General features: G+C 51.7%; 8 protein-coding genes across 8 annotated transcripts; 5 read left to right on the top strand and 3 right to left on the bottom strand.

Moving 5' to 3' along the window:
- Positions 1-2,721: 2,721 nt before the first annotated feature.
- Positions 2,722-3,036, top strand: LOC128978566 (feather keratin 1-like). The gene has a single exon (XM_054396506.1). The coding sequence runs from the start codon at positions 2,722-2,724 to the stop codon at positions 3,034-3,036; it is 315 nt and encodes a 104-aa protein (XP_054252481.1).
- A 23,868-nt stretch (positions 3,037-26,904) lies between these two features.
- On the top strand, positions 26,905-27,219 carry LOC128978560 (feather keratin 1-like). The gene has a single exon (XM_054396500.1). The coding sequence runs from the start codon at positions 26,905-26,907 to the stop codon at positions 27,217-27,219; it is 315 nt and encodes a 104-aa protein (XP_054252475.1).
- A 12,557-nt stretch (positions 27,220-39,776) lies between these two features.
- Positions 39,777-41,264, bottom strand: LOC128978502 (feather keratin 1-like). The gene is made up of 2 exons (XM_054396447.1): positions 41,240-41,264; positions 39,777-40,111 (listed from the first exon to the last, which is right to left on the bottom strand). Exons 1-2 carry the CDS (start codon positions 41,262-41,264, stop codon positions 39,777-39,779), a joined length of 360 nt encoding a protein of 119 aa, XP_054252422.1.
- Positions 41,265-44,896: 3,632 nt separating this feature from the next.
- On the top strand, positions 44,897-45,220 carry LOC128978569 (feather keratin 1-like). Its single transcript, XM_054396508.1, has one exon. The coding sequence runs from the start codon at positions 44,897-44,899 to the stop codon at positions 45,218-45,220; it is 324 nt and encodes a 107-aa protein (XP_054252483.1).
- A 9,905-nt stretch (positions 45,221-55,125) lies between these two features.
- On the bottom strand, positions 55,126-55,449 carry LOC128978568 (feather keratin 1-like). Its single transcript, XM_054396507.1, has one exon. The coding sequence runs from the start codon at positions 55,447-55,449 to the stop codon at positions 55,126-55,128; it is 324 nt and encodes a 107-aa protein (XP_054252482.1).
- A 2,588-nt stretch (positions 55,450-58,037) lies between these two features.
- On the top strand, positions 58,038-58,361 carry LOC128978501 (feather keratin 1-like). The gene has a single exon (XM_054396446.1). The coding sequence runs from the start codon at positions 58,038-58,040 to the stop codon at positions 58,359-58,361; it is 324 nt and encodes a 107-aa protein (XP_054252421.1).
- Positions 58,362-63,726: 5,365 nt separating this feature from the next.
- On the bottom strand, positions 63,727-64,041 carry LOC128978531 (feather beta keratin-like). The gene has a single exon (XM_054396472.1). The coding sequence runs from the start codon at positions 64,039-64,041 to the stop codon at positions 63,727-63,729; it is 315 nt and encodes a 104-aa protein (XP_054252447.1).
- Positions 64,042-67,339: 3,298 nt separating this feature from the next.
- On the top strand, positions 67,340-67,639 carry LOC128978500 (feather keratin Cos1-2-like). The gene has a single exon (XM_054396444.1). The coding sequence runs from the start codon at positions 67,340-67,342 to the stop codon at positions 67,637-67,639; it is 300 nt and encodes a 99-aa protein (XP_054252419.1).
- The last annotated feature ends 746 nt before the right edge of the window (positions 67,640-68,385 follow it).

The raw sequence follows: 68,385 nt of genomic DNA, 5'->3' as shown, positions 1-68,385 counted from the left end.
ACCAAGGGATGAGACACAGGCTGGGGAAGAGGCAATACAGGGGAGTGAAATCTGCCAGAACTGCTGCTCTGCATGGGCGGTGATGAGAGCCACAAAGTCCATCTGGCAGGCACTCACCCCTGTTACACTGCAGGGATCCAGAGTGGGGCCGGTAGCGCTTAACCACGTTATGCAGAAGTCCGGGAGCAAAGGAGGAAGATTGGCAAAGGGGCTGTGCCCCTGGAGTATTATAGTGTGATAAAGGAGAATGGATGAGTGCTCCACTAGGAAAGGAAGAACCGCTTGTAACAGGAAGGACTGGAGACTGAACTGTGCTGCAGTCTCAGAGGCCTCAGCTCTCCTTGGTGATGAGAGGGGGGGAGCCTTGGAGAGAAACCTGGAGAGTGGAAGGGTAGAGATCCACAGGCCTCATCTTCCTAGCCAAAGAGACCAGGCTGTGCTGAGCAGCTCTCCTGGATGCTCCATGGAGTGATGGAAAAGGTTGCAAAGACATAGGCTGGGACTCATCCCTGGGTCTCATCTGGTTGGTATTGTCCTGGTATTAGGGCTTCATCATGCCAAGGCCACAAAGGCCTCCTCAGCCTGCAGCACAAAGCAGAAGCATTAGGGAAGCAAGGAACTCCCCAGTAAATGAGAGAGGGCAGGCTCTGGGAGTTGCACATGCCTGGGGATGCTGAGGGAGGTGACGTGCTCAGCAGCACCCTTGGAACAAGAAGTCTCAGAGCACATCAAGGAGGAGATTCACTTCCCTGCCCTGCAGGCATGGAGGCCCCTGGCACAAGTCCCAGGAGGCCAAGGGAATGCCTTCAGCAGCCAAGCTTGAGGGACAGCCTCTCCCTGCCCAGGGCCGCTCCCACTCTCAACTGTCTGCAGGCTCCTGTCTGTGTCAGTGTGAGCTGAAATTTCCCCCCCAACGACAATAACCAGGCTAGCTCAGTCTGGAAGCAAATGAAAGCTGTATTTACAAGCAAAATCTACAATCTATGATGAAATGCAGTGATTATGTACAAATATACAAAATTCACAACATTTACAAATATATACAATCAACAGAAAACCACAACCAAGCTCCCTTTGCTTGGCCCCAAAGGGGACCTTTTCCAGGGGCCTCTCTCCCAGGCGCTTCCCCCCCAGGCCCCCCTGGCAGAAAGCAGAGTTAGCTAAAGCAGAGAAGTTGTTAACTTAGCTCGCCAAGGTCAGTGTGTTATCTTCAGCCAGAAGAGAAGAAGAAACAGCAGCCAAACAGCCCAGCAACTGTCCCGACTGCCAAATGCAGAGTGCGGAGTGCCCCACTTTGTTTTTGAGTAATAGTTCTTAAACATTTCTATCTATCCAATGGAAGTGTTTAGAACAATCATTATTTTACTTTCTTACACCCAATAATGACTTATTTACACTCTTTTGCTTTCTCTGTCTGAACTTTGCAAAAAAAAAAAAAATTAAAGAGACAGTTTCAAACTATCACACTGTCCCACGAAGGGCTGGATCCCGTGTGGCCAGGGCAGCTCCAGCCATAACCCAGGAAAACTGCTCCAAGCTCTGGGATGAACCTGAGTACACAACTTGAGGCAGCCCAAATGGCTTTTGCCCTTGGCATGACCTCCTTGCAAGTGTTCCCACAACCCAAGGGCCTTGCAGGGTGGTTCGCATGTGTTGAGAAAGTCTCTGCTCCTGGTCAGGGGCCAAAGTGTGTGGCCCAAGTGCATGGGGGTGTGAGGAGGCTGACCTGAGCCCCAGCACAGCTCTCGTGTAGGGAGGAGGGACCTGACTCCAGCAGGCTGGTTGAGTAATTGAGATGTGTTCCATTTCCAGCCTCCTGAAGGTGGCATTGGATACCCACAGAGACTGCCACCAGAGGGGATGACTTTGTCCCACCAAGCAGAAAAAGGACAAAGGGAGCAGGAGGCATGGTGCCATCAGGCCTGGGAGCATTTGTGTGCCCAGGAACATCCTCCCTGACAGGGGATCTGTGCAATCTTAAGAGTGATGGAAAACAACCTCACCAGACTTGCCCACACCCATGTCCCCTGCCCACACACTGCCCTCCAGCACTTGGAGCATAGCTTCTGCCTGCAGTGATGCATTCCTGCAGTGTAAATCCTTGGATGTCTCATCCTGGGACTTCAAAGGATCCTCTGTGGCGCAGAGGTCACCTCAGCCACGAGGAAGTGAAATGGCAGCGTGGAGGAAGCCAAAGGCCAACCTGTGCCATGGGCTGGGAGGTTTGGCTTTGGAGCTGAGTCTGCTGGGAAATGACTGCTCACATGCAGTGCCTGCGGGCCTGGGGCAGTGCAGGAGCAGCATAAAAGAGACTCCTTCTGCTCACTCTCTCATCCACTCCTCTGGCCTCCATCTCCTTGCAACAAGGTGAGTAGAAGCTCTTTCTTGACTTCCTTCCTCTTCTACTTCTCACCCTTTGGGATTTCTGAGCCCATAGTTGCTCCTTTGTCCCATGTGAGTTCTTGTACCTGCTTGGCATGAGATGGAGAAGGGGGTAACCCTGTGCATGCCTGAGTCTCCTCCCTTGGTTTGGTCACTCTAGTCAGGGCTGGATTAGGCTGAGGGGAGGTGAGACTGGTGGGATTCCTTACACAGCCTCCAGCCCTCTCCTCCAACTCATAACTTTTCTTTCTTTTGATGGGCTCTCAGGCTTGTCCTCAGCAAGCCCTCATGCTCTGCTTCCCCCTTGCTCTCTCTGCAGGTTCAGCTCCAGCCCAAGCCATGTCCTGCTACACCCCCTGCCTGCCCTGCCAGCCCTGCGGCCCAACCCCGTTGGCCAACAGCTGCAATGAGCCCTGTGTCAGGCAGTGCCAGGACTCCACCGTTGCCATCCAGCCCTCCCCTGTGATAGTGACCCTGCCTGGCCCCATCCTCAGCTCCTTCCCACAGAACACCGCCGTGGGCTCCTCCACCTCCGCTGCCGTTGGCAGCATCCTCAGCTCTCAGGGGGTGCCCATCAGCTCCGGGGGCTTTGGCCTCTCTGGCCTCTCCGGCTTGGGCCGTGGCTCCTGCGGCAGGAGCTGCCTCCCCTGCTAGAGCTGCTGCCCATGGCCCTGGGCAAGGCCCCCTGGGCCCCACCAGCTGCTTCTGCCCTGGGCACAGCATCCACTTGCTGCTTTCCGAGGGGCTGAGCAACCCCAGCAGCCCTTGCAACAGGACAGGAACAGCCTGGGCTCTGGCACAGCACTGCCCATGCCTGCCTTTGCCCTCTGACACTCTCTCTTGGCCCTCCTGTGGTCTCCTTCTCTTCTGCTACCCTGGTCTGGCAGCACCACGGAGGTAGACTAGGGAGGTCCTGCTGGCCTTGCTCCCTCTGTGGGCCAGGCACATGGACACCTGCTGGGAGCTCCACCACAGCCATGGAGCACAGAGTCCCTCCTGCCCCTGCTTTGTGACATCCACCCTTCTCTGCCCTGTTTCCAGCATCTGACTCATTAAAGTTCTGCTGCATCCCATCCCAGATTTCTGTCTCATCCTTTCTCCTGGAGGTGCTCAGGGCTGCGAGTCAGGAAGTTCTTCAGCCTGGCTCTGCAGTGACACAAGGTTGCATTGAGTATTTGCAGTTATGCCCCAGTTCTCCCTGCTCTGCCTTTGGGAGAGGTGAAGCCTCTCCATGTCTCCCACTCGCTCCCAACATCTCCAGGGCAACAATCTCCTCACTCTTGCTGCCGCAGTGTCCGCAGAGGGAAGGACCATGCAGGGGTTGTTCATGGTGGGGTAACATTGTCCTGCTGCCACATAGGTGAGGACAGTCCTTGTTACCTTATTGATCCCATCCACAGGGATCTATCAATGTCCACTCTGTCGTTTTGTTTCCAGGAAATGTATCTCCTGTGCAGGTCCTTTTTCCTTGCTGCATTTATGTCCAATCCACCTTTCCGAAAATAAGGAGTTATTCTGTTGTCCTCCTCAAATATTTCTCCTGCTTGCTTGTGCACAGCATAGGGCAACTCACCTCAAAAAGTCCCTTTTCAGCAGCTGCCTTCCCCACTGCGTTCACCTGCACAGGCTCCCAGTTTTAGGCTGGGCTCACCACCCCACTGCCCATGGTCAGAAGGAAGAACCAGAGAGGGCGACGGAGGATGCTTCCGAGTCTTCCTTTCCTGGTTGCCTAGCAGGATGGGACTGGCTGCATGGGGTGCTCCTCACAGCTGAGGAGCTGGGCTTTGGGGACAAAGACACAGAGAGATTGTCTTCCAGATGTCAGAAAGAAGAGGATGTTCCCTGCACAGCTGGTGTGCCAACAGCTGCTGTCAAGCTGTTAAGCTGTAACACTTGTGCTTTTTGGACAGCCCCTTTGACATGGTCTCTGAACACCGGGCGCTGTCTAGAACTCCTGGTTGTTCATCTCACAGAATGGGGAACTCACCTCAAAAAGTCCCTTTTCAGCAGTTGCCTTCCCTCTTCTTTCACCTATTCAGTCTTCCAGTTTCAAGCTGGCCTCAGCACCCCACTGCCCATGGTCAGTAGGAAGAATGAGAAGGCCATATAGGATGATCCTGAGTCTTCCTTTCCTGGTTGCCTAGCAGGATGGGACTGGCTGCATGGGGTGCTCCTCACAGCTGAGGAGCTGGGCTTTGGGGACAAAGACACAGAGAGATTGTCTTCCAGATGTCAGAAAGAAGAGGATGTTCCCTGCACAGCTGGTGTGCCAACAGCTGCTGTCAAGCTGTTAAGCTGTAACACTTGTGCTTTTTGGACAGCCCCTTTGACATGGCCTCTGAACACCGGGCGCTGTCTAGAACTCCTGGTTGTTCATCTCACAGAATGGGGAACTCACCTCAAAAAGTCCCTTTTCAGCAGTTGCCTTCCCTCTTCTTTCACCTATTCAGTCTTCCAGTTTCAAGCTGGCCTCAGCACCCCACTGCCCATGGTCAGTAGGAAGAATGAGAAGGCCATATAGGATGATCCTGAGTCTTCCTTTCCTGGTTGCCTAGCAGGATGGGACTGGCTGCATGGGGTGCTCCTCACAGCTGAGAAGCTGGGCTTTGGGGACAAGGACACAGAGAGATCTAAAAGGATACTGGTGGGCATTTGGTAGAGCTGCCTTAGAAATAAAGGAGCAACTAACTGCCTTGTCTGATCTCTCAAAGGACTCCTTTGTGGTGTGGTTGTTTAATGTTAAAGACCAACAAATACCAAATGTCACTTCAACAGTGCACCAGAGGCAATATTGCACCAACCAGGACTCTGTGATCCCCATCTGTAGACTAATTTGACACCTGGAGAGACAAAAGGTGATCATTAAGACTCACTCACCCTTCAGCAGCCCTACATGGGCAGTAAGGAAGTCTAATGGTGAATGGAGACTAACAGTGGAGTGCCCTGCTCTGAATGAGGTCACACTGGTGATGAGTGCTGCTGTGCCAGAATGCTGGAGTCTAAGGCAGCCAAATTGTATGCCACAACTGACATTGCTAATGCATTCTTCTCCATTCCTATAGCCCCAAAATGCAGGCCACACTTGCCTTGACCTTGAGAGGTGTCCCATATACCTGGACTCGACTGCCCCAGGGGTGAAAGCACAGCCCACCATCTGTCATGAGCTGATCCAAACTGCACTGGAATGGGGCAGAGCACCAGAAGGCAAGAAATATGGTGAGGTACTTTTTAGGATGTCAGGGAGTGATAGGACTGGGAGGAATGGAGCAAAAATAGAAATGTGTAGATTCAGATTGGATGTTAGGAAAAAATTCTTTACCATGAACATGGTAAGACACTGGATCAGGTTGCCCAGGGAGGTGGTTGAAGCCTCATCCCTGGAGATTTTAAAGGCCAGGCTGGATGTGGTTGTGAGCAACCTGATCTACTGCGAGGTGTCCCTGCCCATAGCAGGGGATTTGGAACTGGATAATTCTTGAAGTCCCTTCCAACCCTAAAAATTCCATGATTCTATAACACTTGCAATGCATTGATGGCATCATTGTGTGGGGTGACACGGTAGAAAAAGTTTATGAGAAAGGGAGGAAAATAATCTTGATTCTTCTGAAGGCCAGGTTCACCATAAAGCAAAGTAAGGTCAAGGGAGCTGCAAGAGAGATCCCAGTTTCTAGGGATAAAATGGCAGGACAGGCATCACCAGATTCAAATGGACATTATCAACAAGCTCACAGCCATGTCTCCATGCAGCAAGAAGAAGCCAACCCAGGCTTTCTTGGGTGTTGTGGGTTTCTGGAGAATGCAGAGAACTTGGTGGTCAAAGTATGTCATGCCCATGAGTTGAGCCACTGAAGGACATCACAACAACCAGCAGGTAGATCAGGCTGCTAACATTAAAGTGGCTCAAGTAGGTCTGGACTGGCAACAGAAAAGTGAATTATTTCCAGCTTGATGGACCCACGATGCCTAAGGCCATCAAGGGAGAGATGCAATGTGCAAATGGGCTAGGGATCAAGGAGTGGACTCAACCATGGACACTATAGCACACATGAATGTGAAACGTGCTGCAATCAAACAGGCCAAGCAGATAAAGCCTTTATGGTGTGGGGGGCAATGGCTGAGATATAAATACAGGGCAGACTGATTGCATCACACTGCCACAAACCTGCTAAGGCAAACACTGTGTGCTTACAATGGTAGAAGCAACCACTGGATGGCTGGAAACACACTCAGTGCCCCATGCCACCACTCATAACATCATCCTGGGCCTTGAAAAACATGGACATGGGGTGCCATATTCTGTGGTGACATGGCACCCCAGAAAGAACCCCAGAAACAGCCTCACAGACAGTTGGGCCAAGGAGCATGGCATTGAGTGGGTGCATCACATCCCTTGCCATGCTCCAGCTGCTGGCAAAGTCAAGTGTTGCAAAGGCCTGCTAAAAACCATTCTGAAAGCAATGGGAGGAGGGACTTCAAACACTGGGATGCACTTTTAGCACAAACCACCTGGCTGGCCAACACCAGAGGAGCCACTAAGCCAGCCTGCCCTGCCCAATCCAAGCTGCCATGTGCTGTAGAAAGTGATGAAGTTCCTGTGGTTCACATAGAGAATATCCTAGGGAAGAAGGTTTGGGTTAGTCCTGCCCCCAGGTAAAAACAAACCCATTTGTGGGATTGCTTTCACTCAAGGCCCAGGGTGTACCTGGTGGGTAATACAGGAAGACGGAAACGTTTATTGTGTGCCACAGAACAATCTCACTCTAGGTGAGAATGCACAGTAAATTGCATACAGATTATGATGCTGTTGAGCATGATACAGAATAGTGTGGAACAAGGGGTGGAGAATGTAGTGATTGAACCACATAATAATCTCCACACTTAGAATCATGAATTTTTGACCACAGCATTTACAGCTGTGCAGAGTTGCAATCTTAAAAAAAAAAAAAAAAAAAAAAAAAAAAGAAGGAAAAAAAGAGAGTCTCAGCCTCCCTGGCTGTGGTGGATGGGCAAAACGATGTCCAAAGTAAGTCCAAAACATGTCCCTACATGTTTGGTTCTGTAGCTGTTTAAGTTTTACCAGATCCAAAACCTTAAAAGAAACAGAATTTTAAGGTTGCCTTCTCTTTCCCTCTCCCTTTTCCCATCAGGGAGAAAAAGGAATTAGGCAGGAGAAAAGGAAATGGGTAAAGCACAAGAATGGACTTGCATCGACTTTGGAAGTGAAAACGTATTTTTTTAAACAAAGGTAAACAGTAATTAAGGGAAAGGAAAAGCTACAAAGGTATAAGGGAAGGGATAAATAAATAAATATATATATACACAAACACAAAACCAGAAGCAGCTGGCAACTGATTCTTTTGGGTGTAAGTCCCACCACGTGGAACAGACCCAAAAGTGAAATAAAAAAAAAGGTAATGTTAACGAAAAATAAAAGGTATTTAAGTAAAAAGAAGGCTTCAGAGATATAAGGGAAAGGGGCAGATACAGGTACATACAGAACCAGATGGAAATGGATTCTCTTGATGGCAGTGGATTCTCTGGATGCAGGCCCCAAAAACACGTGGAGGTAGGCTGGACCACATGGCTAGCAGCTCACAGCAACAGCAGACAGGAGCTGCTGACAAGCTAAGGCAGGAGGGAGAGATGGAGGCAGGACGCTGCCTCTCTTAAACAGGGTTGTAGACGGGAAGTGGGATGGAACTTTGACCTGAGGGTCCCCTCCCCCTCAGAGGGGCCAGGTCTCCCTGTCCACCTTGGTTCAGGCTTCCAGCCCTCCTCCTGGGAGGAGCCAGGTTTCTTTGCCCACATGCGATTAGGTTTCCAGCTCACCCCGCCCAGGCTTAACCCAGCACAGGCTCAAGCCCTCTTTTCCCCCTGCCTTTTGGAGGAGATGGGGGGGGGGGGGGGGGGGGGGGGAGGAGAAGGGGGAGGAGGGCTGGCAAGGACCATGTTTTGTACCTTGTAGTAAACAAGGCTCACATTGCCCAGCCCAGCCAATACTCATGTAGTGGTAATGCACCTTCCATGTAGGGACAAACTCTACCTGAATGCCATGCCATAGGTTAATTACTTTGTTTATCAATTTTTGCCATTGGCCAACACCTGTCTCGGACATTGTTAAATCCTATTGCTTTGCTGTCCAGAAAAGAAGCCAAGCCTTGCCTGTTACCTGGAACCTGCCGAGAGCCCTTCGCATAAGCCGTCCGGAACCCCAGCCAGCCCCAACACATCGCAAGAGTCCTGCCCGCAGGAAGAAGTCACCTAGCCGTGCAGAAAGGGACAGAATCCCGGGGAAGCCAAACCCCAGAGAACCACACCCGCTGCAAGCACAAAGCTGCAGCCCCTGCAAGTGATAAGTCACCTCCAGCCTGAGCACCTCCTCGCAAACTGGACCTCACCGCAGCTGTCTCTGCACTGAGAGAGAAACTGCTCCCTGCCAGCTGGTGGAGAACTGCCCGAACCCCTTTTGGCAGCACCACACGCCCGCTGCAAACCACAGTCAACCCGGTCCGAGAGACTGATCCTGCAAGCAGGCTACCGTCCGAGGCAAGACCCCTGCAAGTCAGAAACCTTCGTGCAGAGTGCAGGAGTCCTGAGAGACTCATTTGCCCCGAGCGGAGACAGTCACCACCTTTCACGGACAGCCTGGAATCAGAACAGGGAGTAACCCAAGCTGTGAAAGTCCTGCTCACCCAGAACTGCACCCAGCCAATGGACTGTGCCAGCTGCTAAGCCGCAGGAGGGAACTGTTGCCTGAGTGGCAGCAGAGGGCATGAACTTAGCACCAGGACGTGCCAGCTACCAAGCCCTGGGAAGAGCCTGGGAAAGTGGCCGCCGAGAGAAATCAGCACCGCTCGCTCATTTCAAGCCAAGAGCCGGCTACAGTCCGAGCTGGGGAAAAAGTCACTACACCTTCCTGACGCTCTGCAAAGCCACTCTGGGGGGAGCTGCTCCCCCAGCTGCTCTGCAAACTCTGCAGCATGACCACACCAGGAGATCTGTGTGCCGGTAGCCTTTCGGGTGGACCTGCTGCCCGCAACAGTATCAGCGCACCCCGGACCCTGTTCGGCTGAACCAGCGCACTGTACAAGTGCCTAGCAGTGAACCCAAGCCATGCGTGACCCACAAAAGGGAGCTGCCTCCCCACACCCGAGAAGGGACTGTCCAGAGACAGCAGCGGTACCACCGAGCCCTGCAAGCCTTGGCAGCAACTACTCTCTTCTACAAAGCCCTCAGAGATAAAGCTCCATGAGACTGCACCAGAGAAGCCAGCAACAAGCTGCAAAAGCCAAAAGAAAGTGAAACCGCAAACTCCCGGAGCTTACGCCAGCAGCATCCACCTGTTTGATGCCATTCTGGAGCTTGCTTTGAACCGGTGCAACTGTACCATATTCTGTGGATTATAAGCGCAGCATGTGGACGGATTCTGGAGACACATCAATTCTGTGACTAACTCAATATTTTCTACAAAAGTGTCTGTAGAGGTTTGTGTCAGCTGCAGCCAGAGGTTCCCCCCTGTGGACCTGCCAGCCACGTGCCGATTTCCTCCTTCCTAAACTAACTGCTGTTCCTGAATTTCCTAATTTGTTCAAACTGTTTTAAATCACCTGTATATACATTTTGTAAAGACAGCTTGTCCTACTGCATAGCCATACCTCTAAATATACTGTAAATAACATTTGCTGTAATTTTTATATTAATAAATAATAATTTTAAAAAATCTCTGCCTCTTATTAATAATCATCACTCACAACTCAAACTCTTGCCGTTCCAGTCCTTAAGCAGGCAGCTGGGTTCTGCTTGTCATGGGATTGGGACAGGTACTCCTTTCCCTTTTCCTTCTGTTCTCTATAGGTACTGATGTAGTCTGATATCTTTGCAGCAGAAGAGTAAAATATTTTGTGTAAATCAGCTGAAAATTCTCCCTCTGCCTTTTTTCCCCTCTCCCTTTCTTATCTCCTGGTAAGGGGAGAGAAGAGACAAGGAGGGAGTGGGAGGACTGGGGGGTGGGTTAGCCCTCACACTAAACCACTACAAGCACTCTGGTGCAATCTCTGGAGCAAACCAGGAAACCTCTCAAACACTCTTTGACACACAGGTTTTTTTGCAGCTGGCTGCCCAGACACCTCTGGTGCAAAATGGGAAATCCAAATGGGCTTCTACAGCACCAGTTGTGATGTCCTGCCCTTCTATGTGCCACACCCTTCTATGTGCCACACCCTGTTTCCCATTCATTGTGCTCCCTGGCTGCTGCTCTTTTGTCCCCCCACACCACTGAGCCGGAGCTGCCTCTTGCCAGGAGCTCACACTCTTGCTGCTCTGAGTTAGGGCTGGGGACAGCCTCTCTCTCTCCTGAGATTTTGCCTTCACTCTTTGGCTGTGGATTTGCTGCTTTGGGAAGGTTCCTCTGCCATGATGCTCTGCTCTGGAACCCTTCACTTTGGTGACCTCCCTGAAATGGAGGCTACAGCAGGTTTTCAACTGCTGCCATCACGCCTGTGCCCTGCAAGTCAGAGCTGCCTCTTGCCTCCTGACCCTTATTTCCTTTTAGTTACTGTGGCCATTCCTGTAGGTGGTGTTTGGGTGCCAGCTGAACCATGATGCTCTCAGATGGGTTTGGGTCTCTGCCTCAACTAGAGTGTTCTCCACTCCAGTGTGGATTCCTGGATCAGTCATGGCATTCACAGCGGCGTTTTATGTCCCTGTTTTACAGAGGTTCCTCTGACAGTACTGAATTCATAGAATCATAGAATTGTTAGGGTTGGAAGGGACCTCAAGGATCATCCACTTCCAACCCCCTGCCATGGCCAGGGACACCTCACACTAGATCAGCCTGCTCACAGCCACATCCAGCCTGGCCTTCAAAACCTCCAGGGCTGAGGCTTCCACCACCTCCCTGGGCAACCTGTGCCAGTGTCTCACCACCCTCATGGTGAAAAACTTCTTCCTAACATCCAATCTGAATCCCCCTGTTTCCATTTTTGTTCCGTTCCCCCCAGTCCTATCACTCCCTGACATCCTAAAAAGTCCCTCTCCAGCTTTCTTGTAGCCCCCTTAAGATACTGGAAGGTCACCATGAGGTCTCCTTGGAGCCTTCTCTTCTCCAGACTGAATAGCCCCAACTCTTTCAGTCTGTCTTCATAGGAGAAGAGCTCCAGCCCTCTGATCATCCTTGTGGCCCTTCTCTGGACACCTTCCAGCATCTCCAGATCTTTCCTGTAATAGAGGCTCCAGAACTGGACACGGAGCTCCAGTGGGGTCTCACCAGAGCAGAGTAGAGGGGGAGAATCACCTGCCTGGCCCTGCTGGCCACACTTCTCTTGATGTAGCCCAGGATGTGATGTGCTTTCTGGGCTGCAAGTGCTCACTGCTGGCTTCTCATCCCCCAGCACCCCCAAGTCCTTGTCTTCAGGGCTGCTCTCAAGCCAGTCCCTGCCCACCCTATATCACTGCCTTGGGATTGCCCCCAGCTGCAGGACCTTGCATTTGGTCTTGTTGAACCTCCTGAGGCTGTCATGGGCGCAGCTCTACAACCTGTCCAGGTCCCTCTGGATGGATCCCTTCCCTCCAGCCTGTCCAGGTCCCTCTGGATGGATCTCTTTCCTCTGGCTCTCAGCTGTACCACAGAGTTTGCTGTCATCAAGAACCCAGGGAGCACCGCTCCCCCCCGGCCCTCTCCCTTCCGGTCCGCTGCGCCGCTCCCTCTCCACTCCGCCCCGTCTGCCCCCCCAACCTCGCGGATCGCTTCCCAGCCCTGTTACCACCACCTCCCATTTGTGGCGCAGTTCCCACACCCCACACACTCTCCTACCCCCCACCTCCCCTGTTTATGTTCAGTAAAGTTGTGGTTCTTTGGCTCTTCAGAGCTCCTCTGCCTGCTTCTTGCCTTCCCCTGGGGGACCCTGGTGCTGGGGCTGCCTCTGCCTGGGCCTGGACCAGGCCCTTCTTCCTGCCCTGGCCTCCAGTCTGCCTTCCTCCTCTTCTGACATCATCACAGGGCCCTGGGGCTGCCTCCTGCCCCTTTGCTCTGCCTGCAGGGGGTCTGGCTTGCTTGCCTGCTCTGCCAGAGTGCTGCTGGGGTGGGCTGGAGGCTGCCTGCCCCCCAGCTCCTGCGCCTCTGCCCTTTGCCCCTGGCTCTAACCTCATCTGTGCCCCCTGGCTCCTTGTGCCCCTGTGCCCCAGCTGCCTCTGCCACTCCTGTCCTGGGGCAGAGACATCTGAGCATCACTGCCCAGGGGCTACTCCTGTCCCCTCTCACTCCTGTGCCTCCCTTTTCCTGCCACCACAGGGCACAGCTGGGCACTGACACAGCTGCCTGCCTGCACCAGCTCCTTGTAGCCACCCTCGCAGGCGTCCAAGCGTGGCAGGAGCAGGAGGGGCAGGCAGGACACAGCTCTGGGTATGCTGCTGTCCCATGCCATCAGGGTCACCAGCTCCTCCTGCCCTACTTGCCTGCCTGGCAGCAGCACCTCTTTAGCTGCTCAGAAGCTTCCACCACCTCCCTGGGCAACCTGTGCCTGTGTCTCCCCACCCTCAGTGAAAGAACTTCTTCCTAACATCCAATCTGAATCTACCCATTTCTATTTTTTTTCTGTTCCTTTCCACTCCTATCACTCCCTGACGTCCTAAAACTCCCTCTTCGGCGTTCTTGTAATCCCTTTCTGAATCCGGAAGGTCACCATGAGGTCTCCTCAGAGCCTTTTCTTCTCCAGACTGAACAATGCCAACTCTCTCAGTCTGTCTCCAGAGCAGCTTCAGCCCTCTGCTCATCCTCATGGCCCTTCTCTGGACACCTTCCAGCACCTCCAGATCTTTCCTGTAATAGAGGCTCCAGAACTGGACACAGAGCTCCAGGTAGGGTCTCACCAGAGCAGAGTAGAGGGGGAGAATCACCTGCCTGGCCCTGCTGGCCACACTTCTCTTGATGTAGCTCAGGATGTGATATGCTTTCTGCGATCACTGCTGGCTTCTCATCCCCCAGCACCCCCAAGTCCTTTCCTTCAGGGCTGCTCTCAAGCCAGCCCCTGCCCAGCTATATTGGTGCTTGGGATTGCCCCCACCCAGCTGCAGGACCTTGCATTTGGTCTTGTTGAACCTCCTGAGGCTGTCATAGGTGCAGCTCTGCAACCTGTCCAGGTCCCTCTGGATGGATCCCTTCCCTCCAGCCTGTCCAGGTCCCTCTGGATGGATCTCATTCCTCTGGCTCTCAGCGGTACCACACAGCTTGCTGTCATTAGAGGCTTGCTGAGGCTGCCTCAATGTCACTGTCCATGGCACCCACAAAGACATTCAACAAGCCTCGTGTCAGCCCTGATCCCTGAGGGACTCCACATGTCCCTGGCCTTCACTGAGACATGGAGCCATTGACAGCCACTCTTTGGGTGCAGCCATCAAGCCAGTTCTTTATCCACCCAATGGTCCATCCATCAACCCCAGACTGCACCAGCTTGGAGACCAGGCTGTGGTGTGGGACCATGTCAAAGCCTTTGCTCAGGTCCAGGTACGTGACATCAGTTGCTCAGCCTTCATCTATTAATGTTGTGACCTTGTCACAGAAGGCCAGCAGGTTTGTCAGGCAGGATTTGCCCTTGCTGCAGCCCTCCTGATTGGACCCAATCACCTCTTCCTTATTCTTCTGTCTCAGCAGTGCCTGCAGGAGGATCTGCTCCATGATCTTACCAGGCACAGCGGTGAGACTGCCTGCTCCATAGTTCCCTGGTTCTTCCTTCTTAACCTTTTTGAAAATGGGAGTAATGTTTCCCCTTTTCCAGTCAGTGGGTACTTCCCCAGACTGCCAGGACTTTTGGAATATAATAGAGAGGGGTTTAGCAAACTCCTCTGCCCGTTCTCTTAGTACCTGTGGGTGTATCTCATTGGGTCCCACGGACTTGGACACTTTCAGGTTCTTCAGGTGATCACCAACCTGATCTTCACTTATGATGGGCAGTTCTTCCTTCTGGTTCTTGCCATTAGCTTCCATGACTATTCCAGGAGTGTGGCTGGAGGCCCTTGTAGTGAAGACTGAGGTAAAAAAGTCATTGAGAACCTCAGCCTTTTCCAGGTCACTTGTGACCATTTCACTGTTTCCTTTCTGAGGGGGCCCACACTTTCCCTAGGCTTCTTTTTACCATTAATATACCTGTAGAAATTCTTAGTGTTCCCTTTAACCTCCCTGGCTAGATTCTATTCAAACTGTGCTTTGGCTTTCCTAACCAGGTCTCTTGCTGCTCAGGCAGCTTCCTTATAGAATCATAGAATCATAGAATCATAGAATCAAGAAGGCTGGAAGAGACCTCAAAGATCATCGAGTCCAACCTGTCACCCTAAACCTCATGACTATCTAAACCATGGCACCAAGTGCCACATCCAATCCCCTCTTGAACACCTCCAGGGATGGTGACTCCACCACCTCCCTAGGCAGCACATTCCAATGGCCAATCACTCTCTCTGTGAAGAACTTTCTCCTCACCTCCAGCCTAAACCTCCCCTGGCGTAGCTTGAGACTGTGTCCTCTTGTTCTGGTGCTGCTTGCCTGGGAGAAGAGACCAACCCCCTCCTGGCTACAACCTCCCTTCAGGTAGTTGTAGACAGCAATGAGGTCTCCCCTGAGCCTCCTCTTCTCCAGGCTAAACAGTCCCAGCTCCCTCAGCCTCTCCTCATAAGGCTTGTGCTCAAGGCCTCTCCCCAGCCTCGTTGCCCTTCTCTGGACATGCTCCAGCAATTCAACATCTTTCCTAAACTGAGGGGCCCAGAACTGGACACAGTACTCAAGGTGTGGCCTAACCAGTGCTGTGTACAGGGGTACAATGACCTCCCTGCTCCTGCTGGCCACACTATGCCTGATGCAGGCCAGGATGCCATTGGCTCTCTTGGCCACCTGGGCACACTGCTGGCTCGTGTTCAGGCAGCTGTCAACCAGTACCCCCAGGTCCCTTTCTGCCTGGCTGCTCTCCAGCCACTCTGACCCCAGCCTGTAGCTCTGCTTGGGGTTGTTGTGGCCAAAGTGCAGCACCCAGCACTTGGATTTGTTGAATGCCATCCTGTTGGACTCTGCCCATCTGTCCAGCCTGGCAAGGTCCCTCTGCAGAGCCCTTCTACCTTCTAACAGATCAACATCTGCTCCTAGCTTGGTGTCATCTGCAAATTTACTAATGATGGACTCAATCCCCTCATCCAGATCATCAATAAAGATATTGAACAGGATGGGGCCCAGCACTGATCCCTGGGGGACACCACTAGTGACAGGCTGCCAGCTGGATGTGGCACCATTCACCACCGCTCTCTGGGCTCGGCCCTCCAGCCAGTTCCTAACCCAGCACAGTGCTGCTGTCCAAGCCACAGGCTGACAGCTTCGCCAGGAGTTTGCTGTGGGGGACAGTGTCAAAGACCTTGCTGAAGTCCAGGCAGACTACATCCACAGCCTTTCCCACGTCCACCAGGCTGGTCACCTGGTCATAGAAGGAGATCAGGTTGGTGAGGCAGGACCTGCCCTTCCTAAATCCATGTTGGCTGGGCCTGATTCCTTGGCCATCCTTCAGGTGCGCAGTGATTGCCCCCAAGACAATCTGCTCCATGATTTTCCCTGGCACTGAGATCAGGCTGACAGGCCTGGAGTTCCCAGGTTCTTCTGTCCATCCCTTCTTGTGGATGGGTGTCACATTGGCCAGTTTCCAGTCTTCTGGGACCTCTCCAGTGAGCTAGGACTGGTGGAAAATGATGGAGAGAGGCTTGGCCAGCTCATCTGCCAGCTCTTTCAGCACCCTAGGATGAATCCCATCAGGTCCCATGGACTTGTGAATATCCAAGTGACTCAACAAGTCTCGAACTAATTCCACATGGATTTCAGGAGTACAACACTGCTCCTTGACCCCATCTACCAGTTCAGGAGGCCAGTTATCCCGAAGTCCTCCTGTCTTACTGTTGAAAATGGAGGCAAAGAAGGTATTTAGAATCTCAGCCTTCTCCCCATCCTTAGTTAAAATGTTACCCTCCACGTCCAATAAAGAGTGGAGGCTCCTCTTGCCCTCTTTTTAGCATTAATATATTTATAAAAATGCTTTTTGTTGTCTTTCACAGAAGCGGCCAGTTTAATTTCTAACTGTGCTTTTGCCTCTCTAATTTTTCTTCTACATGATCTAACAACATCCTTAAACATATCACTAGTTGCCTCCCCCCCTTTCCAAAGGTGACAAACCCTCTTTTTTTCCCTTAAATCCTTCAGGAGCTGCTTGCTCATCCAGGCCGGTCGTCTTCCCCGCCGGCTCGTCTTACGGCATGTGGGAACTGCCAGTTCCTGTGCCTTTAGGAGCTCTGTTTGAAGTAGGTCCAACCATCCTGGACCCCTTTGTTCTTAAGGGCTGTTACCCAGGGAATTTTCCGAATAAATTGCCTGAACAAGCTGAAGTTTGCCCTCCGGAAGTCCAAAGTGAGGGTTCTGTTACTGCTCCTCCCTATCTCCCTGCATATTGAAAACTCCACTATCTCATGGTCGCTGCACCCTAGACAGCCTCCGACCATCACATCTCCCACCAGCCCTTCTCTATTTGAGAACAGCAGATCAAGCAGAGCCTTACCCCTGGTAGGTTCACCTAAGAGCTGCATCAGGAAGTTGTCATCCATGCACTCTAGGAACCTTCTGGACTGTCTCCTCTCTGCTGAATTAAGTTCCCAGCAGATGTCTGGTAGGTTAAAGTCCCCCACAAGGACAAGGTCTGATGATCTTGAGACAGCTTCCAGCTGCTTATAGAATATCTCATCAGCCTCCTCGTCCTGGTTGGGTGGTCTATAAAAGACTCCAACCAGGATGTCAGTTTTGTGCGGCCTCCCTCTGATTTTAACCCACAAGCATTCAACCCTTTCAACTGCAACCTCAAGTTCTGAGGCATCAAAGGATTCCCTAATATACAGGGCCACCCCTCCTCCTCTTCTCCCTTGCCTGTCTCTCCTAAAGAGCTTATAACCCTGCAGTGCAGTACTCCAATTGTGAGAATCGTCCCACCATGTTTCTGTGATGGCAACTACATCATAGTTCTCCTGGTGAACCAAGAGCTCCAGTTCATCTTGTTTGTTGCCCATACTGTGTGCATTGGTGTACATGCACTTCAGCTGGGCTGCTGATTTCACCAGTTTGTGTGGTCCTCCCTCCTCTCCAGGGAGACTGGTTTCCACACCCACTCCCTTCAGACCTAGTTTAAAGCCCTCCCAATGAGTCCTGCCAACCCCAGTGCCAGCACCCTCTTACCCTTTCTAAATAAATTCAACCCAACTTGGTCCAGCAGGTTGGGTGCAGTAAGAGTTGCCCCATGATCAAAGAAGCCAAAATTCCGCTGCTGGCACCATCTCCTAAGCCAACTGTTGATGGTGTGGGTTTTCCTGTTCCTCTCAGTGTACACCACTGCTGCTGAGGGAACTGAGCAGAACACCACTTGAGCTCCTGCCCCGTCAATCGATTTCCCAAGGGGCTTAAATTCCTTTTTAATCTTCCTGGTGCTGCTCTTTTCAATTTCTTCACTTCCAGCCTGGATTACCAGCAATGGGTAATAGTCAGAGGGCTGGATTAGTTTAGGTAACCTTTGGGTGATGTCCCTAACCCGGGCCCCAGGTAGGCAGCACACCTCCCTATGGGATGGGTCGGGACGACATATGGGTCCCTCTGTTCCCCTCAAGAGAGAGTCTCCAATAACTATAGCCTTTCTCTTTTTCTTTGTAGCACTGGTCCTTAAAGTTTGGGCTGCTTCGTCTTTGGCATCTCCTTGATTGGTTCTTCTACAATACTCTCATCCACATTGCCCTCAGCCTGCAGAGTCTCATAGTTATTGCTCAAGGGCAGTGGGGGAGGGGAGGAGGGTCGGGGTGCATTCCCTTTGCTTCCCCTGACAGGGACCTGTATCCATCCTCCACTGCTCCCCTCAGCTGGAGGGGGTTTCAAAGCCTGTTCCCACATATCCAACTTCCTTTCACATTCTCGTATGGTCCTGAGCCTTGCTACCTCTGCTTTCAGCTCAGCCACTTCATCCTTCAGCTCAGCTTCCAGTTGTCCTTTCCTCCACTCCTTGTAGAGCTTCCTTTTAAGTGATAGTGGGTCCAGCAGCTCCTTGCTCATCCAGGCAGGCCTCCTAGCATTCTTCCCTGCTTTTCTCTTTGTTGGTACACATTGCTCCTGGACATAGAGGAGGTGGTCCTTGAACACTGAGCAGTTGTCCTGGGCCCCTCTTCCCTCTAGGCCTTTGTCCCATGGTACTTTGACCAGCAGATCCCTGAAACCATCAAAGTCTGCATACCTAAAGTCCAGGGTCGTAAGCTTAGAATATGTCCTCCTGGTTGCCCTGAGGATCTTAAACTGCTTCATGTTCACTGCAGCCAAGGCTGTCCCTGAGCCTCACATTGGTCACCAGCCCTTCCCTGTTGGTGAGAACAAGGTCCAGCACAGCACTTTTCTCGTTGCCTCCTCTACCATTTGGAGGAGGAAGTTGTCATCTATGCAATCCAGGAACATCCTGGAATGCTGGTGCCTTGCTGTGTTGTCCCTCCAACAGATGTCAGGGTGGTTGAAATCACCCATGAGGACCAGGGCTTGTGAACATGAAGCCACTTCTGTTTGCCTGTGGAGGGCCTCATCTGCTTCGTTCTGCTGGTCAGGTGGCCTGTAGCAGACCCCTACAGTACATCTCCTTCCCCTGTCTTGCCTTTAATTTTAACCCATACACTCTCAACCAGCTCATCATCCTTCCCCAGGTGGAGCTCCATTGATTCCAGCTGGTCACTGACATAGAAGGCAACACCTCCTCCTCTCCTTCCCTGCCTATCCTTCCTAAAGAGCTTGTACCCATCTATGCCTACATTGCAGTCATGGGAATCATCCCACCAAGTGTCAGTAATAGCCACTATGTCATGGCATCCCAGCAGCACAGTGCCTTTAATTCATCCTGTTTGTTGCCCGAGGGACAAAGGCCTAGAGGGAAGAGGGGCGCAGGACAGCTGCTCAGTGTTCAAGGACCACCTTCTCCATGCCCAGGAGCAAAGTATCCCACCAAGAGGAAAGAAGGAAAGAATGCTGACCTGCCTGGATGAGCAAGTTGCTCCTGGACACACTGTCGCACAAAAAGAAACTCTACAAGGAGTGGAAGAAAGAGCAGCTAGAATGGGGCAATATAAGGAAGCTACCAAGCAGCAAGAGACTTGCTTGGGAAAGCTAAAGCTCAGTTAGAATTCAATCTAGCCAGGGAGAGCAAGGGGAACAGCAAATATTTCTGTAGGTATATTAATGGTCAAAAGAGGCCTAGGGAAGGTGTGGGCCCCTCAGAAAGGAAACAGGGGAGCTGATGACAAGTGCCATGGAGAAATAAGGTGAGTCAGAGCTTCCTCTTGCCTCCAGTCCCTTATTTCTTTTTCACTGCTGGGGCCATTACTGTCAGTGGTGTTTGGGTGCCCAGCTGAACCATGGTGCTCTCAGATGGGTTTGGGTCTCTACCTCAACTGCAGTGTTCTCCACAATGGTGTGGAGACCTGGATCAATCACGGCATTCACGCTGGTGTTTTAGGTTCCTGTTTTACACAGAGATTCCTCTGACAGTACTGAATTGTGGCTCCAGAAGACAGCTCAAGCACCAGGATGACGCTAAAAGCAGCCACCCAGGGCCTTCACACTTCAGAGTGTTTCACTCTTGCCCCACTCAAAAGTTGTCTCAGCCAGCATGATTCTGTGTGGGAACCCAAAAAAGGAATGATAAGAAAATGTTTAGATGGCTGTGTGGGGGCCTGTAGTGTGACAAGAGATGTTGTACCTGAACCATGTGAGAAAGGATGGGAGTAAGAGATAACAAAGTGTTGCATCCTTGAAGCAGATGGGAAAGGTGAATGAGGAGAAGAGCACCTGTCAAACAGAAACAAGCAGTGGTTGAGTGGGGGTAGGCTGTGGGAAAGTGGAGCTGTAACATTCATCTGCCTTAATAAACAGCCACCGGATCGGCAGAGGAGGGCTCCTTGGCTCACCTTGTGGCCATTTTCTCTCCTCAGAGCCTACTCTGTCAGCTTGGTGGGACCCTGGTGGGACCAGTGGGATCAGGACCATGAGATTTCTCACAATTCTGAAGGAAATACCACAGCTCTCATCCCACAAACCTCCTAAGAGCCCAGAAGTGTTCATCAACAGCACTGAACAGCTCCTTCAAGGGAGAGCAATGACCTCGGGAGCTTCCTCAACAAAACCACCCACAGCAGGCCCAGAAGGGAAGAGGGAGAATTTTTCCCTCCTCCACTCCACTCCACAGCTCCCCTAGCACAGCAGGGCCTAAATGCCAGGGCAAAGCCTTCTAACCTTCCTTACATGCCCCCGTTCTCACTGTCCTTTCTTCCACTGCAAAGGCAGTTTCAGGAAGAAAAGCAGAGAGCTGCAGAAGCAAAATGAGAAGATTTCTTCTCTTCCTGCCACCATCAGGTGTTGTGCAGCCACTCCTGGGCAGCAGAACCTCATGACACTTAGTGGTTGCTTTGCAAGGCAAATGCCTTAACCAGGAATGTCCCTCAGCCTCTCATCTCCTCCTTTCTCTTAGCATTTATTGTTGACCATGATGGCACAGGATGTGGAAGGTTGCCAGGAAGGAGCCTGGGACAACTCCTAATTGTTGTGTTGTTGCCTGAAATCCTGCCTGCCTGACAACATTCTGGCCTTTTGGAGATGCAGCTGGAGACACAGCCTGGCCCATCAAAACCCAGAACATTCCTTTGTACTCAAAGCCATTCTAGCTAAAAGGATGAAGAAGCAGTAGGAGCTCAGCTCAGCTCCAGCTCAGGAAGACCCTGCAGAGTGCTGTTCTCAGTCACTGCACATTCAACCCCAACAACCCTCCAATGAGCAAAATCTTTCTCCCCAGTCCTCTTTTGAAAGAATATGCATGGCAAAGGATGAACCAGAGGCTTGGGTTGGGATGCAGCCAAAGTTTATTAAGTCAAAATATGAGAGATTACCTTTAGTTTGAGTGGAAATGCAGAGCATGGAGTACAACAGCAAGACAAGAAATTGAGCTGCATGGCTGAGGTGGAGATACCAGCAGATGTCCATCTGCCTGCCCCACAGCCTCCCTAGGCTGCCTCTGTGGTGCTGCCAAGCCAGGGCAGCAGAAGAGAAGGAGGCCACAGGAGGGGCAGGAGAGAGTGTCAGAGGGCAAAGGCAGGAACAGGCCCCAACACGTGGTTGCAGCAGCAGCAGCAGCAGCAGCAGAGGCAGCAGCAGCAGCAGGGTCTTGGGCAGGTGAGGGCAGGAGAAGAGAGAGAGACAGGAAATGGCTCTCCTTAAAAAGGCTTTGTGGACAGGAAGTGGGAGTGGAATAGACTTTGAGCTGGGGACCCTTCCCCCTGGGATGGGGACCAAGTGTCTCTGCCCACCTGGGTCAGGTTTCTTTGTCCACCTGGGGCTAGGTTCTTTTCAGCCCTTACCCTCTCCTGGGCAGGGTGTAACCTGGCACACTGTGCAGAGTAGGCAGAGCAGAGCGGTGCTGGGAGCAGAGCAGTGTGGCTTCCTCCGGCCCTCTGCTCCTGTGTGCTTCCCTGGAAGCCCTCCTTTTCCCCTCACCTGGTGGTGGCCCTAGAGCTGTGCTGAGTGCCATGTGCATACCTGCTCTTCAGTGGCACTGTTGGAGACAACCAAAACCCTCAGGGGCTCACAATGTAAAACATCATATGCCAGCAATGGGTCCTCGTGGCCAAGAAGCTCAACGATATCCTGGGCTGCATTGAGAAGAGTGTGGGCAGCAGGTTGAAGGGGGTCCTACTGTCACTCTGTTTTGCCCTGGTGAGACCACATCTGGAGTATTGTGTCCAGTTCTGGGCTACCCAGTTCAAGAGAGACAGGGAACTGCTGGAGAGAGAGGGCCACAATGGTGCTGAGGGGACTGGACATCCATCTCATGAGAAGAGATGAGAGACCTGGGGCATTGAGACTCAAAAAGAGAAGGCTGAGATGGGATTCTAGAAATGTATAGAAATATCTAAAGGGTGAAGGTCATGAGGATGGGGCCAGACTCCTTTCAGTGGTGGACAGGGATAAGAAAAGGAGCAATGGGTACAAACAGGAACAAGTGATACCACTTGAACTTAAGGAGAACTTTGAGGGTGCCAGAGCAGTGGAGCAGGCTGCACAGAAATGCTGTGGAATCTCCTCAGGAGATTCTCAAAACCCTCTTGGATAAGTTTCACTGCAGCCTGATCTAGCTGCATTAGGAGTGGGGTTGGACTCGATGATCTCCAGAGATCCCTTCCAACCTCTACCATTCTGTTGTCCTGTGATGGGGAGAGAGAGGAGAGGGGGTGGGGAGAAGGGCTTTTGTTAACCCAGCTCAGGTGGTAACTCCTCAACATCCTCTTCTTTCTGACATTTGGAAGAAAATCTCTCTCTACCCTTGTCCCCAAAGCCCAGCTCCTCAGCTGCAAGAAGTACCGGTTCCATTCTGCTGTGGAAGGAAGACCCAGGACCCAGGACCCAGGACCAGCCTACATGGCCCTGTCTGGTTCTTCCTTCTGACCATGGGCAGTGGGATGGTGAACCCAGCTTGAAACTGGAAGCCTGTGCAGGTGAATGGAGTGGGGATACCAGTGCTGAAAAGGGGTCCTGCAAGATGTTTTTGAGTTCAGTTGCCCCATTAAGTGGGACAAGCAATCAGGAGAGCAATAGAATAATTCCAGTTCTTCTGAAAAGTGGATTGGACATAAATGGAGAAAGGTCACATGATTTCTACATGAGAGATGCGTTTGGTGGAACAAAAAAGACAGAGTGGATGTTATCAAATCGTGACTCACAGCCCTGAGTAAGGTACCTCCTCTTGCAATTCTTGGAGAGCATCTCAGGGAGAAAGGATGAGACAGAAATCTGGGATGGGATGCAGCAGAATTTAATGAGTCAAATGTTGGAAACATGGCAGAGAATGGTGGATGTCACAAAGCAGGGGCAGGAGGGATGCTGTGCTCCATGGCTGTGGTGGAGCTCCCAGCAGGTGTCCATGTGCCTGGCCCACAGAGGGAGCAAGGCCAGCAGGACCTCCCTAGGCTGCCTCTGTGGTGCTGCCAGGCCAGGGTAGCAGAAGAAAAGAAGAAGGCCACAGGAGGGCCAGGAGAGAGTGTCAGAGGGCAAAGGCAGGCATGGGCAGTGCTGTGCCAGAGCCCAGGCTGGCCCTGTCCTGTTGCAAGGGCTGCTGGGGTGGCACTGCAGAGACACAGATAACTCTCCTGAGGACATGGTGTTAGATCTCAAACACTCCTGTCTGTGCAATCTGTATCGAGGATCCCACACCTCAGTCTCCTCTGCTCCAGGTAAGCCTTTCCTATTCTGAACTCCCAGAGAACTTCAGGAGCCTGACCACTTGGCATCACATTGTGCCAGTACAGAACAAGGCCAAAAGCCCTTGGAGTATCTGCACCTTTCCTGCATCTCCTCTCCCCAGTACAGCCTCCTTGTTCAACTTTTCTTCTCAACCTGCATGGAAGAGGAAGTTCTCGACCCCCATGTCAGCAGAGCACTCAGAGACCAGGTGTGCTTTGCCTTTCCTAATCCCAGCCCTGCAGACTCAGCATGACAAACATTCTCCCTAGAGCAAAGGGGAGCAGACCAGAAGCCACTGGCACAGCCAATCCCTTGGCGTCTCAACCAAGCACATGAAAGGAGCTGGCCTGGCCAAGCAGGCATCTGAGACATGAGGAAATGAAATGGCAGCATGGAGGAAGCCAAAGGCCAACCTGTGCCATGGGCTGGGAGGTTTGGCTTTGGGACTGAGTCTGCTGGGAAATGACTGCTCACATGCAGTGCCTGTGGGCCTGGGGCAGTGCCAGAGCAGTATAAAAGAGACTCCTTCTGCTCACTCTCTCATCCACTCCTCTGGCCTCCATCTCCTTGCAACAAGGTGAGTAGAAGCTCTTTCTTGACTTCCTTCTACTTTTCTGGTGGGATTCCTTACACAGCTTCCAGCCCTCACCTCCAACTCATAACTTTTCTTTCTTTTGATGGGCTCTCAGGCTTGTCCTCAGCAAGCCCTCATGCTCTGCTTCCCCCTTGCTCTCTCTGCAGGTTCAGCTCCAGCCCAAGCCATGTCCTGCTACACCCCCTGCCTGCCCTGCCAGCCCTGCGGCCCAACCCTAATGCCAGAAGGATACCTACCACAGGAGCCCCAGCTGATATGTCAGAGGGATCGGATATCATACAGGCTAGAGAAGTGGCCCAGGTGAACGTCATGAGATTCTACAAGAGCAAGTGCAGCCCACCTGCACCTGGGCTGGAAAAATCCTCACTTTCATTACAGACTGGGGATGAGGTGACAGAAAGCAGTCCTGTGGGAAAGAACTTGGGGATGCTGATGGATGAGAAGCTGGATATGAGCAGGCCAGTGTGAGCTTGCGTCTCAGAAGGCAACCATTGGGTAGCCTGGGCTCTATAAGAAGATGTGTTGCCAGCACATCCAGAGAGGTGATTCTGCCACTTTGCTCTGGTGAGACCTCACCTGGAGTACTGCATCCAGCTCTGGAGGCCTCAACACAGGAAGGACCTGGACCTGATGGAGAGGGTTCAGAGGAGGGCCACAAAAATGGTCAGGGGGCAGGAACACCTCTGCCACAAAGAGAACCTGAGGCAGTTGGGGTTGTTCAGCCTGGAGGAAAGAAGGCTCCAGGGAGACCTAATAATGACCTTCCAGTATCTGAAGGGGGCTACAAGAAGGCTACAGAGAGACAGTTTACAAAGCCCTGCAGAGACGGGACAAGGACCAATGGCTTCAAACTGGAGAAGAGCAGATTTAGACTGGATGTTTGGAACAAGTTCATTACCATTGTGGCAGTTTGGGCTGGGTGCCCCCTGCCACTGCTGCATGAGATACACCTCTGGTGTCCTGGGTGCTCACCCAATAGGGGTGGACACAGGAAATGCCGTATTTCTACCCATAAATCATGCGCCCTATAAAGCCATCTGCAGAGTCATTCTCTTCCTCTTTCTTCCCTCTCTGCTCCCATGGGAGATGTCCTCTCTTATTGGGTAATGCCGGAGGAGTATCCTCAAGGCCTTTTAGGCCTGTCTAGGCCTAATGCCAGGAGGAGAATGGAGGGGGAGGCAGTCTCAGACCTGGCCAGCCTGAGACTTGCCTAGCAGCGGGAGGGGGAAGAAAGAGCCCTGGGGGTTTTTGGGTAGACCCTCAGGTGGGAGGAGGGAAGGATTGGGAAGCCTCTTGGGAAGAAGGGAAGAACTGGGAAGCTCTGGGAATTATGTAACAGGTTCTGTACACTTTGGGATACTCTTTGCCACTATGCTTTGTAGTCTTCTGTAGCTTCACCAATTGCTTTTCCATTTAAACTTTCCATCACTCTCCAATCCGTTTGTGTGAGTCTCATTCTTTTGTCCCTTTCGGGGCAAGAGAGGATCTGTCTGGCCCCAAACCAGCACAACCATGAAGACAGTGGAACACTGGAACAGGTTTGAGGAGGGACAGGGAGATGGTTGAGGCTCCATCCCTGGAGATATTCAAGGTGAGGATCGAAAGGGCTCTGAGCAACCTGATCTAGTTGAGGATGTCTCTGCTGACTGCAGAGGGCGTTGGAGTAGATGACCTCCAGTGGTCCCTTCCAACAAAGACCATTCTCTGATTCTATGATTCTGTAATTCTATGACATGGCATTGAATCAGAGAATGGAGTATATCCACCTTTCCAGAATCCACTCTCCAGGGCACAGCTGTCCAGTTCAGCTTTTGTCCAAGCCTTACTTTTGCTGTGAACCTGCATGGAAGTAGAAGTTCTCTAACCCCAAGTATGCAGAGCACTCAGAGACCAGGTGTGCTTTGCCTTTCCTAATCCCAGCCCTGCAGACTCAGCATGACAAACATTCTCCCTAGAGCAAAGGGGAACACACCAGAAGCCACTGGCACAGCCAATCTCTTGGCCTCTCAACCAAGCACATGAAAGGAGCTGGCCTGGCCAAGCAAGCTTCTGAGACATGAGGAAGTGAAATGGTAGCGTTGAGGAAGCCAAAGGCCAACCTGTGCCATAGGCTGGGAGGTTTGGCTTTGGGACTGAGTCTGCTGGGAAATGACTGCTCACATGCAGTGCCTGTGGGCCTGGGGCAGTGCAGGAGCAGCATAAAAGAGACTCCTTCTGCTCACTCTCTCATCCACTCCTCTGGCCTCCATCTCCTTGGACCCAGGTGAGTAGAAGCTCTTTCTCCACTTGCTGCTTACTCTCTTCCTCCTTTGGGATTTCTGAGCCCATAGCTGCTCCTTTGTCCCATGTGAGTTCTTGTACCTGCTTGGCATGAGATGGGGAAGGGGGTAACCCTGTGCATGCCTGAGTCTCCTCCCTTGGTTTGGTCACTCTTGTCAGGGCTGGTTTAGGCTGAGGGGAGGTGAGACTGGTGGGATTCCTTACACAGCCTCCAGCCCTCACCTCCAACTCATAACTTTTCTTACTTTTGATGGGCTCTCAGGCTTGTCCTCAGCAAGCCCTCATGCTCTGCTTCCCCCTTGCTCTCTCTGCAGGTTCAGCTCCAGCCCAAGCCATGTCCTGCTACACCCCCTGCCTGCCCTGCCAGCCCTGCGGCCCAACCCCGTTGGCCAACAGCTGCAATGAGCCCTGTGTCAGGCAGTGCCAGGACTCCACCGTTGCCATCCAGCCCTCCCCTGTGATAGTGACCCTGCCTGGCCCCATCCTCAGCTCCTTCCCACAGAACACCGCCGTGGGCTCCTCCACCTCTGCTGCCGTTGGCAGCATCCTCAGCTCTCAGGGGGTGCCCATCAGCTCCGGGGGCTTTGGCCTCTCTGGCCTCTCCGGCTTGGGCCGTGGCTTCTGCGGCAGGAGCTGCCTCCCCTGCTAGAGCTGCTCCACCTACATCACCCTCATGTCCTTCTTTTCACTCATTAAACTTCTGCTGCATCCCAGCCCCTTCCTCTGTGTCATCCTCTCCTCTGCAGATGCTCTACGAGGATGTCCAGGCACAGAGCCCTTGGCCAGGGCTGCTTCTGGCAGGGTTCTGCCAGGGCTGGCACAGGCCAGCACTGAGCACACTCAGTCATGCATCAGGGGAGCCTCCATCTTCTCAGCTTCTTGCCTTCTTGGCTCTGGGTGGAATGGCCCCCGGCAGCTCAATGAGGACCTCTGTGCTGTACAGCTTGTCCTTATCCTGGGTGTCACGGTCCAAGCAGTGGACTCATGATGGTTCGTTACCGTGATCTCAAAGTGCAAAAACTCAAGTGACTCTCTCCAGCAGGGTTCACTTCAATCAGCAGCAAAACTTTATTGTTTAACCATAGGAGGTAGAGAAAAGTGAGAGGAGAAAGAGGGGAAAAGGGAAGGAGGTCTATAGCTACCAATAATGCAAGGCTCCAATGACATCTCTCTGGTCCTGGGTCCATTCCTGCTGGTCCTTCCCTTCTTAGTAGGGAAAGCTTTCCTTCGATGACTTCTTCTTGTTACTTCTTCAAAACTTCTTCAGAACTATTCAGGTAACACGCTCTCACACACAGAACACACATGAAAAACTCCCAGGGAAAATTCCAACTTCCCCTTTCTAGTGAGACAACTTCCCCCCTGTCGATGTCTGAAGTCTGCCTATCTGTGCCCCTTGTGCCCCCATGAGTAAGGACTCCACACCTGCTCAAGGAGGCATGTCTGAGGTGTGGTCTGCCTTGGAGGTGGGTAGGCTTAGGCCAGGAGGTGTTTTCATATTATAATGCCATTATAATGAGAAGAGTTCACTACAGTTCATGGTTCCCTTGGCAACACCAGGCCCTTAGTCTCTCTTGACTGCCGTTCCGTTTCTCCATTCCAAAGTGATCATTGCACACAGAGGGTCATCCATCAGACTTGGCAGGGACAGACCCCTGGTACCATCTAGGTCTCTCCCACAGAACCTGCACCTGGAAAACCATGGAGACTGCATTCCAATGCACAGGCTCAGTCACTTAATCAGTAACATATTATGGAGTGAATGCAAAACTCATGCTAAGAGCTTAGCCTGAATTTCGGTCCTTCTCCTTGGGGCAAGGGGGTCCCGATTCCTGATGTGCTGGGTTACACCCATCCTGGATGGGGATGAAAGAACCCAGCCCCCAGGTGGACAAAAGAAACTTGATCCAGGTGGGACTTGGTTCCTCCCTCCCAGGAGGAGGGGTCCCCTGGCTCAAAGGTGGTCTACTCCACTCCCCCTTCCTGTCCAGCAAGCCTATCAAAGGGTGGACATCTCACTGCTTGCCTCGTCTGCTTGAAAGAACATCGCTGCTGCTGCTGCTGCTGCCTCCTGCACTGACCATGTGGCTGGGGCCTACTTCTTCCAACTGAATCCGCTCACATCCAGGGCAATACAAAGCCATCCAGGCTTGGCTTTGTATATTTTCCCATTTACCCTCATCCCTTACCTTTGTGAACCCTCCCTGTTAGTGATTTTTTTTTTTTTTTAATGTACCTCTTCCGCTTCCAAACCAATTCCAGACTATTTCTTTTGTGAATTTACCTCTCCCCTCCCCTACCCCTTTTTTTTCCTTTCCTCCCTCTCTACCTTGCCGGGAAAAAGGGAGGGGGGAGGAATCTCAATCTCTTATCATTTGAGCTCCTAAACTCCAGTCAGAGCTCAAAACAGCACAATATTTTTGGCACCCAACATGGGGCTTGGAAAATAATATTTTGTTTGAAAAGTAATACTTGATTGGGAAAGAAAGGTTTGGAAGTAGAGATGTTAATTTTACAGACTCTTATAGTTCAAGTTTTTGGAAGGGCTGTTGGCTGGATCTTTGGGACACGTGTATATACTACTGATTTACCATGTGATGTGGTTAATGATAGAGATGCTGCTCGACTGGGTAAAAGCCTTACCCATGCAGTTTTGCCTGTACCTCCTGAATTCCATCAACTTTATTGGCAGAGGGAACTTCTCAAACTTCTCTGACAGAAAGAACTTTTCTGAAGCCTATTATGAAACTAACCGTGTAGATCAGAATGTTTTTGAAGGACAATGGCACTCTATAACAATATGTTCCATAGGCTTAAATGTAATCTTGATAATCAGATCAGCTCTGGCCGCATGGGGAGGGGGAGGTGCTAACCCATTAAGAGCTCTCTGCAGAGGGACAATAGGCTCAAGGAAGTCTTTTGTAAGCCTTGATGGCTGAAGGGTGGAGAGCTGCAAACACTCTAGACACTGTGATACTGTTTGCAAAAACCAGAGGGAGGGGTCTGGCTGCAGTGACTGCTGTCCAGCCCGACTGGGGCTGGCCCAGCCTGAACCCCAGCCCGAGCCCCAGCCCGAGCCCCAGCCCGAGGGTTTGACCCCCCAACAACAACTTCACACCTAACCCCTGATGCTCCTACACACATAGTTTCTCCAGCACCGGTCACCACACGCAGGAAAAAGGTGCAAAAATCAGCTCCAAACACGAATGGTGAAGAAGGCACCTCAGCAGGACTCAGCACATCTCAGAACCCACCAGCAGATGAGGAGGACTCAGATCAGGAGATAACAACCATCACATCTCTGCCCAGAAAAGAATTAAGGCAAATTCGTCTGGACTACGCACAGAAAGAGGGTGAGACAATACTAAACTGGACCCCGAAATGCTGGGATGAGGGTGCAGAAACTGTAGAGCTAGATAAGAGGGAGGCAAAGCTCCTAGGCTCCCTGTCTCGTGATGCTGATCTGGACAAAGAGCTAGCAAAACTCAATGGAACACACACTCTCTGGGCCTGGATTATTGATGCTATAAAGGTATCCTACCAGAGAGGATTTGCCCTGGGCCCCAGTTAAATGGATAGCTGTGGAACAGGGCATTCGGTACCTGAGACAGATGGCTGTGCTGGAGCTGGAGCCAGCTCCCCTTGGATCCAGATGAGGTGCTCATGAAATGGTCCTTCGTAAAGAAACTCACCCAGGGTGCCCCTCAAAGATATGCACACACACTAGGAGGGATGCTCCTGACTGGGCAGGATGGAAGTCCTAAAACTGTGTGAGTTTGCTAGTGACCTGAGGGAATATGAGGACAGTGTCAATCAGAGGCCCATAATCTCAGTCATAAAGACACTGTCAAAGAGATTAAGGCCTCCATGTCTGAATTGCAGAAGGGGGACGACACCTCTTTTCCCCCTTCCCCTTCTCCTTCAGAATGGATCCATGTTTCAGCCATCAGGAATAAACATCCTTCTCCTCCTAGGAGATCACCCCAAGCTGATCAGGGGATGTCAAGGGGGTCTCTGTGGAGAATTTTCTGTGACCATGGAGAAAACATGGACAGCTGGCATGGCCAACCGATCTCTGCCCTCTGGGCCAGAGTACAGGAACTGCAAGGTGGCCACAATGGGAATAGCTTGCCCAGGAGAAGGGCAGCCCCAGTTTCCCAGGGTGGTTGTTCTCATTCAAGAGACCCTTCTCTCTGTGACAAGTGTGGGCATGGCTGCCAGCATTAGAGGTGCCATGCCTCCAGCCAGCCAGAGGTCAGGGACAACAGAGTGTACTGGGATGTGTTTGTGAAATGGCCTGGCACTTCAGAAGCCCTGAAGTACCGAGCTCTGGTGGACACAGGGGCCCAATGCACCCTGATACCCTTGAGCTACAGAGGGACCGAGCCCATAACCATTCAAGGAGTCACAGGGGGCTCACAGGATTTGACTGTACTGCAGGCTGAGATAAGCCTGACTGGGAATGAGTGGGGAAAACACACCATAGTGACTGGTCCAGATGCACCTTCCATTCTTGGCATTGACTTTCTGCAAGAGGGACGTTTTAAGGACCCTAAGAAGCACAAGTGGGCATTTGGGGTAGCAGCTGTAGGGACTGCAGACAGGGAACAGCTCTCTGCTATGCCCGAGTTGTCAGATGACTCCTCCGTAGTTGGCAGCCATAAGGTGCAGGATTTGAAGTTACCAATTGCTCCTCACATAGTGCATCACAGGCAATACAGGACCAACTCTGCACCCAATACATCAACTGATTCAATGACTGGAGAGCCAGAAGGTCATCAGCAAGGCTCACTCACCCTTCAACAGCCCAATATGGCCAGTGTGGAAGGCAAATGGGGAATGGAGATTGACTGTGGACTACCGTGGCTTGAATGAAGTGACTCCTCTGATTAGCGCTGCTGTGCCAGACGTGGCCTCCTTCTTTTCTTCTGCTGTCCTGGTCTGGCAGCACCAAAGGGAGCCTAGGGAGGACCTGCTGGCCTTGCTCCCTCTGTGGGCCAGGCACATGGACACCTGCTGGGAGCTCCACCACAGCCATGGAGCACAGAGTCCCTCCTGCCCCTGCTTTGTGACATCCACCCTTCTCTGCCCTGTTTCCAGCGTCTGACTCATTAAAGTTCTGCTGCATCCCATCCCAGATTTCTGTCCCATCCTTTCTCCTGGAGATGCTCAGGGCTGCGAGTCAGGAAGTTCTTCAGCCTGGCTCTGCAGTGACACAAGGTTGCATTGAGTATTTGCAGTTATGCCCCAGTTCTCCCTGCTCTGCCTTTGGGAGAGGTGAAGCCTCTCCATGTCCCCACTCGCTCCCAACTTCTCCAGGGCAACTATCTCCTCACACTTGCTGCCGCAGTGTCCGCAGAAGGAAGGACCATGCAGGTGTGGTTCATGGTGGGGTAACATTGTCCTGCTGCCACATAGGTGAGGACAGTCCTTGTTACCATATTATTCCCATCCACTGGATTCTGGCAATGTCCACTCTGTCGTTTTGTTTCCAGGAAATGTATCTCCTGTGCAGGTCCTTTGTCCTTGCTGCGTTTATGTATGTTGCTTTGTATGAGAACGTCTCTCAGCCTCCCATCTCCTCCTTTCTCTTAGCGGTATTGTTGACCCTGATCACAGGATCACAGAATGGTAGAGGTTGGAAGGGAACTTTGGAGATCATTGAGTCCAAGCCCACAACTAATGCAGGTACACCTGGATCACAGGGTCACAGGATCACAGGATGTTAGGGGTTGGAAAGGACCTCCGAAGATCATCAAGTCCAACCCCCCTACCAGAGCAGGACTGTAGAGTCCAGCACAGGTCACACAGGAATGCATCCAGATGAGTCTTAAAAGGCTCCAGAGAAGGAGATTCCACAACCTCTCTGGGAAGCCAATTCCAGTGCTCTGTAACCCTCACAGTGAAGAAGTTCCCCCTCATGTTGAGGTGGAACCTCCTGTGCTGCAGTTTACGTCTGTGCTCCTTGTCCTATCCCAGGGTGCCACTGAGCAGAGCCTGTCCCTGTCCCCTCCCTCTTGATCTCCAGCCCTCAGATATTTATAAACATTTATTAAATCCCTTCTCAGTCTTCTCCTCTCCAGGCTAAACAGCCCCAGGGCTCTCAGCCTCTCCTCACAAGGCAGTGCTCCAGTCCCTCAATCGTCCTGGTAGCTCTCTGTTGGACTCTCTCGAGTAGATCTCTTGAACTGGGGAGCCCAAAATTGGATGCAATATTCCGGGTGTGGTCTCACCAGGGCAGAGTCGAGGGTGAGGGGATCCTCCCTGGGTCTGCTGGCCACACTCTTAATGCACCCCAGGATCCCATTGGCCTTCTTCGCCACAAGGACACATTGCTCGTGCAGAACTTGTTATCCACCAGCACTCCCAGGTCCATCTCCTCAGGGCTGCTCTCTAGCAGATCGCCTCCTAACCTGTACTGCTGCAGTTTATTATTTCTTCCCAGGTGAAGGACTCTTCACTTATTCTTGTTGAACCTCATTAGGTTCCTCATTGCCCAGCTCTCGGTCTGTCCAAGGGTGGTGGGTTGAAAATGCCCCCAAAATAAAATTGCAAGACTAGCTCAGTGGAAGCAAATGAAGCTCTATTTGCAAGCAAAACTACAATCTAGAAATATGGATTCCAATGAATATGTAGAGAATATACATTATTTACATATATATACAATATATAAACAGCACAATACCCCCCTGGACTAGAGCAGGGGGTTACTTACAGCTTCCCCATCCCTGCTCCCTTCCCCCCAACCCAAAGAGAGAGAAAAGAGCAGAAGACAGCTTGTAAGCACTTAGCCACAACAAAGAACGCAGCCAAGCCTTTTACATCCAATGGTAATTTATTTACATTCTACCACTTTCCTACTCAGTCTGTGGAAAATGTTTCTTGGCACAGCCTAATGCACCGCTTCTAAATAATTCCATTGGTTGCTAATGCTATCCATCTAATCTACAAAATGTACAATAATGAGTAGTAAAGTTCGTCTTTTCAGTTCATCCTCCATTCGAGATCTCTCAGACAGAGGTGATTCAAAAGTTCAAAAAACAGGAAATAAAAGAACACCTTTGTCTCTTCTTTTGGGTGCTATGGTGTCCCTGAAACAGAAACTCCTAGCAGCGTGTACTATACACTCTGAATTTAAACTCTCTCAGCCAAAGTTAGATTTCTTTGTGGAACACTCTGAATTTCACCATTCTCTTGCATTCCCCAGTGGGTGTGCCCAAGACCTTCAGCAGAAACCACCCCTTGAATAGGTTTGGCCTCTCCTGAAGGAGAAAATACTCAGTTTTCCCTCACAGATTCTTTTCTTGAATAACAGCAACTTTATCACCTTCTACCCTTTGTAACAGATCTGATTGTGCAGGTCCAGCTCGATTTACAGAACCTCTACTATTTACCAGCCAGGTTGCTTGTGCTAGATGTTTCTCCCAGTTTTTCACAGATCCATCCCCAATGGCTTTCAGAGTGCTTTTCAGCAAACTGTTGTAGTGTTTAATCTTTCCTGCAGCTGGTGCATATTAGGGGATGTGGTATAGCCACTCGATGCCCTGCTCTTTGGCCCAGATTTTTATGAGATTGTTTTTGAAATGAGTGCTATTTTCTGACTCAATCCTCTCTGGAGTTCTGTGTCTCCACAGGATTTGTCTTTCCAGACCAAGAAATGTAGTTGCATGAGGAACTGGATAAGTTTCCAACCATCCAGTGCTCGCCTCTACCATAGTCAGCACATATTGCTTACCAGATGGAGAACGAGGTAGAGTGATGTAGTCAATCTGCCAGGCTTCACCATACTTGTACTTGGACCATCGGTCACCGTACCACAAGGGCTTGATCCGCTTTGCCTGCTTAATAGCAGCACAAATGTCACAGTCATGGATGACTTGTGTGATAGCATCCATGGAAATGTCAATGGATCTGTCACGAGCCCATCGGTAGGTTGCATCTCTACCTTGATGTCCTGATGAGTCATGGGCCCACCGAGCTAAGAACAGCTCACCTTGGTGTTTCCAGTCAAGATCAGGATCAGGATCAGAGTTTGTGTCCACCTGGGAAACTCTTGCAGCTAGATCTGCCTGATGGTTGTGTTGTTGTTCCTCAGTAGCTTTGCTCTTAGGAATGTGAGCATCGATGTGTCTCACTTTCACTGGGATTCTCTCAATGCGAGCAGCAATGTCTTGCCACAGATCTGCAGCCCAGATAGGCTTTCCTTTCCTCTGCCAGCCATTCTTCTTCCAGTCTTTCAGCCAACCCCACAAGGCATTGGCTACCATCCACGAGTCAGTGTAGAGATAAAGCTTTGGCCATCTCTCACGTTCAGCTACGTTAAGAGCTAGCTGGACAGCTTTTACCTCTGCACATTGACTGGATTCTCCTTTTCCATCTCTTGCCTCTGCAACTCTGTGTGTTGGACTCCATACTGCAGACTTCCACCTTCGCTTGTTTCCAACAAGATGACAAATATAATTTGCCTCTGAGCCTTTGTAGCCACAACTCCAGAAACCAAGTGGATATCTGCATGTCTCACATGGAGCTCTCTGCCATATACACCAGGTTGGACCATTGTCACTTGCAGCCATGTATGCACAAAATGCAGACCAAGCAGATCCTGGGCTGCATCAGGAGAAGTGTGGCCAGCAGGTCAAGGGAGGTGATTCTCCCCCCCTACTCCGCTCTGGTGAGACCCCACCTGGAGTACTGCATCCAGTTCTGGAGCCTCTATTACAAGGGGGATATGGACATGCTGGAAGGTGTCCAGACAAGGGCCACCAGGATGATCAGAGGGCTGGACCACCTCTCCTATGAGGAGAGGATGAAAGAGTTGGGGCTGTTCAGTCTGGAGAAAAGAAGGCTCTGAGGTGACCTTATTGTGGCCTTCCAGTATCTGAAGGGGGCTACAAGAAAGCTGGGGAGGGACTTTTTAGGCTATCAGGTATTGATAAGACTGGGGGGAATGGAATAAAGCTGGAAGTGGGAAGATTCAGACTGGACGTAAGGAAGAAGTTCTTCACCATGAAAGTGGTGAGAGCCTCTGTAGTGAATAAACTAGCCAAAAATGTCTTTTAAAATTTTGCTGGGAATAAAGAAGCAAGCAAAGAAAGCAGCATGTTGGGCTGAGAAAAAGGGACAAAAATACAGCAAAAGCAATAGTTTTTCTTTCCTTCTTATATAGCTATCTCATTTACATAAACAGACTCATGCTAAATAGAAGGCAGGGATATGACAATGAGCCACATGAGAATGTTCTCAAGTGCTCGGGAGAAAAAACGGGATCAGAGAGTAAAACAATCTTTCTCACAGAATGCTGAAGGCCTCCCACATTCTTATCTGACACACACATTCCAAGGCAGAGCCAGGCAAGACCGCCTTTATCTATGGTCTGTCTAGTAAGAGGTCAAATCAAGCCCCTTAAAACAGCTTTTACGATCTTCCAAAAGAAATTCACTGATCTTAACCCTTCACTTGACTCAAGTCACATATTCCTCCATGAATATTGTAAAAATATTCACAACAGCCTGGAATGGGTTGTCCAGGGAGGTGGTTGAGGCCCCATCCCTGGAGGTGTTTAGAGCCAGGCTGGATGAGGCTTTGGCCAGCCTGATCTAGTGTGAGGTGTCCCTGCCTATGGCAGGGGGTTGGAACTAGATGATCCTTGTGGTCCCTTCCAACCCTGACAGATTCTATGATTCTACAAATATGTTCTTAATGTCTGGACCAGTTCAGACAAGTCCCAAACCCATGGCTTCTTCTCTTTCTTCTCTTCTCACTTTATCTGGTCAAAAGCTGCTTGTTGCTCAGGACCCCACTGGAAACTGATTCTCTTTTGAGTCACATCATAAAGAGGCTTAACAATCTGACTGTATCCAGGAACGTGCAGTCTCCAGAATCCCACTGTACCTAAGAAACGTAGAGTTTCCTTTTTATTGGTGGGATTTGCCATGGTAGAGGCTTTGTTTATCAACTCCATTGGAATGTGATTGCGACTATCCTGCCAGCACACTCCCAGAAACTGGATTGCTCTGGCAGATCTTTTCACCTTGTCTCACTTATTGGCCAATCCAGCTTTCAAGAGAATGTCAATTATTTTGTTACCTCTCTCAAAGACTTCCTCAGCAGTTTTACCCCAGATGAGGATCTGAATGTGTTCTGGAGCTCCACCTTTCTCCAAAGCATCATGGATCACTGCATGACAAATTGTTGAACTGTGTTTCCAGCCCTGGGGTAAATGATTGATGATGATGCTAAAAGCATCAACCCAAGGTCTGCACACCTCAGGACACATTTCACTCTTGTCCCACCCAACAGTCCTTAGCCAGCATGACTCTGGGTTCACAAACATCTAACAGCCCAAGAGTGTTCATCAACAGCACTGAACAGCTCATGCAAGGGAGAGCAAGGACCTTGGGAACCTGCTCAACAAAACCATCCACAGCAGCCCCAGAAAGGAAGAGGGAGATTTCTTCCCTCCTCCCCTCCCCTCCGCAGCACAGCAGGGCCTCAATGCCAGGGCAAAGCCTTCGGCTCTATGAGCCTGTTGCCAGGCTCAGCCAGATGCAGAGCTGAGCAGTGCAGCCAGCAGACTGCCTGAGCTGCACCACAGCCTGCCAGCCAGGGACTGCTGCAGCTGGACATGAGCAGCTCAGGCTGACACTGGCTCCAGCCCCCCATAAAACACCAAAAAGGCTGTGGGGGCTTTACTTTGTGTGGTGGCCAGCTGCCCACCACCACACTCTGTCACTTCCTCTCCTGAACTGGAAAGGGAAGAGAAAATAAGATGCAATTCTGGTGGGTCAAGCAAAGGCAGTTTCAGGAAGAAAAGCAAAGAGCTGCCTGCAGAAGCAAAATGAGAAGATTTCTTCTCTTCCTGCCACCATCAGGTGCTGTGCAGCCACTCCTGGGCAGCAGAACCTCAAGACACTTAGTGGTTGCTTTGCAAGGCAAATGCCTTAACCAGGAATGTCCCTCAGCCTCTCATCTCCTGCTTTCTCTTAGCATTTATTGCTGACCATGATGGCACAGGATGTGGAAGGTTGCCTTGGTGAGCCTGGGACACCTCTAACTGTGTCCTGAAGAGTCAAACCCCAAAACATGCCCTAACCCAGGCAATGGGCTAAGCTCCTGTGAATGTACAAACCTGGACATTTCCTGGGTTCCAGATGGTCCATGTAAACACATAGCATGTGTGACTGACCTTGTAACACATCTATGAACTCTGTGTGCCCCTGCCCATGTTTGGATATGCCCCATCCTATAGGTTCAGCTATCAGGTTTCTCTCTTACCAAAGGGCATTCATTGTCTTGGGACAGTTTTACACCAGCCAAGAAGGTAGGCAGTGTGCCTTGTTCTCACCCAGAAAGCAACAAGAGCCAAATGATGCCAGAGGAGCAGCTGAAGAGCTTGTCCTAACAGGCCAACCACAGCTGGGCCTTGCTCCTCGACCAAGGCAGAAAGGGGAAAACTCCAAGAGAATTGAATCCCAGAAGAGCCACAGAAAGGCTGCAGCCCGGCGACAGAGCACACAAGAGAGAGAGGCCCTTAGCCCTCTCTGAGCCAAGAGCCACTTGAACTATAGTCACATCATCTGGGAAGATACAGGACAAAGGAGCAAGCTGTGAGTCCTGGATAATCTGCTACAGAATCCCATCTGTGGGAAACCACAGATCACAGAACCTTTATTACCAATTTGAATCAGAGTATTGGAAATTCTTAGACCCGCGCTTACATCGTTTCACTGTCTTCATATGTGGAAAATATCACTCACAACTGCATGACAGAACCTGTAAACAGACTTCAGAATTAAGTTCCAGTGGTGTGTGAAGATACCACTGCCAGAAATATTAACTATAAAAAATATGAATATATATTTTATTACAAATTGCTGTGTTCCCTCCTGAAATCTTACCTACCTCCCAGCCTTCTGGCCTTTTGGAGATGCAGTTGGAGAGACAGCCTCAGCCATCAAAACCCAGAACACTCCTGTGTCATCAAAGCCATTCTAGCCACAAGGACAAAGAAGCAGTAGGAGGGATAACATGTTCACTGTCATCTGGAAGACAATCTCTCTGTGTCCTTGTTCCCGAAGCCCAGCTCCTCAGCTGTGAGGAGCACCCAACGCAGCCAGTCCCATCCTGCTAGGCAACCAGGAAAGGAAGACTCGGAAGCATCCTCCGTCGCCCTCTCTGGTTCTTCCTTCTGACCATGGGCAGTGGGGTGGTGAGCCCAGCCTGAAACTGGGATCATGTGCAGGTGAACGGAGTGGGGAAGGCAGCTGCTGAAAAGGGACTTTTTGAGGTGAGTTGCCCTATGCTGTGAGACAAGCAAGCAGGAGAAATATTTGAGGAGGACAACAGAATAACTCCGTATTTTCGGAAAGGTGGATTGGACATAAATGCAGCAAAGAAAAAGGACCTGCACAGGAGATACATTTCCTGGAAACAAAACGACAGAGTGGACATTGATAGATCCCTGTGGATGGGATCAATAAGGTAACAAGGACTGTCCTCACCTATGTGGCAGCAGGACAATGTTACCCCACCATGAACCACCCCTGCATGGTCCTTCCCTCTGCGGACACTGCGGCAGCAAGAGTGAGGAGATTGTTGCCCTGGAGATGTTGGGAGCGAGTGGGAGACATGGAGAGGCTTCACCTCTCCCAAAGGCAGAGCAGGGAGAACTGGGGCATAACTGCAAATACTCAATGCAACCTTGTGTCACTGCAGAGCCAGGCTGAAGAACTTCCTGACTCGCAGCCCTGAGCATCTCCAGGAGGAAGGATGAGACAGAAATCTGGGATGGGATGCAGCAGAACTTTAATGAGTCAGATGCTGGAAACAGGGCAGAGAAGGGTGGATGTCACAAAGCAGGGGCAGGAGGGACTCTGTGCTCCATGGCTGTGGCGGAGCTCCCAGCAGGTGTCCATGTGCCTGGCCCACAGGGGGAGCAAGGCCAGCAGGACCTCCCTAGGCTGCCTCCGTGGTGCTGCCAGACCAGGGTAGCAGAAGAGAAGGAGGCCACAGGAGGGCCAAGAGAGAGTGTCAGAGGGCAAAGGCAGGCATGGGCAGTGCTGTGCCAGAGCCCAGGCTGGCCCTGTCCTTTTGCAAGGGCTGCTGGGGTTGCTCAGCCCCTCTGAAAGCAGCAAGCGGATGCTGTGCCCAGGGCAGAAGCAGTTGGTGGGGCCCTGGGGGCCTTGCCCAGGGCCATGGGCAGCAGCTCTAGCAGGGGAGGCAGCTCCTGCCGCAGGAGCCACGGCCCAAGCCAGACAGGCCAGAGAGGCCAAAGCCCCCGGAGCTGATGGGCACCCCCTGAGAGCTGAGGATGCTGCCAACGGCAGCGGAGGTGGAGGAGCCCACGGCGGTGTTCTGTGGGAAGGAGCTGAGGATGGGGCCAGGCAGGGTCACTATCACAGGGGAGGGCTGGATGGCAACGGTGGAGTCCTGGCACTGCCTGACACAGGGCTCATTGCAGCTGTTGGCCAGCGGGGTTGGGCCGCAGGGCTGGCAGGGCAGGCAGGGGGTGTAGCAGGACATGGCTTGGGCTGGAGCTGAACCTAGGAGAGGCATAAGGCAAAACAGAAGAGGTAGGTGAGCAGCAATTTTCACCTCACCATGATGAAGACAAGTTACAAGGTGTAGACAAGAGTTGAGGGAATTGGACAGAGGCCCTGGAATTTCTTCTTCCCCTCAGTCCAAAAGAGCCCTGCCAAGAATGCCCAAGTCCAGCATCTTCCCATCTAGTCTTTAGCTCATCTCAGCCAACCCCCTGCCTCTCTCTGTAACACAGCTTCTGCTTCATTCCCTCTTGCATGGAAGCATGCCCCCATAACCCAGCCTGATATAGGATCTGTGCATAGAAATCCCAGAGGACAAGGTGGAGGACAATAGGTTCCAATCTTACCTTGTTCCAAGGAGATGGAGGCCAGACGAGTGGATGAGAGAGTGAGCAGAAGGAGTCTCTTTTATACTGCTCCTGCACTGCCCCAGGCCCTCAGGCACTGCATGTGGGCAGTAATTTTCCAGCAGACTCAGCTCCAAAGCCAAACCTCCCAGCCCGTGGCACAGGTTGGCCTTTGGGCTCCTTGACGCTGCCATTTCACTTCCTCATCTCTCAGATGCCTGCTCAGCTAGGCCTGCTCCTTTGATGTGCTGGGCTGAAAGGCAAAGGAGATGCCAGGCAGTGCTCTGTTGGTGTGGCCTGTTTTGAAGGCCATGCCACATGCCTCTGTCTCATGGCTGTCTCTCAGCTCACTCCAACAGTCCCTGGCCATTGCATCCCTGGGCAGCCAGGCTGTGCAAAGGAGACAGAGAAAAGGTGGAGGTGTTCTGGACTGTGGTCTTTACTATCAGGATTTGATATTGGAAGATCAAGCTACCAACATCCACTGGATAGTGCACAGAACAGACATCTGCAGATCAGGTGTGTGAGCCTTCAGCCTTACAGGACAGCAATGATGCCTGTGAACTGGTGCCATGCCTCCGGGGAGTTGGTTGGTGTTAACCAAAGGTTGCCCTCAACTGCTTTTGAAAGTCACCACAGTCATGGGATGCATCTGAGGACTGGCAGAGATCCGATAGGTATCCTGACTTCAGGAGTGGCACAAAGGAGAAGGTGGGGAATGAGAGGCCTGTGAGCCTTGGAACTTGGAATCCATGCCATGCCTCAGTTTACCCAGACAGACGTGAGTGCCCTTCGCAGTAACGCATCGTAAAAGCCCAGGAGCAGACAGGAGTCCCTCTTGCTGGGTGAGCCAAGACCCCAGGAACCTTCCCCTTGCTGCGAGAAGTCGCTGCCAGCATAAGCACCGCTTTGCAAAACCAGGCCTCGTAGTGAAGACACCGAAACAGGCTACTTGGCTAAGAGCCTGAAACCCCAGGATACTCTGCAGATCCTGGGAAGAAGCTTCACGAGCCGCCCGCCGCCGTGCCCAGGCCAGCCCAGCCACGGAGACAGCGCGGCAGGCGGCATCCCTGCCAGCAACCAGCTCTAGTCTCTTGCCATGGCAGGCACCTGGGAGCGCCTCAGAAGCCTCACCGACTGCCATTACAGCAGCAGCACCCCTCCACTTGGGGGGAACTTGTTGTGAGTAACTAATTTTATTTTGCCTCCTTTTAATGGTTCTGTTGAGTCTCCCCCAGTGGTCGAGTGCCATATGGCACTGGGGATTCTCTTTCTCACTTTTTTTTCTGGTTTGCTTAAAATTGCTTGAATTGTTAAGCGTTGCCTAAATACTGTACATTGCCATTGTAAATATATATTCCAGCTGTGCACCAAAGCTATTAGTGAGTTTTGGGCATTTTTTCATATTAATAAATAATTATTGATATCATATTTGCCTTATTAATTTTATCCTAAATCATAACTATAACAGTGGGCTTCAAACCAAGGACTGCCTGGGAAAAGTTGACTCATGCAAACCAACTGAAGCACTCCAGGGCAAAAATGCTGACCAGGAAGACCTTGTCTGATTCCAGGAATGGGTTCACTGGAGGCTTATGGAATTTTTAGAAGTGGCAAGTCCTGCACCCAGAAAGAACCTCTTTGTTATGGGTTTCAGACTGGGATGTCTCTACCATAGAGACCGAGGGCAAGATAGGTGCAGTGTAATTTTTTGTTATTTCATTCCCAGAATGCCTGCATCTCCTCTTCCAAATTAACAGCACAGGCTGTTCACCCCTTCTCCTCTCCCTGCTCCATTCCTGACACGTTCCCTTACCTTTCAAATGCAGGGGAGTAGGGCCAGGTGCTGGCAAGCCTGATTTTCTTTCTGCCTCAGTCAGGCCTAGGTAGGGAGGTACAGGCAGGCATGGGCGGGAGGTGGGGGGAGGGCATTTGAGGCCTGGGTTTTGGTCTGGTTTGTGGGAAGGTGATGGCCTAGTGAGGTTTTGGAGAAGCCCAGACTGGAGAGCTGGGCTGAATATGAACTCTTGGGTATTTTTGCATGTTTTAGTACTATTATGTTAGTTGTGAAGAGTACTTCCATTTAAAATTTCAGTTCTTTCCAATCCTCTGTGGAGTGTTTTCCCTTACCCCTTTGGGAAAGTGTGAAAGAGCATCTGTCTCGCTCCTTAAACCAAAGACTCTTGCAGCAGCACAGCCTGGGGACAGAGATATCTTACAAACTTACAGGGTCACAGGATGTTAGAGGTTGGAAGGGACCTCTGGAGATAATCGAGTCCAACCCTCTGCCAGGTGTCACAGGAATGCATCGAGATGGGTCTTGAAAGGCTCCAGAGAAGGAGAATCCACAGCCTCTCTGGGAGCCTGTTTCAGTGCTCTGTGACCCCCACAGTGAAGAAGTTCCTCCTCATGTTGAAGTGGGACCTCCTGTGCTGTAGTTTATATCCATTGCCCCTTGGCCTATCACAGGGTGCAAGTGAGAAGAGTCCTCAGACCCTGCAGTGCCTCATGACTGAGAATGTCAGAATGCCTCAAGAAGGTGGCAAAAGGCAAGTCCTGCAACTGGCAAGGGAGAACCTCTTACAGAGTTGTGGACTGGGGACTGAGCTATGCTATGCTCTTAGATCCCACCGACCACCTCTGTATAGATCAGCCTGTGGGGGAGGGTCTTGGCAAATGAGATCAGGTTGTGATGAGGAGCTCTGCTAAGTACTCCAGTGAGGAAAGAAAGGGTTCCAGAAGACATCTTCCCACTGGCTGGAACACATCCCAGGGTCCTATGCGACAGACGTTATCCTGGCATTAGGACCCTAGCACACCTCCACTTTCCATGTGCCAAAGGCCTCCTCAGCCTGCAGAACAAATCAGCACCATGGGGGCACAAGGAAAGGTCTTGCAGCTCCCCAAGGAGTGGAGGCTGGCAGGACACTGCAGTGCTGCATGCCTGAGGGTGCTCAGGACAGGTAGGAGCTCAGAAGACCCCTGGGTACAAGAAGAAGTCTCAGAGCACATCAAGGAAGAGATTCACTTCCCTGTCCTGCAGACATGGAGGCAGCTGGGACGTGTCCCAGTAGGCCAAGGAAATGCCTTCAGCAGCCAAGCTTCAGGGACAGCCTCTCCCTGCCCAGGGCCAGTCCCAGTCTCAGTCTCAGTTTGGCCTGGCCATGTGGCAGCCTTTTGGCATGAGGCACAGCCAGCAGTGAGCTGTCTGCAGGCTCCTGTCCCACACAGGGCTGGATCCCCTGTGGCCAGGGCAGCTCCATCCCAGCCTGAGGAAAAGGAGCCTTGAGCACAGGGCTGTGCCTGAGCACACAGCTCCAGGGACACCCAAGAGCCACTGTATGCTGCAAGGACCTTCTTGTCACCACTCCAACTGCTTCAGGGGCTGCTCACAGTCAGTAGGTTTTGGGAAAGTGTCTCCTGCTGGTCAGTGGCCAAAGTGTGTGGCTAAGGTCTCTGATGATATGAGTGGGAGGAACAAGTTACCATCCCAAAGCCCTGCACACCCCTCAAGTATGAAGAGGGACCTGGTTCCACAGGGCTGTGCAGGGATCCCAGGGTTTGGGAGGGCAGCTTTTTCCTGCCATAAGGCTGCTGGTGCCATTCTTTGGGAACCACCATAAACTGCCAAATAAAGGGAACAAGCAGGAAGGGATGGCAGTGGTGGCATGATGTGAGCATCCTTCTGCAAAAGGGGTGGAAAACAACCTCCTCAGATTTTCCCACACCCATGGCCCCTTGATGCACAGAGCTCTCCAGCACTTGGAGTGAATGCCTGCCTGTGGTGATGTGTCCCTGGCTGGGAAATCTCAAGCCCTTTCATGTTGACACTTGAAAGGATCCTCTGAGACCTGATGCTCACATCAGAAATGAGGAAATGTAATGGTATCCTTGATGGAACCAAAGGCCAACCTGTGCCATGGGCTGGGAGGTTTGGCTTTGGAGCTGAGTCTGCTGGGAAATGACTGCTCACATGCAGTGCCTGTGGGCCTGGGGCAGTGCAGGAGCAGCATAAAAGAGACTCCTTCTGCTCACTCTCTCATCCACTCTTCTGACCTCGATCTGCTTTCCTCACTTCACCCTCATCCTCTTCTTCCTTCTTTGGGATTTCTCAGACCTCATCTGCTCCTTTGTCCCCTGTGAATTCTGGTAGCTGCTTTCTGTAGGAGGGGAAGGGTGGTAAAAGTTGTGCCATGACTGGGGCTTGGTTGAGATGTCTGCAGAGTTAAGAGCAAGCAGGGATCTCCTTGGGTTTCGTCACTCTTGGCATGACTCCTTTAGGAAGAGGGGCAGGTGAGATCAGCTGTAGTCCCTAGACAGCCTCTAGCACTCTTCACCTTATGACTTGCATGCCTTGTTGTGGGCATAGAGGCTTCTCAGCAAGCCCTCAAAATCTGCTTCCCTGTGTCCTCTGCCAGGTTCAGCTCCAGCCCAAGCCATGTCCTGCTACACCCCCTGCCTGCCCTGCCAGCCCTGCGGCCCAACCCCGCTGGCCAACAGCTGCAATGAGCCCTGTGTCAGGCAGTGCCAGGACTCCACCGTTGCCATCCAGCCCTCCCCTGTGATAGTGACCCTGCCTGGCCCCATCCTCAGCTCCTTCCCACAGAACACCGCCGTGGGCTCCTCCACCTCTGCTGCCGTTGGCAGCATCCTAGGCTCTCAGGGGGTGCCCATCAGCTCCGGGGGCTTTGGCCTCTCTGGCCTCTCTGGCCTGTCTGGCTTGGGCCGTGGCTCCTGCGGCAGGAGCTGCCTCCCCTGCTAGAACTGCTCCACCTACATCACCCTCATGTCCTTCTTTTCACTCATTAAACTTCTGCTGCATCCCAGCCCCTTCCTCTGTGTCATCCTCTCCTCTGCAGAAGTCTGGTGAGGTTGTTTTCCATCACTCTTAAGATTGCACAGATCCCCTGTCAGGGAGGATCATCCTGGGCACACAAATGCTCCCAGGCCTGATGGCACCATGCCTCCTGCTCCCTTTGCCCTTTCCTGCTTGGTGGGACAAAGTCATCCCCTCTGGTGGCAGTCTCTGTGGGTATCCAATGCCACCTTCAGGAGGCTGAAAAGGGAACACATCTCAATTACTCAACCAGCCTGCTGGAGTCAGGTCCCTCCTCCCTACACGAGAGCTGTGCTAGGGCTCAGGTCAGCCTCCTCACACCCCCATGCACTTGGGCCACACACTTTGGCCCCTGACCAGGAGCAGAGACTTTCTCAACACATGCGAACCACCCTGCAAGGCCCTTGGGTTGTGGGAACACTTGCAAGGAGGTCATGCCAAGGGCAAAAGCCATTTGGGCTGCCTCAAGTTGTGTACTCAGGTTCATCCCAGAGCTTGGAGCAGTTTTCCTGGGTTATGGCTGGAGCTGCCCTGGCCACAGGGGATCCAGCCCTTCGTGGGACAGGAGCCTGCAGACAGCTCACTGAGAGTGGGAGCGGCCCTGGGCAGGGAGAGGCTGTCCCTCAAGCTTGGCTGCTGAAGGCATTCCCTTGGCCTCCTGGGACTTGTGCCAGGGGCCTCCATGCCCGCAAGGCAGGGAAGTGAATCTCCTCCTTGATGTGCTCTGAGACTTCTTCTTGTTCCAAGGGTGCTGCTGAGCACGTCACCTCCCTCAGCATCCCCAGGCATGTGCAACTCCCAGAGCCTGCCCTCTCTCATTTACTGGGGAGTTCCTTGCTTCCTGTGATGGTTTGAAACTGTCTTTTTAATTTTTCCTTGCAAAGTTCAGAACAGAGAAAGTGAAAGAATGTAAATAATTCACTATTGGGTGTAAGAAAGCAAAATAACTATTGTTCTAAACACTTCCATTGGATAGATAGAAATGTTTAGGAAATATTACCCAAAACAAAGTAGGCATTCTGCACATTCTGCGTTCGGCAGTGGGGGCAGTTGCTGGGCTGTCTGGCTGCTGTTTCTTCTTCTCTTCTGGCTGAAGATAACACCCTGACCTTGGCAGCTAAGTTAACAATTTTCTGCTTAACTAACTCTGCTTCTCTGTCCAGGGGCGTCTGGGGGGGAAGCTCCTGGGAGAGGGAGGCCCCTTTGGGAGGGTCCCCTTGGGGGGAAGCAAAGGGAGATCGGTTATGCTTTTCTGTTGATTGTATATATTTGTGAATGTTGTGAATTTTGTATATTTGTACATATTCATTGCATTTCATTGTCAATTTTAGACTCTGTTTGTAAATACAGCCCTTCATTTGCTTTCAGACTGAGCTAGCCTGGTTATTGTTGGTGGGGGGGGGGAATTTCAGCTCACACCGACACACTTTTTATTTTTTTGGCGCTCCAACTCGGGGCTCGATTGCTTGTTTGATTTATTCCTGCTCAGATTAGGAAGCAAAATGAAACTGTTTTGGATTTTGAGTAATTTTATTTCCTCTGTTATCAGTGTGATTGTCTACAGATGGGCTGTTTCCTGCATGATAGACAAGATTGTGAGATATGTGGCATATAAGTCGTTTCTTTGGGTTAAGAACAAGTTACTGAATGCTGTTGAATTCTGTTGTGGTCTTATTGGGCTTAGAAGATATGGTAACTCAACTATGGATCTGCTAGCAGACACATTTGAGTTTGTTACTCCTCTTACAACTACAGAGGGTCTTTGGAACCAGTGGTACCCTAGATATCTTGTGCTAGCCTTAATTTTGTTGTTTCTTGGAATAATCATATGGCTGCTGATAGCACTGTGTCAAGAAAGACATAAGGCTACTCGCTCTTCCGACCTGCGTAGATGTAAGAGGAAATATAGAAAAGCTCAGAGAGGTTCGGAATTGGTTTCTGGTTCTGATTACGGTGACCAGGAAATCACAGTTCAGGTTTGTGAGAAAGCTGCTGATAGTTTTGACTCAGAGCCAGCAGCAGTAGCTGCGGGACCTTTGCCAGAATCTGAGATAACAGACTCGGGTACACAGGCAGACATAGTTACACAGACAAACTCGGCGACACAGACAGACTTGATCACACAGGCAGAGAGGGGTACACGGGCAGACATGGCTACACAAACAGACACAGCTGCACAGAGAGAAATGGTTGTGCAGACAGACATAGTTACACAGAGAGAAATGGTTGTGCAGACAGACATAGTTACACAGAGAGAAATGGTTGTGCAGGCAGACATAGTTACACAGGGAGAAATGGTTGTGCAGACAGACATAGCTGTGCAGGCAGACACCATTAACGAGGCACAGTCTCCTCCTCCTCCTTCTGCTGCCCAGACAGACGCAGCAGTGGCTGCAGGATCTCAAAGCATACCTCCTGCCAACCCTGCACAGACTCCCTCTGCTCCTGCTAACCATGCACAAAATTCCTCTACTCCCTCCAACTCTGCTGTGAACGTGAAACACAATCCAGTAAATTTGGTGGCCACTGTAAGCAGAAAGCGTAAAGGAGCTGCAGGAGGAGATGCAGATGCTGCAGGAGATGGTGCAGATGGAGATGAGGGTCCTTCTACTCAGGGTCCCTCTGTTAAGAAAGATCCTCCTGGTGAGGAAGAGAAGGTTAGCCTTAAAACTCTGCAAGACCTTTTGAGACCCCACATGGATGATGGAGATGTAGACCCTGCTGAATTAGCAACTGCAGGCAGTGCCTCTGAACTCAAGGAAATTCAACGGAGGATTAAAATAGGATTATGGGGACAGCGACCTCAGGATGATGATGATGATGAGGATGAGGATGACATACAATCAGCTAATGCACCCAGACTGGAAATTAGACATGTGAGGAAGGATTACATCAGAGGAGATAATGAGCCAGTCCTGTCTTGGCTAGCCAGGTGTTTTGATATGGGAGCCCCAGCACTGGTGGTAGGTGACAAGTCGGCCTCTCAGTTGGGGATGCTCTCAAAGGATACTGGCATAGACAGGCACCTAGGCAAGTGCATTGGTAAAGTTTCTCTGTGGGCACACCTCCTACTGGCAGTCTCGCTGAGGTACCCCAGCAGAGATGATTTACCATGGAACCCTAAGCCTTGGACCACAATAGCTGAGGGAATCAAGCGTCTGAGAGAATTTGCTGTGAGAGAAGTAATGTATGGAGATCATAAGACTCTGAATCCTGATGAAATTCCTGTTGGAACAGGCCTTGCCAAAAAGCTCATTAAGCTTGCTCCTCCTAATTATGCTACTATTCTGGCAAGCAGGATTGTGGCAAGAAATTATGGTGGAGCACCTCCTACTGTTGGCCATTTCACTGACCAAATGAGGCAATTGGAGGATAGTCTTGCACGTACTTCTTTGGTTTCAGCCATTGAAACTTTGTCTGGAAAGATTGAGAATTGCATGAAAGAGCTGAAGGAGGAACTTAAAACCTCCATATCCAACTTGATGAAGGGGGATGGTTCTGATTCCTCTTCCTCCAGATGGATACAAGTTTCAGCTGTTAGGAACAGACGTGCTCCAAGGAGGCCATTCCAGAATAGGTCAAACCAAAACAGACAGCAGAGGCAATCACGTGGCAGTATCTGGATAACTCTGCGTGATCAGTTTGGTGAGAACATGAACAGATGGGATGGTCAACCAACTTCTGATCTTTTCAAGAGGTTACGGGAGCTGCAGAGGGGCAGATCCCGAGGTAGCAATACCAGGAGGGTAGCTGTCGCTTCCTCAGTTTCCCAGAACAACTCTGATAGCTCCAACAGTGATCCTAATTCTGGTGCTGGACATTGTGCCAGCTGTACATGTGGAGGTAATCCCCACCATTAGGGGTGCCCTGCCTTCCTCCAGGGGGAGGTAAGGGATAATGGAGATAACAGAATCTATTGGGATGTGTACATCCAGTGGCCTGGCACTTCAAAATTTCAGAAGTACAGGGCCTTGGTTGACACAGGAGCTCAGTGCACCATAATACCATCAAATTATCAAGGGGGAGAATCTATAACTATTCAGGGAGTCACTGGTGGATCTCAAGAGTTGTTTAAGATAGAGGTTGATATAAGCTTAACTGGGAAGCAGTGGAAGAAACATACTATTGTAACAGGTCCTAATGCACCTTGTATTTTGGGAATTGACTTTCTGAGAGAAGGGCGTTTTAAAGACCCTAAGGGTTACAAATGGGCTTTTGGAATAGCAACTGTAGAAATTGATGGAGGAAAATTGAAGTTGTCCATTAGACCTGAGCTTTCAGATGAATCTGCAGTTGTGGGACAACATGAGATAGAGGATGTAAAGCTGCCAGTTGCTTCTCAAACTGTGCATCACAGACAATACAGAACCAACCGTGACTCTTTGGTGCCCATTCAAAACTTGATTCGTCAGTTGGAGAGTCAGAAGGTCATCAGCAAAACTCATTCACCTTTCAACAGTCCAGTCTGGCCTGTGCGAAAGCAGAATGGAGAGTGGCGTCTGACAGTTGATTTCCGTGCCTTGAATGAAGTAACTCCACTGATGAGTGCAGCTGTGCCAGACATGATGGAACTCCAATATGAGCTGGAATCCAAGCAGGCCAAACGGTATTCTACCATAGACATTGCAAATGCTTTCTTCTCTATTCCCATAGCAGAGGAATGCAGGCCTCAGTTTGCTTTCACCTGGAGAGGCATTCAGTACACATTCAATCGTTTGCCCCAGGGGTGGATTCACAGTTCAACCATCTGCCATGCAGTGATCCATGATGCTTTGGAGAAAGGTGGAGCTCCAGAACACATTCAGTTCATCGATGACATCATCGTCTGGGGTGAGACTGCTGAAGAAGTCTTTGAGAAAGGTAACAAAACCATTGACATTCTCTTGCAAGCTGGTTTCGCTATCAAGCGAGACAAGGTGAAAGGACCTGACAGAGAAATCCAGTTTCTGGGGGTGCGGTGGCAAGATGGTCGCCATCACATCCCAATGGATGTGATAAACAGAGTCTCCACCATGGCAAATCCCATCAACAAGAAAGAAACTCTGCGCTTCCTAGGCATAGTGGGATTTTGGAGACTGCACATTCCTGGATACAGTCAGATTGTGAAACCTCTATATTATGTGACTCGAAAGAGAAACAGTTTCCAATGGTGTCCTGAGCAACAAGCAGCCTTTGACCAGATCAAGCGAGAGGTAGTCCAAGCAATGGGTCTGGGACCTGTCCGAACTGGTCCAGACATTAAGAACATTCTGTACACAGCTGCGAGTGACAATGGCCCAACCTGGTGCTTATGGCAAAGAGCTCCAGGGGAGACACGAGGACGTCCTCTTGGTTTCTGGGGTTGTGGCTACAGAGGCTCAGAGGTAAACTACACTCCAACAGAGAAAGAGATTTTAGCTGCTTATGAAGGAGTGAAAGCTGCTTCTGAAGTGATTGGAACTGAGTCACAACTTCTTCTAGCTCCTAGATTGCCACTTCTGAATTGGATGTTCAAAGGCAAAGGTTCTTCACCACATCATGCAACAGATGCTACCTGGTCTAAGTGGATGGCTCTGATAACACAGAGAGCTCGAATGGGAAATCTCGAAAGGCCTGGTTTGGTGGAGGTGATCACAAACTGGCCAGAAGGCACAAGCTGTGCAAAACCTCCAGAGGAGAGAGTAACTCGCGCTGAGGAAGCTCCTCCTTACACTGATCTGTCTGATGATGACAAGAGATATGCTTTGTTCACAGACGGTTCCTGTCGTCTTGTTGGGAACAAGCGGAGATGGAAATCTGCAGTGTGGAGTCCAACGCGCAGAGTTGCAGAAGCGAGAGATGGAGAAGGAGAATCCAGTCAATGCGCAGAGGTAAAAGCTGTCCAGCTAGCTCTTAACGTAGCTGAACGTGAGAGATGGCCAAAGCTTTATCTCTACACCGACTCGTGGATGGTAGCCAATGCCTTGTGGGGTTGGCTGAAAGACTGGAAGACGAATGGCTGGCAGAGGAGGGGAAAGCCAATCTGGGCTGCAGATCTGTGGCAAGACATTGCTGCTCGCATTGAGAGAATCCCAGTGAAAGTGAGACACATCGATGCTCACATTCCTAAGAGGAAAGCTGCGGAGGAAGAACAACACAACCATCAGGCAGATCTAGCTGCAAGAGTTTCCCAGGTGGACACAAACTCTGATCCTGATCCTGATCTTGACTGGAAACACCGAGGTGAGCTGTTCTTAGCTCGGTGGGCCCATGACTCGTCAGGACATCAAGGCAGAGATGCAACCTACCGATGGGCTCGTGACAGATCCATTGACATTTCCATGGATGCTATCACACAAGTCATCCATGACTGTGACATTTGTGCTGCTATTAAGCAGGCAAAGCGGATCAAGCCCTTGTGGTACAGTGACCGATGGTCCAAGTACAAGTATGGTGAAGCCTGGCAGATTGACTACATCACTCTACCTCGTTCTCCATCTGGTAAGCAGTATGTGCTGACTATGGTAGAGGCAAGCACTGGATGGCTGGAAACTTATCCAGTTCCTCATGCAACTGCACGTAACACCATTCTTGGCCTGGAGAGACAAATCCTGTGGAGACACGGAACTCCAGAGAGGATTGAGTCAGACAACGGAACTCACTTCAAGAATAATCTTGTAAAAAACTGAGCCAAAGACCACGGCATTGAGTGGATATTCCACATTCCCTACTATGCACCAGCTGCAGGGAAGATCGAACGCTACAACGGTTTGCTGAAAACCACTCTCAAAGCCATGGGGGGTGGATCTTTGAAAAACTGGGAGAAACATTTAGCACAAGCAACCTGGTTGGTGAATAGTAGAGGTTCAGTGAATCGAGCTGGACGTGCCCAATCAGATTTGTTGCGAAAGGAAGAAGGTGATAGAGTTCCTGTTATCAGAGAAAAGAATCTGTTAGGCAAAACTGTTTGGGTATTTTCTCCTTCAGGAGAGGCCAAACCTGTCCGAGGGGTGGTTTCTGCTGAAGGTCCTGGTCACACCTATTGGGTGATGCAAGAAAATGGTGAAATTCAGTGTATTCCACAAAGAAATCTAACTTTGGCTGAGAGAGGTTAAATTCAGAGTGTTGCACAGATACAGCATCGCGCCCAAGAGGAGAGTTCATGAGATCTACGGTGCACGAACCCTGAGAGCCCTGAGTCACCTGAGAGTCCCTGTTCCTTCCTTCGCTCCATCTGCGAGGAAACAAGCTGTTTGCTGTTTTTTCCTGTGATTTGACTCTTTTGAATCATCTACATCCGAGATAGCCGGAATGGACTATGGTCTTTATTCACCTATTGTTGTAGATATTATTTTAGATTAGATAAATGATAGTAGTAGCCAATGGAATTGTTTAGAAGGGGTGGACGGCGATGGTTTGAAACTGTCTTTTTAATTTTTCCTTGCAAAGTTCAGAACAGAGAAAGTGAAAGAATGTAAATAAGTCACTATTGGGTGTAAGAAAGCAAAATAACAATTGTTCTAAACACTTCCATTGGATAGATAGCCTTGGATTGATTTGGAAATAAAAAGTTAAGTTTAATAAACTATAAAAGGTATCTGCATAAAATTAAGGTCACAAGGAAAGAAAAAGGAGAAAGGGTAAATAAAAATGCATACAAAATCAGATGGAGCTGGCAAAGAATTCTCTGAATGCAAGATAGGTTCTCTTTAGATGCAGTCCTTAGGAGTCTGGAACAGCATGGAACAGGCCCCGCCACATGGTTGCAGCAGCAGCAGCAGCAGCAGCAGCAGCAGAGGCAGCAGCAGCAGCAGGGTCTTGGGCAGGTGAGGGCAGGAGAAGAGAGAGAGAGAGACAGGAAATGGCTCTCCTTAAAAAGGCTTTGTGGACAGGAAGTGGGAGTGGACTAGACTTTGAGCTGGGGACCCTTCCCCCTGGGATGGGGACCAAGTGTCTCTGCCCACCTGGGTCAGGTTTCTTTGTCCACCTGGGGCTAGGTTCTTTTCAGCCCTTACCCTCTCCTGGGCAGGGTGTAACCTGGCACACTGTGCAGAGTAGGCAGAGCAGAGCGGTGCTGGGAGCAGAGCAGTGTGGCTTCCTCCGGCCCTCTGCTCCTGTGTGCTTCCCTGGAAGCCCTCCTTTTCCCCTCACCTGGTGGTGGCCCTAGAGCTGTGCTGAGTGCCATGTGCACACCTGCTCTTCAGTGGCACTGTTGGAGACAACCAAAACCCTCAGGGGCTCGCAATGTAAAACATCATATGCCAGCAATGGGTCCTCGTGGCCAAGAAGCTCAACGATATCCTGGGCTGCATTGAGAAGAGTGTGGGCAGCAGGTTGAAGGGGGTCCTACTGTCACTCTGTTTTGCCCTGGTGAGACCACATCTGGAGTATTGTGTCCAGTTCTGGGCTACCCAGTTCAAGAGAGACAGGGAACTGCTGGAGAGAGAGGGCCACAATGGTGCTGAGGGGACTGGACATCCATCTCATGAGAAGAGATGAGAGACCTGGGGCATTGAGACTCAAAAAGAGAAGGCTGAGATGGGATTCTAGAAATGTATAGAAATATCTAAAGGGTGAAGGTCATGAGGATGAGGCCAGACTCCTTTCAGTGGTGGACAGGGATAGGAAAAGGAGCAATGGGTACAAACAGGAACAAGTGATACCACTTGAACTTAAGGAGAACTTTGAGGGTGCCAGAGCAGTGGAGCAGGCTGCACAGAAATGCTGTGGAATCTCCTCAGGAGATTCTCAAAACCCTCTTGGATAAGTTTCACTGCAGCCTGATCTAGCTGCATTAGGAGTGGGGTTGGACTCGATGATCTCCAGAGATCCCTTCCAACCTCTACCATTCTGTTGTCCTGTGATGGGGAGAGAGAGGAGAGGGGGTGGGGAGAAGGGCTTTTGTTAACCCAGCTCAGGTGGTAACTCCTCAACATCCTCTTCTTTCTGACATTTGGAAGAAAATCTCTCTCTACCCTTGTCCCCAAAGCCCAGCTCCTCAGCTGCAAGAAGTACCGGTTCCATTCTGCTGTGGAAGGAAGACCCAGGACCCAGGACCCAGGACCAGCCTACATGGCCCTGTCTGGTTCTTCCTTCTGACCATGGGCAGTGGGATGGTGAACCCAGCTTGAAACTGGAAGCCTGTGCAGGTGAATGGAGTGGGGATACCAGTGCTGAAAAGGGGTCCTGCAAGATGTTTTTGAGTTCAGTTGCCCCATTAAGTGGGACAAGCAATCAAGAGAGCAATAGAATAATTCCAGTTCTTCTGAAAAGTGGATTGGACATAAATGGAGAAAGGTCACATGATTTCTACATGAGAGATGCGTTTGGTGGAACAAAAAAGACAGAGTGGATGTTATCAAATCGTGACTCACAGCCCTGAGTAAGGTTCCTCCTCTTGCAATTCTTGGAGAGCATTTCAGGGAGAAAGGATGAGACAGAAATCTGGGATGGGATGCAGCAGAACTTTAATGAGTCAGATGCTGGAAACAGGGCAGAGAAGGGTGGATGTCACAAAGCAGGGGCAGGAGGGACTCTGTGCTCCATGGCTGTGGTGGAGCTCCCAGCAGGTGTCCATGTGCCTGGCCCACAGAGGGAGCAAGGCCAGCAGGACCTCCCTAGGCTGCCTCTGGGGTGCTGCCAGGCCAGGGTAGCAGAAGAAAAGAAGAAGGCCACAGGAGGGCCAGGAGAGAGTGTCAGAGGGCAAAGGCAGGCATGGGCAGTGCTGTGCCAGAGCCCAGGCTGGCCCTGTCCTGTTGCAAGGGCTGCTGGGGTTGCTCAGCCCCTCGGAAAGCAGCAAGTGGATGCTGTGCCCAGGGCAGAAGCAGCTGGTGGGGCCCTGGGGGCCTTGCCCAGGGCCATGGGCAGCAGCTCTAGCAGGGGAGGCAGCTCCTGCCGCAGGAGCCACGGCCCAAGCCAGACAGGCCAGAGAGGCCAGAGAGGCCAAAGCCCCCGGAGCTGATGGGCACCCCCTGAGAGCTGAGGATGCTGCCAACGGCAGCGGAGGTGGAGGAGCCCACGGCGGTGTTCTGTGGGAAGGAGCTGAGGATGGGGCCAGGCAGGGTCACTATCACAGGGGAGGGCTGGATGGCAACGGTGGAGTCCTGGCACTGCCTGACACAGGGCTCATTGCAGCTGTTGGCCAGCGGGGTTGGGCCGCAGGGCTGGCAGGGCAGGCAGGGGGTGTAGCAGGACATGGCTTGGGCTGGAGCTGAACCTGGCAGAGAGAGCAAGGGGGAAGCAGAGCATGAGGGCTTGCTGAGGACAAGCCTGAATGCTCACCAAAGGGAGAAAAGTCATGAGCTGGAGACTAGGGCTGGAGGCTGTGTAAGGAATCCCACCAGTCTCACCTCCCCTCAGCCTAAACCAGCCCTGACAAGAGTGACCAAACCAAGGGAGGAGACTCAGGCATGCACAGGGTTACCCCCTTCCCCATCTCATGCCAAGCAGGTACAAGAACTCATATGGGACAAAGGAGCAGCTATGGGCTCAGAAATCCCAAAGGAGGAAGAGAGTAAGCAACAAGTGGAGAAAGAGCTTCTACTCACCTGGGTCCAAGGAGATGGAGGCCAGAGGAGTGGATGAGAGAGTGAGCAGAAGGAGTCTCTTTTATGCTGCTCCTGCACTGCCCCAGGCCCACAAGCACTGCACGTGAGCAGTCATTTCCCAGCAGACTCAGCTCCAAAGCCAAACCTCCCAGCCCATGGCACAGGTTGGCCTTTGGCTTCCTCCATGCTGCCATTTCACTTCCTCATGTCTCAGAAGCCTGCTCAGCCGGGCCAGCTCCTTTCATGTGCTTGGTTGAGAGGCCAAGGGATTGGCTGTGCCAATGGCATCTGGTCAGTTCATCCCTTATTCCGGGGAGAATGTTTGTGAGGCTGACCTTGGTCCCTTCAAGCATGATGAAGTAAATCATCCTGGAAGCCATTTCCCAACATGAAGGGACAAGAAGGAGACTGTGAGAGGTCAACATGGATCTATGGAGGGGAGAGCAGGAGCAACCTCATGGTCTTAGTGCTGCCTGCCTGAGTCTGATGGGTGAGGGAAGTCAGTAAATGTTGTGCCTCTAGGACAGGAAGAACCTCTTGTAACAGGAAGGACTGGAGACTGAACTGTGCTGCAGTCTCAGAGGCCTCAGCTCTCCTTGGTGATGAGAGGGGGGGAGCCTTGGAGAGAAACCTGGAGAGTGGAAGGGTAGAGATCCACAGGCCTCATCTTCCTAGCCAAAGAGACCAGGCTGTGCTGAGCAGCTCTCCTGGATGCTCCATGGAGTGATGGAAAAGGTTGCAAAGACATAGGCTGGGACTCATCCCTGGGTCTCATCTGGTTGGTATTGTCCTGGCATTAGGGCTTCATCATGCCAAGGCCACAAAGGCCTCCTCAGCCTGCAGCACAAAGCAGAAGCATTAGGGAAGCAAGGAACTCCCCAGTAAATGAGAGAGAGCAGGCTCTGGGAGTTGCACATGCCTGGGGATGCTGAGGGAGGTGACGTGCTCAGCAGCACCCTTGGAACAAGAAGAAGTCTCAGAGCACATCAAGGAGGAGATTCACTTCCCTGCCCTGCAGGCATGGAGGCCCCTGGCACAAGTCCCAGGAGGCCAAGGGAATGCCGGCTCCAAGCTCTGGGCTGAACCTGTGTACACAGCTTGAGGCAGCCCAAATGGCTTTTGCCCTTGGCATGACCTCCTTGCAAGTGTTCCCACAACCCAAGGGCCTTGCAGGGTTGTTCGCATGTGTTGAGAAAGTCTCTGCTCCTGGTCAGGGGCCAAAGTGTGTGGCCCAAGTGCATGGGGGTGTGAGGAGGCTGATCTGAGCCCCAGCACAGCTCTCGTGTAGGGAGGAGGGACCTGACTCCAGCAGGCTGGTTGAGTAATTGAGATGTGTTCCATTTTCAGCCTCCTGAAGGTGGCATTGGATACCCACAGAGACTGCCACCAGAGGGGATGACTTTGTCCCACCAAGCAGGAAAGGGCAAAGGGAGCAGGAGGCATGGTGCCATCAGGCCTGGGAGCATTTGTGTGCCCAGGATGATCCTCCCTGACAGGGGATCTGTGCAACCTTAAGAGTGATGGAAAACAACCTCACCAGACTTGCCCACACCCATGTCCCCTGCCCACACACTGCCCTCCAGCACTTGGAGCACAGCTTCTGCCTGCAGTGATGCATTCCTGCAGTGTAAATCCTTGCATGTCTCATCCTGGGACTTCAAAGGATCCTCTGTGGCCCAGTGGTCACCTCAGCAACGAGGAAGTGAAATGGCAGCGTGGAGGAAGCCAAAGGCCAACCTGTGCCATAGGCTGGGAGATTTGGCTTTGGGGCTGAGTCTGCTGGGAAATGACTGCTCACATGCAGTGCCTGTGGGCCTGGGGCAGTGCCGGAGCAGTATAAAAGAGACTCCTTCTGCTCACTCTCTCATCCACTCCTCTGGCCTCCATCTCCTTGCAACAAGGTGAGTCTCAAGACCTTTTTCCCCAAGCTGTGACAAGTAGCTGCTTCTCATGGGAGAGGGAAGGAGAAGTGTTGCATGGAAGGAAGTTGGGGATTGGACTGAGGTGTGAGCTCCGCTGGGGCCAGGCAGGGATTTCTTTGGGCTCAGCTGCTTTTGGAAGAGCTGTTTTGGGCTGAGGGAAATATGAAGCCTGTGAAGCTCCTGACCCCATCACCACCTCTTGACTCCAGCTCATTCCTTGACTCTCTCACTGTGCTGTAACAAATTGCTGCTCACCCTCCCCTCCCACTCTGCTTCCCCCTTGCTCTCTCTGCAGGTTCAGCTCCAGCCCAAGCCATGTCCTGCTACACCCCCTGCCTGCCCTGCCAGCCCTGCGGCCCAACCCCGCTGGCCAACAGCTGCAATGAGCCCTGCTGTGTGAGGTGCCAGGACTCCACCGTTGCCATCCAGCCCTCCCCTGTGATAGTGACCCTGCCTGGCCCCATCCTCAGCTCCTTCCCACAGAACACCGCCGTGGGCTCCTCCACCTCCGCTGCCGTTGGCAGCATCCTCAGCTCTCAGGGGGTGCCCATCAGCTCTGGGGGCTTTGGCCTCTCTGGCCTCTCTGGCCTGTCTGGCTTGGGCCGTGGCTCCTGCGGCAGGAGCTGCCTCCCCTGCTAGAGCTGCTGCCCATGGCCCTGGGCAAGGCCCCCAGGGCCCCACCAGCTGCTTCTGCCCTGGGCACAGCATCTGCTTGTTGCTTTCAGAGGGGCTGAGCAACCCCAGCAGCCCTTGCAAAAGGACAGGGCCAGCCTGGGCTCTGGTACAGCACTGCCCATGCCTGCCTTTGCCCTCTGACACTCTCCTGGCCCTCCTGTGGCCTCCTTCTCTTCTGCTACCCTGGCCTGGCAGCACCCCGGAGGCAGCCTAGGGGGGTCCTGCTGGCCTTGTTCCCTCTGTGGGGCAGGCACATGGACACCTGCTGGGAGCTCCGCCACAGCCTTGGAGCACAGCTTATTGTCTCTCCTTGGTGCTCCCTGCATTTCTGTTCCCACTCAGATTGTCCCAATATTTCTTTTTTGATTCATTAAAGTTCTTTTGCATCCCAACCCATGCCTCTCTGTCATCCTTTCCCTTGCAGATCCTTTCCCAAGATGATTGGGGACAAAGGTTTTGCTCAGAAGAGATTCTCAGAGGGGGTTGTTGGACTTGAATGTGCAGTGACTGAGAACAGCACTGGGCAGAACCTTCCTGAGATGGAGGTGAACTTCACCATCTGAACCCTCTTACTGCTTCTTTGTCCTTATAGCAAGAATGGCTTTGAGAACACAGCAATGTTGTGCGTTTTGCTGGGCAGTGTTTGCACAGCTGCCAGGCTGTATCTCCATCTCCAAAAGGCCAGAAATCTGGCTGTGGGGAAGTGTTTGGGAGAGAACAGAGCAAGAATATTTGGCCCAGGCTCATCAAATGCACATTCCATACCATAAACCAACACATGGTATGCACATGTGTGTCACAACCTGGTATTCCCCTTACCAACCCTGGTCAGCTGGGGGTGTAGGTGGGGTCATGCTAACCTTCAGAGAATTCCCTTAGAGTCATCAAAGGTGAAATGAAGGGAAATGTGATGAACTGGGTTCATTAGATTGAGCTGGAGCAGAGGGAAAGTGGGAAGGAAAAGCAGAGGGAAATACATGTATCAAAGGGAAGGGATCTCACCCTTTCCCTGGCTTGAAGTTGTGGCGTTGTTGCAGGAACAAAGTTCCAAGTTTCTTGGCAGCAGGCATACACTACAAGGAGTGGTGGCAGAGGAGCAGGGCTGTGTCACTTGGTCTTCTCCAGGCTGCAGGCAGCATGAAGTGAGGCTGTGCCATGTGGCTTTGCTCTGGGATGCAGGCAGCAGTGGGAATGGAGCAGTGTGGGGCTGGCACTACAGACTGCCTGCCACGAAGCCCTCTAGGCACACAGGCAGCAGTGGGAATGGAGAGGCACAGGACTCTGTGTTGTGGTTTAAGCTTTCCCAGAGTCCAAAAGCCCAAATGGAACAGATTTAGATTGCCTCCCCTCTCCCTTTTTATTCCCAATAGGGAAAAGCGAATTAGTCAGGAGAAATGAGAAGTAAAACTACCAAAACAACAGCCTTGGATTGATTTGGAAATAAAAAGTTAAGTTTAATAAAATATAAAAGGCATCTGCATAAAAGGAAGGTCACAAGGAAAGAAAAAGGAGAAAGGGTAAATAAAAATGCATACAAAATCAGATGGAGCTGGCAAAGAATTCTCTGAATGCAAGATAGGTTCTCTTTAGATGCAGTCCTTAGGAGTCTGGAACAGCATGGAACAGGCCCCGCCACATGGTTGCAGCAGCAGCAGCAGCAGCAGCAGCAGCAGCAGCAGAGGCAGGAAACACCGAGGTGAGCTGTTCTTAGCTCGGTGGGCCCATGACTCGTCAGGACATCAAGGCAGAGATGCAACCTACCGATGGGCTCGTGACAGATCCATTGACATTTCCATGGATGCTATCACACAAGTCATCCATGACTGTGACATTTGTGCTGCTATTAAGCAGGCAAAGCGGATCAAGCCCTTGTGGTACAGTGACCGATGGTCCAAGTACAAGTATGGTGAAGCCTGGCAGATTGACTACATCACTCTACCTCGTTCTCCATCTGGTAAGCAGTATGTGCTGACTATGGTAGAGGCAAGCACTGGATGGCTGGAAACTTATCCAGTTCCTCATGCAACTGCACGTAACACCATTCTTGGCCTGGAGAGACAAATCCTGTGGAGACACGGAACTCCAGAGAGGATTGAGTCGGACAATGGAACTCACTTCAAGAATAATCTTGTAAAAAACTGAGCCAAAGACCACGGCATTGAGTAGATATTCCACATTCCCTACTATGCACCAGCTGCAGGGAAGATCGAACGCTACAACAGTTTGCTGAAAACCACTCTCAAAGCCATGAGGGGTTGGGTCTTTGAAAAACTGGGAGAAACATTTAGCACAAGCAACCTGGTTGGTGAATAGTAGAGGTTCAGGGAATCGAGCTGGACGTGCCCAATCAGATTTGTTGCAAAAGGAAGAAGGTGATAGAGTTCCTGTTATCAGAGAAAAGAATCTGTTAGGCAAAACTGTTTGGGTATTTTCTCCTTCAGGAGAGGCCAAACCTGTCCGAGGGGTGGTTTCTGCTGAAGGTCCTGGTCACACCTATTGGGTGATGCAAGAAAATGGTGAAATTCAGTGTATTCCACAAAGACATCTAACTTTGGCTGAGAGAGGTTAAATTCAGAGTGTTGCACAGATACAGCATCGTGCCCAAGAGGAGAGTTCATGAGATCTACGGTGCACAAACCCTGAGAGCCCTGAGTCACCTGAGAGTCCCTGTTCCTTCCTTCGCTCCATCTGCGAGGAAACAACCTGTTTGCTGGTTTTTTTCCTGTGATTTGACTCTTTTGAATCATCTACATCCGAGATAGCCGGAATGGACTATGGTCTTTATTCACCTATTGTTGTAGATATTATTTTAGATTAGATAAATGATAGTAGTAGCCAATGGAATTGTTTAGAAGGGGTGGACGGCGATGGTTTGAAACTGTCTTTTTAATTTTTCCTTGCAAAGTTCAGAACAGAGAAAGTGAAAGAATGTAAATAAGTCACTATTGGGTGTAAGAAAGCAAAATAACAATTGTTCTAAACACTTCCATTGGATAGATAGCCTTGGATTGATTTGGAAATAAAAAGTTAAGTTTAATAAACTATAAAAGGTATCTGCATAAAATTAAGGTCACAAGGAAAGAAAAAGGAGAAAGGGTAAATAAAAATGCATACAAAATCAGATGGAGCTGGCAAAGAATTCTCTGAATGCAAGATAGGTTCTCTTTAGATGCAGTCCTTAGGAGTCTGGAACAGCATGGAACAGGCCCCGCCACATGGTTGCAGCAGCAGCAGCAGCAGCAGCAGCAGCAGCAGCAGAGGCAGCAGCAGCAGCAGGGTCTTGGGCAGGTGAGGGCAGGAGAAGAGAGAGAGACAGGAAATGGCTCTCCTTAAAAAGGCTTTGTGGACAGGAAGTGGGAGTGGACTAGACTTTGAGCTGGGGACCCTTCCCCCTGGGATGGGGACCAAGTGTCTCTGCCCACCTGGGTCAGGTTTCTTTGTCCACCTGGGGCTAGGTTCTTTTCAGCCCTTACCCTCTCCTGGGCAGGGTGTAACCTGGCACACTGTGCAGAGTAGGCAGAGCAGAGCGGTGCTGGGAGCAGAGCAGTGTGGCTTCCTCCGGCCCTCTGCTCCTGTGTGCTTCCCTGGAAGCCCTCCTTTTCCCCTCACCTGGTGGTGGCCCTAGAGCTGTGCTGAGTGCCATGTGCACACCTGCTCTTCAGTGGCACTGTTGGAGACAACCAAAACCCTCAGGGGCTCGCAATGTAAAACATCATATGCCAGCAATGGGTCCTCGTGGCCAAGAAGCTCAACGATATCCTGGGCTGCATTGAGAAGAGTGTGGGCAGCAGGTTGAAGGGGGTCCTACTGTCACTCTGTTTTGCCCTGGTGAGACCACATCTGGAGTATTGTGTCCAGTTCTGGGCTACCCAGTTCAAGAGAGACAGGGAACTGCTGGAGAGAGAGGGCCACAATGGTGCTGAGGGGACTGGACATCCATCTCATGAGAAGAGATGAGAGACCTGGGGCATTGAGACTCAAAAAGAGAAGGCTGAGATGGGATTCTAGAAATGTATAGAAATATCTAAAGGGTGAAGGTCATGAGGATGAGGCCAGACTCCTTTCAGTGGTGGACAGGGATAGGAAAAGGAGCAATGGGTACAAACAGGAACAAGTGATACCACTTGAACTTAAGGAGAACTTTGAGGGTGCCAGAGCAGTGGAGCAGGCTGCACAGAAATGCTGTGGAATCTCCTCAGGAGATTCTCAAAACCCTCTTGGATAAGTTTCACTGCAGCCTGATCTAGCTGCATTAGGAGTGGGGTTGGACTCGATGATCTCCAGAGATCCCTTCCAACCTCTACCATTCTGTTGTCCTGTGATGGGGAGAGAGAGGAGAGGGGGTGGGGAGAAGGGCTTTTGTTAACCCAGCTCAGGTGGTAACTCCTCAACATCCTCTTCTTTCTGACATTTGGAAGAAAATCTCTCTCTACCCTTGTCCCCAAAGCCCAGCTCCTCAGCTGCAAGAAGTACCGGTTCCATTCTGCTGTGGAAGGAAGACCCAGGACCCAGGACCCAGGACCAGCCTACATGGCCCTGTCTGGTTCTTCCTTCTGACCATGGGCAGTGGGATGGTGAACCCAGCTTGAAACTGGAAGCCTGTGCAGGTGAATGGAGTGGGGATACCAGTGCTGAAAAGGGGTCCTGCAAGATGTTTTTGAGTTCAGTTGCCCCATTAAGTGGGACAAGCAATCAAGAGAGCAATAGAATAATTCCAGTTCTTCTGAAAAGTGGATTGGACATAAATGGAGAAAGGTCACATGATTTCTACATGAGAGATGCGTTTGGTGGAACAAAAAAGACAGAGTGGATGTTATCAAATCGTGACTCACAGCCCTGAGTAAGGTTCCTCCTCTTGCAATTCTTGGAGAGCATCTCAGGAAGAAAGGATGAGACAGAAATCTGGGATGGGGTGCAGCAGAATTTAATGAGTCAAATGTTGGAAACATGGCAGAGAAGGGTGGATGTCACAAAGCAGGGGCAGGAGGGATGCTGTGCTCCATGGCTGTGGTGGAGCTCCCAGCAGGTGTCCATGTGCCTGGCCCACAGAGGGAGCAAGGCCAGCAGGACCTCCCTAGGCTGCCTCTGTGGTGCTGCCAGGCCAGGGCAGCAGAAGAAAAGAAGAAGGCCACAGGAGGGCCAGGAGAGAGTGTCAGAGGGCAAAGGCAGGCATGGGCAGTGCTGTGCCAGAGCCCAGGCTGGCCCTGTCCTTTTGCAAGGGCTGCTGGGGTTGCTCAGCCCCTCGGAAAGTAGCAAGCGGATGCTGTGCCCAGGGCAGAAGCAGCTGGTGGGGCCCTGCGGACCTTGCCCAGGGCCATGGGCAGCAGCTCTAGCAGGGGAGGCAGCTCCTGCCGCAGGAGCCACGGCCCAAGCCAGAGAGGCCAGAGAGGCCAAAGCCCCCAGAGCTGATGGGCACCCCCTGAGAGCTGAGGATGCTGCCAACGGCAGCGGAGGTGGAGGAGCCCACGGCGGTGTTCTGTGGGAAGGAGCTGAGGATGGGGCCAGGCAGGGTCACCAGCACAGCAGGAGGCTCAATGACAACAATGGAGTCCTGGCACTGCCTGACACAGGGCTCATTGCAGCTGTTGGCCAGCGGGGTTGGGCCGCAGGGCTGGCAGGGCAGGCAGGGGGTGTAGCAGGACATGGCTTGGGCTGGAGCTGAACCTGGCAGAGAGAGCAAGGGGGAAGCAGAGCATGAGGGCTTGCTGAGGACAAGCCTGAATGCTCACCAAAGGGAGAAAAGTCATGAGCTGGAGACTAGGGCTGGAGGCTGTGTAAGGAATCCCACCAGTCTCACCTCCCCTCAGCCTAAACCAGCCCTGACAAGAGTGACCAAACCAAGGGAGGAGACTCAGGCATGCACAGGGTTACCCCCTTCCCCATCTCATGCCAAGCAGGTACAAGAACTCACATGGGACAAAGGAGCAGCTATGGGCTCAGAAATCCCAAAGGAGGAAGAGAGTAAGCAGCAAGTGGAGAAAGAGCTTCTACTCACCTGGGTCCAAGGAGATGGAGGCCAGAGGAGTGGATGAGAGAGTGAGCAGAAGGAGTCTCTTTTATGCTGCTCCTGCACTGCCCCAGGCCCACAAGCACTGCACGTGAGCAGTCATTTCCCAGCAGACTCAGCTCCAAAGCCAAACCTCCCAGCCCATGGCACAGGTTGGCCTTTGGCTTCCTCCATGCTGCCATTTCATTTCCTCATGTCGCAGAAGCCTGCTCAGCCAGGCCAGCTCCTTTCATGTGCTTGGTTGAGAGGCCAAGGGATTGGCTGTGCCAATGGCATCTGGTCAGTTCATCCCTTATTCCGGGGAGAATGTTTGTGAGGCTGACCTTGGTCCCTTCAAAGATGATGAAGTAAATCATCCTGGAAGCCATTTCCCAACATGAAGGGACAAGAAGGAGACTGTGAGAGGTCAGCATGGATTTATGGAGGGGAGAGCAGGAGCAACCTCATGGTCTTAGTGCTGCCTGCCTGAGTCTGATGGGTGAGGGAAGTCAGTAAATGTTGTGCCTCTAGGACAGGAAGAACCTCTTGTAACAGGAAGGACTGGAGACTGAACTGTGCTGCAGCCTCAGAGGCCTCAGCTCTCCTTGGTGATGAGAGGGGGGGAGCCTTGGAGAGAAACCTGGAGAGTGGAAGGGTAGAGATCCACAGGCCTCATCTTCCTAGCCAAAGAGACCAGGCTGTGCTGAGCAGCTCTCCTGGATGCTCCATGGAGTGATGGAAAAGGTTGCAAAGACATAGGCTGGGACTCATCCCTGGGTCTCATCTGGTTGGTATTGTCCTGGCATTAGGGCTTCATCATGCCAAGGCCACAAAGGCCTCCTCAGCCTGCAGCACAAAGCAGAAGCATTAGGGAAGCAAGGAACTCCCCAGTAAATGAGAGAGAGCAGGCTCTGGGAGTTGCACATGCCTGGGGATGCTGAGGGAGGTGACGTGCTCAGCAGCACCCTTGGAACAAGAAGAAGTCTCAGAGCACATCAAGGAGGAGATTCACTTCCCTGCCCTGCAGGCATGGAGGCCCCTGGCACAAGTCCCAGGAGGCCAAGGGAATGCCTTCAGCAGCCAAGCTTGAGGGACAGCCTCTCCCTGCCCAGGGCCGCTCCCACTCTCAGTGAGCTGTCTGCAGGCTCCTGTCCCACACAGGCCTGGATCCCCTTTGGCCAGGGCAGCTCCAGCCATAACCCAGGAAAACTGCTCCAAGCTCTGGGCTGAACCTGAGTACACAACTTGAGGCAGCCCAAATGGCTTTTGCCCTTGGCATGACCTCTTTGCAAGGGTTCTCACAACCCAAGAGCCTTGCAGGGTTGTTCTCATGTGTTGAGAAAGTCTCTGCTCCTGGTCAGGGGCCAAAGTGTGTGGCCCAAGTGCATGGGGGTGTGAGGAGGCTGACCTGAGCCCCAGCACAGCTCTCGTGTAGGGAGGAGGGACCTGACTCCAGCAGGCTGGTTGAGTCACTCCCGGGCCCCTGCCATGGCAAGAGACTAGAGCTGGTTGCTGGCAGGGATGCCGCCTGCCGTGCTGTCTCCGTGGCTGGGCTGGCCTGGGCACGGCGGCGGGCGGCTCGTGAAGCTTCTTCCCAGGATCTGCAGAGTATCCTGGGGTTTCAGGCTCTTAGCCAAGTAGCCTGTTTCGGTGTCTTCACTACGAGGCCTGGTTTTGCAAAGCGGTGCTTATGCTGGCAGCGACTTCTCGCAGCAAGGGGAAGGTTCCTGGGGTCTTGGCTCACCCAGCAAGAGGGACTCCTGTCTGCTCCTGGGCTTTTACGACGCGTTACTGCGAAGGGCACTCACGTCTGTCTGGGTAAACTGAGGCATGGCATGGATTCCAAGTTCCAAGGCTCACAGGCCTCTCATTCCCCACCTTCTCCTTTGTGCCACTCCTGAAGTCAGGACACCTATCGGATCTCTGCCAGTCCTCAGATGCATCCCATGACTGTGGTGACTTTCAAAAGCAGTTGAGGGCAACCTTTGGTTAACACCAACCAACTCCCCGGGGGCATGGCACCAGTTCACAGGCATCATTGCTGTCCTGTAAGGCTAAAGGCTCACACACCTGATCTGCAGATGTCTGTTCTGTGCACTATCCAGTGGATGTTGGTAGCTTGATCTTCCAATATCAAATCCTGATAGTAAAGACCACAGTCCAGAACACCTCCACCTTTTCTCTGTCTCCTTTGCACAGCCTGGCTGCCCAGGGATGCAATGGCCAGGGACTGTTGGAGTGAGCTGAGAGACAGCCATGAGACAGAGGCATGTGGCATGGCCTTCAAAACAGGCCACACCAACAGAGCACTGCCTGGCATCTCCTTTGCCTTTCAGCCCAGCACATCAAAGGAGCAGGCCTAGCTGAGCAGGCATCTGAGAGATGAGGAAGTGAAATGGCAGCGTCAAGGAGCCCAAAGGCCAACCTGTGCCACGGGCTGGGAGGTTTGGCTTTGGAGCTGAGTCTGCTGGAAAATTACTGCCCACATGCAGTGCCTGAGGGCCTGGGGCAGTGCAGGAGCAGTATAAAAGAGACTCCTTCTGCTCACTCTCTCATCCACTCGTCTGGCCTCCATCTCCTTGGAACAAGGTAAGATTGGAACCCATTGTCCTCCTCCTTGTCCTCTGGGATTTCTGTGCACAGATCCTATATCAGGCTGGGTTATGGGGGCATGCTTCCATGCAAGAGGGAATGAAGCAGAAGCTGTGTTACAGAGAGAGGCAGGGGGTTGGCTGAGATGAGCTAAAGACTAGATGGGAAGATGCTGGACTTGGGCATTCTTGGCAGGGCTCTTTTGGACTGAGGGGAAGAAGAAATTCCAGGGCCTCTGTCCAATTCCCTCAACTCTTGTCTACACCTTGTAACTTGTCTTCATTATGGTGAGGTGAAAATTGCTGCTCACCTACCTCTTCTGTTTTGCCTTATGCCTCTCCTAGGTTCAGCTCCAGCCCAAGCCATGTCCTGCTACACCCCCTGCCTGCCCTGCCAGCCCTGCGGCCCAACCCCGCTGGCCAACAGCTGCAATGAGCCCTGTGTCAGGCAGTGCCAGGACTCCACCGTTGCCATCCAGCCCTCCCCTGTGATAGTGACCCTGCCTGGCCCCATCCTCAGCTCCTTCCCACAGAACACCGCCGTGGGCTCCTCCACCTCCGCTGCCGTTGGCAGCATCCTCAACTCTCAGGGGGTGCCCATCAGCTCCGGGGGCTTTGGCCTCTCTGGCCTCTCCGGCTTGGGCAGGAGCTGCCTCCCCTGCTAGAGCTGCTGCCCATGGCCCTGGGCAAGGCCCCCAGGACCCCACCAGCTGCTACTGCCCTGGGCACAGCATCCGCTTGCTGCTTTCAGAGGGGCTGAGCAACCCCAGCAGCCCTTGCAAAAGGACAGGGCCAGCCTGGGCTCTGGCACAGCACTGCCCATGCCTGCCTTTGCCTTCTGACACTCTCTCCTGGCCCTCCTGTGGCCTCCTTCTTTTCTTCTGCTACCCTGGCCTGTCAGCACCATAGAGGCAGCCTAGGGACGACCTGCTGGTATCTCCTTCTGAGGGACAGGCCTGTGAATACTCTTGAGCTCTTCAGCACAGCTGTGGGGCAAAGCTTATTGTCTCTCCTTGCTGCTCCCTGCACTGTTATCCCCACTCAGATTGATCTAATCTCTCTGTTTTGACTCCGTAAAGTTTTGGTGCATCCCAACCCAAGCCTCTGTGTCATTCTTTTCCCTGCAGATTCTCTTGAAAGATGACTGGGGAGAAAGGTTTTATTCAAAGGAGACTCTGGGAGGGGGTTTCTGGGATTAAATGCAGTGATTGACAACAGCACTGGGCATGGTCTTCCTGAGAATGAGCTGACAGTGAACATGTTATCCCTCCTACTGCTTCTTTGTCCTTGTGGCTAGAATGGCTTTGATGACACAGGAGTGTTCTGGGTTTTGATGGCTGAGGCTGTCTCTCCAACTGCATCTCCAAAAGGCCAGAAGGCTGGGAGGTAGGTAAGATTTCAGGAGGGAACA

Source organism: Indicator indicator, chromosome 37, assembly GCF_027791375.1.
Source record: "Indicator indicator isolate 239-I01 chromosome 37, UM_Iind_1.1, whole genome shotgun sequence".
NCBI classification, from domain to species: Eukaryota; Metazoa; Chordata; class Aves; order Piciformes; family Indicatoridae; genus Indicator; species Indicator indicator.
This window is presented reverse-complemented; position numbering and strand designations above follow the sequence as displayed.

Bases quoted from the DNA above. Each gene is read 5' to 3' on its own strand.
- LOC128978566 (XM_054396506.1), top strand. From the start codon at position 2,722: ATGTCCTGCTACACCCCCTGCCTGCCCTGCCAGCCCTGCGGCCCAACC.
- LOC128978560 (XM_054396500.1), top strand. From the start codon at position 26,905: ATGTCCTGCTACACCCCCTGCCTGCCCTGCCAGCCCTGCGGCCCAACC.
- LOC128978502 (XM_054396447.1), bottom strand. From the start codon at position 41,264: ATGCGTTACTGCGAAGGGCACTCAC. The intron at 40,112-41,239 runs GTCTGTCTGGGT...TGCCTCTCCTAG, and splicing joins TTACTGCGAAGGGCACTCAC to GTTCAGCTCCAGCCCAAGCC.
- LOC128978569 (XM_054396508.1), top strand. From the start codon at position 44,897: ATGTCCTGCTACACCCCCTGCCTGCCCTGCCAGCCCTGCGGCCCAACC.
- LOC128978568 (XM_054396507.1), bottom strand. From the start codon at position 55,449: ATGTCCTGCTACACCCCCTGCCTGCCCTGCCAGCCCTGCGGCCCAACC.
- LOC128978501 (XM_054396446.1), top strand. From the start codon at position 58,038: ATGTCCTGCTACACCCCCTGCCTGCCCTGCCAGCCCTGCGGCCCAACC.
- LOC128978531 (XM_054396472.1), bottom strand. From the start codon at position 64,041: ATGTCCTGCTACACCCCCTGCCTGCCCTGCCAGCCCTGCGGCCCAACC.
- LOC128978500 (XM_054396444.1), top strand. From the start codon at position 67,340: ATGTCCTGCTACACCCCCTGCCTGCCCTGCCAGCCCTGCGGCCCAACC.